The following is a 72,089-nucleotide window of genomic DNA, read 5'->3' as shown; positions in this document are numbered from 1 at the left end:
ATTGTATCCCATAGTATTAGGATTACCCTGGTTGACTCTACATAATCCCCAGTTCCATTGGCCTTCTGGACAACTCTCTAAATGGGGTGATTCTTGTTTTAGTACATGTTTGAAACCACTCTTCCTTAGGAAACAGCATCTTCTGTCTGCCATCACCTCTGACTCAGGTTTCTCTGAACCCTATAGTGAATTTACAGATGTTTTTAAAGGAAAGGGGGCTGACAAATTGCCATCCCATCACACTTATGATTGCAAAATTGACCTGTATCCTGGGGCACCTATCCCTAAGGGTATAACTTACCCTCTCTCACAAACCGAAACCAAAGCTATGGACTATTATACTAAAGAGAACTTGGCCAAGGGCTTTATTCGTCCATTTTTGTCACCTGCTGGTGCAGGTTTTTTCTTTGTTGAGAAGAAGGATGGGGGTCTACGGCTTTGCATTGATTATAGAGAGCTGAATAAGATTACAATAAAAAAAACAGTACCCCCTTCCATTGATTCCAGAATTATTTCACCGTCTTCGGGGAGCCCAGATTTTTACTAAATTGTATTTTCGTGGGGCCTATAACCTGGTTCGTATTCATCCTGGACATGAGTGGAAGACGTCCTTTAACACCCGGGCTGGACATTATGAATATCTGGATATGCCCTTCGGACTATGTAATGCACCGGCTGTCTTTCAGGCTCTGGTGAATGATATCTTCCAAGACCTTCTTATTAAATATGTGCTAGTTTATTTGGATGATATCTTCTCTTCCTCCATAAAAGAGAACCGCAGTCATGTGAAACAAGTCCTTTCTTGTTTACGCAATAACTACCTTTTTGTTAAATTGTCCAAATGTGAGTTTGAAAGACAAGAGATCTCATTTTTGGGCTATGTCATATCTAAAGACGGATTTGCCAGGGATCCCAATAAATTACAGGTAATTGCAGATTGACCTCAGCCCACTACAGTAAGGGAAATCCAGCGCTTCATTGGCTTTGGCAATTAATACCGGACGTTTATTAAAGACTTTTCATAAATTATTGTCCCAATAACTGCTCTTACTGGAAAAGGGGCTAATTGCAAAATTTGGCCTGAACCTGATCTCAAGGACTTTGAAACGTTAAAAAATGCTTTTAGTGCTGCTCCCATTCTTGCTCACCCAGATGCTTCTTTACAGTTTACCATGGAAGTGGATGCTTCAGATGTTGGTGCTGGGGCAGTACTTTGCCAACCTAATCCACAGACTGGAAAAAAACATCCTGTAGCTTTTTTTCCTAATAGATTCTCTTCAGCAGAGTTGCACTATGATGTGGGAGAGAAAATGCTGCTGGCTTTCAAGATGGCTGTCTCTGAATGGAGACATTAACTAGAGGGTACCATATTACCTGTTATCCTTACTGACCATAAGAACTTGACATACCATGAAACTGCTAAACGATTAAATTTATGACAGGCCTGCTGGGCAATGTTTTTCTCCCACTTCAACTACATCGTGTCTTACATTCCTGGATCTAAGAACATTAAAGCTGATGCCTTATCTAGGCAGTTCACCCCAGATACCTCACTATCTGAAGCCCCTCGATCTATTATTCAAGAAGAACGGATTATTGGACAACTTTCCACATCTCTCCTAAAGCATTTTGCAAGCAGCCCAATACAAGATTCCTGTTTCCCCTACAGTTCCACCACAGAAATACTTAGTCCCTGGTTCTCTTCGAAAGAGTCTATCATCTTGGGCCCATGATAATAGGAGTTCTGGCCATCCCGGAGTACTACACACTACTCAACAACTCCAGTCACATGTATGGTGGCCCAACCTTCAAAAAGATGTCAAAGAATATGTTTCCTCCTGTGCTACTTGTGCAGTAATGGAGGTACCCAGGATGCTGCCTTATGGTATCCTGCAACCTCTCACAGTGCCTAAACAACCTTGGACACATTTGTCTGTGGACTTTATTGTGGACCTAACCCATCTAATGGCTGCACTATGATTTGGGTTGTGACAGATCTCTTTTCCAAACAGGATCATTACATACCGCTTCCTAAATTACCTTCTGCCCCAGACATGGCTACATTGTTTATTACCCACATTGTCAGACTGCACGGCTTGCCAGAAAACATTGTACCTGATCATGGAACTCAATTAATATCTGCTTTCTGGAGAGGTCTTTATAAATGCCTGGGTACTACTGTATCTTTATCTACCAGTCATCACACACAGACTAATGGACAGGTTGAAATAACTAATCAGGAACTTGAAAACTATCTCCGCAATTATGTTAATTCACAGCAGTCAAACTGGGCAGATCTTCTTCCATTAGCAGAGTTGGCTAAGAATTCCTTGTTTAACAGCCCCCTAAAGAATGTTTCCTCTACACTCACCACAAATTGGTGTACCTGCGGCTGACCATCGTGTCCAAAATCTAGTAGCCTATTGACGCAAGATCTGCATCATACTTCAACATTCTACTAGTCATTACAAGAAGTACGCAGACAGATCCCGTCAGATTCCTCCTAAACTGAAAGTCGATGACAAGGTGTGGCTCTCAACCTGCCACATCCGGTTGAAACAACTCTCCTACAAACTTGGTCCTAGATACATCGGTCCTTACCAAATTGTGTGACATGTCTCAAACTAGCACTTCCATCATCTCTTCATGTTTTTCCAGTATTTCACGTGTCTCTGCTAAAACCAGCTGTGTTTTCCCATTATTCCGTACCTCCACCTCCTCCATTTACAGTTCATGGCCATACAGAATATATCATTTCAAAGATTCTGGATTCCAGATATTACAGTCATTGACTCCAATATCTTGTTCACTGGATGGGCTATTCTGTTGCAAATCGCTCTTGGGTTCCTCCAAAAGATGTCCATGCTCCAGCCCTTCTTAAAGCATTTCATCTTGTTCATCCACATAAGCCTGGTGGCCCTTGTAGAGGACCTTGAGGAGGGGGTACTGTCACACCATGGAATTGAACCTGGGACCTCAGCTTCCTGGGCTGTTGCTTTTGCTATGTGCTATCCTTGCAACTGGACTGTAGTCTGTTTCTTTTGCCTAGTTAGCTTTTTTTTTGCAGGTAATTGGCAATTACTCTCTGCCTATATAAACCAGCTCTTCTGGCAGTCATTGCCTGTTTATTGAGTTTCTACTCAGGGTGTGCTGTTTATTGCTATTTTGGATTGCTCACTGTTACAGACATGGATTTGGACTGTTGCTTTTGCTATGTGCTATCCTTGCAACTGGACTGCAGTCTGTTTCTTTTGCCTAGTTAGCTTTTTTTTCATGCACTTTGGCTCCATCTGCCTGCAGCTGCAGGTAATTGGCAATGACTCTCTGCCTATATAAACCAGCTCTTCCGGCAGTCATTGCCTGTTTATTAAGTTTCTTCTCTAGGTTTGTCTTTTATTGCTATTTTGGATTGCTCACTGTTACAGACTTGGATTTGGATTCTGGACTCTGCCTTTTTCTCTGCCCCTTGGTACTTCATTGGACCTGCTGTTTTCTTGGAACTGGACTTTGACTACGCTTTGCTTTAACTCCTTGTACCTCGCTGGATTATTTGACTTACTGTTGCTGACCTGGATTGACTTTGACTATGCTCAAGTCTGACCCCTAGTGACTGTTTCCTGTACTACCAGATTCTATCCTTTTGCAGTACTAGTTTTCCTTGCTCAGTATCAACAGATTGATCTAGTACTGCAAAGTCCGTACTGCATCCAGAACGTCAGACTGGTTGTTATTCCTATCTCCACCTTAAAGGGACACTAAACCCAAATTTTTTCTTTAATGATTCAGATAGAACATGCAATTTTAAGCAAATTTTTAATTTACTTCTATTATAATTTTTTTTTTGTTCTCATGCTTTCTTCATTTAAAAAGCAGGAATGTAAAGCTTAAGAGCCAGCCCATTTTTGGTTGAGAACCTGGGTTATGCTTGCTTATTGGCTTGCTAACTTTATCCACCAATAAGCAAGCGTTATCCATGGTGCTGAACCGAAAATGGGCTGGCTCCTAAGCTTTAAATGCCTACTTTTTGAATAAAAATAGCAAGAGAATGAATACAAATTGATAGTAGGAGTAAATTAAAAAGTTGCTTAAAATTGCATGCTCTATCTGAATCATTATATAAAAAATGTTGGTTTGGTGTCCCTTTAATCTCTGGGTTACTCTGTTCCATACCTATACTTCATGTATTGTATTTTACTGCCTGTCTCTCCATCTGACACTGAGGCAGGCGTGACAGGGACAACCTACTCCAGAATTTTTAATGTTTAAAAGATAGATAATTTCTTTATTGTCCATTACACAGTTTTGTATAACCAATATGGTTAAATTAATACACTTTTTACCTCTGTATCTTGACTTGTATCTATGCCTAACTTTTAATAATAATTCAGTAAAACAATAAAGATATGACAAATAATGACATTTATTACACAGAAAGAATGTTGGATAAGTGATTTAAACCATGGGTATGTGCCGAGGTACACTGTAAGAATACTAAAGCCAAAAAATGCTTAAGATGGGTAAGTAATAGTAAATCTATATATGTCACATAATAGTGGACAAGATTGTTGCAGAATTCCTAGATAGGATAATACTGCTTAAAAAATCTCAATTATCCCACCAAAGATTTATCACTAATATGTTTCTCTATAGTGAGAGATGTACAATCAACATGACTATTGGTTAAATTCCAAGGATCCACTGTGTATATAAAATGAATAAAAAAATCATCCAATAGTGTTAAGGAAGAAGTAAAGATTTAAAATTTGTCTTCAGAAGAAAAACACAAGAGTCTTATGCAAGCTTCTCCTGTATTTTAACAGTATAAAGATGTAAACCCAATTTCTATTGTTACACTAAAGAATAGAGAGTGTATACAATGTATACTATTAATAAACCTCATTGATTGATAAAGGTCTAACCCAAATTTATAAGGAGCCGAATAATAGGAAAATACAATGTATACCCAAAGTAATTATAGGCACATAAGCTCACGCTCCTATCTTAACACATAGACTGCCAAAATGACTGAAAGGTATTGCACTTATAATATTTCTAAAAACATTCCCACGTTTTATGCCTCTTAGTCAAGAGAATAAATTTCAGGATGGATGCTGCAATATTCTATCTACTGTAGGTTAAGATATCACTTTAAAAGCCTACACAGTTCCTATTTCTACATCAGGTCATATTGAACCTTTGCAGTATTTATACTAATAATCTTTATGTCTATAATGGAGCTCAGTAATACTGTCCTATTACCATTTGCACATGATGTTGCTATAATTATAAGGCAAAAGGAATTTACTTTGCTTGTAAGCTGGAACCAACTCTGCAGGAGATATGCGGTAATAGGTACAGGCCAAAGTCACCAGGAAGACAAGTGTCATAACAGGCGCTTGTCTAGGAGATAGATATTCTAGGCAGCAGGGACAGAAATGAATTAGGCTTTATTTGCAGTAGTCTTTATTCGCTCTCATGAGGCTGTTTGTGTATTGAGTTATTGTACTCCTCTCTCTGGCAGTTTTCTCTTTGGATATACTGGTTTGACTTTTGTTTTCCCTAACTATGCTTCTGTATTAACCACTTGTATAGGCACACCCTAATCACCCCTGTTCGCATACCTATGATTAATTAATTAATTTGGTTAATTGCATGCACATCTACAAAGTACATAAATACTTTTGCTGTATGTTCATATAATTCACTATATACTAAATCAGAAAACTTAGAGGCAACCACGGACCATTGTTATGCAAAGACTACAGTATGTGGTGAACTTTAAAGGGATATTATAGACTAGATATTTCTTTGCATAAATGTTTTGTAGATGAGCCTATACAGGGTTTTTATTTTTTTTATAGTTTTGCTTATTTTTAAATCACATTGCACTGATTTTCATACTCCTAACCAATCCCCAAAGTTCTAGAAGTATACTGATGTCTACCTACTCCTGCTTGCTCCTGTTTGTGTAAAGGGTCTTTTTATATGAGGGGGAGGGGGGAGTGTCTGCTCTTTTTGCTATCCAGCCCCTTTCACTGGGTGTCCCAGACTAACCTTTTAAACAGTGCTAAACTAGGAACTTCCAAGTACGTTTCTAAAAGGTTTTATACTGGATTTTTAGATCAGTATCTGTGCATATTATTTATAGTAGTATCTATTACATGTAGTTATATGAAAATTGTTGTATACTGTCTCTTTAAACTACGGAGACGGCTTGCTTCATTTGTTCAGATCTTACAAATTATTAATGACAAACTTGGATATACTTAACAGCCGGACAGCTACAGATCCTTGGATTGTGTTTTATAATGTTACTTTGTTGCAATCCAAACTAAGGTCCTGTTGGATTGCATCTTTCATCACAGTTGCATTCTTCCTTGTGTTGCAATATATCACCCTCACAACTTGTTTATTTCTGTAATCGCTGCATAATTTTGATAGTAACGTGCAGCTCCAGGTGGCACATGGGCATCCCCCTTCTTCGGCTTGACCAATTGGATGCTGCGGATTTGCCAGTCCTGGCCAAGACAGAATTCCAAAGCCCTGTGCTAGGCCCAGAGTGTGAGAGAGCAGAGCACATAACTGTTAGAGGTGTCACTGGGTAGCAAGGAAAGTGGAGCTACTGCAACCATTTAAAGGGACATGGTAAGTATATATTTGTCCCATGCATATAAAATAAAAAAACATTTTGCATTTAACTATAAACTAGCAGGATAATGTGAATCCCTTGTTTGGGAATGATTTGGTGTTTGACTTTAGCTTGTTTTTGTTTAATGATTCTGTACTGTTTTTCCCTGTGAGGCTTTGATCCGGACCGTCTGACTTTAAATTTCCTTTTACCTTGGATTCTTCTGATATCAGGAGATCTGCATTTAAGTAACCTATGCAAGTTTGTCTTCTTCTGGATAGCAAGAATTGACTTTTACAAAGGTAGGTTTTCCTTTGATATTTCGATTTATACATTTATAGTTACTTTCTAGTACTTATTTGTTGTTTTGTTTTGCTGGTTAAAGTGCTTATTAAAGTGCCGATTAAAGTATTAGAGTTGTTTGCTCTTTTGCTCTATTACCCCTAGCCTTTGTTTGGTCACTGTGTGTTACTTTCAGTGTCCCAGTAAGTGTTTGTTGTGAGTTAGGCCTCTTAGCACTTCATTCCTAATTACAGTCATATCCTGAACCGTCACAGCACAGACCACGTGGATCAGAGAAAGCCTTTCTGGTGGTGTAGCTGAATTAATAAACACCAAAACCTTGACGATATAATAGCAGAGGCATACTTAGGAAGGCTACCCCCTTCCCCTGCACCCTGGCACAGTACAATAGATATGTCAAACAGGAGAGGCCCTAAGCCACCTAAGAGCTTGCAATCAACAAATATGGAGAGCTATTTGATTCCAAATGATACAGCCTCTTGCTCCTCTAAAGATACATCAGATCCTACTGGAACAGCTATGGCAGCCCCCATGCATAACCTGGAATCTAGACAGTGTGACTATGTCACAAAAAAAGATATTAAGCATGTATCATCTAACAATGACATCAAAGAGGCCATGTTGGAGATGAAACACATGTTTGGCAAACTTAAGAAGGATATTGCTACCATAGACCACAGAGTTACACTTGTTGAAGAATCACAAGAATCCCTACGTTCTAATCTACAGCAAACTTCCAGTTGCATGCAGTCGCAAGAAATGATTGTCCTGAATCTTACAGACAGGATAGAGGATCTAGAAAACAGAAGTCGGCGGAACAACCTCAGTATAAGAGGGGTTCCAGAATCTGTGACTCCGACAGAAGTGGGCCAGTATATCCAGGGGCTTTTCAAACACATCAAAAATACCCCTGATGCTGAGGATGTTCATGTAGAAAGGGCCCATAGAGCCTTACGGCCCAAACCACCTGCACAGGCCCCACCACGGGACATAATTGTCAAGCTCCTGTCCTATAAAGACAGGGAGGATATGCTCAGGCACTCCAGAAACAGGCATCCCCTATCTTATGAGTGTGTTAAAACACTCCAGAAAAGGAGAGAGATGTGGTACATAACCTCAAGTATCAAAGAGCAAAGAATTCAATACAGGTGGGGATTCCCCACCTGCCTAATTGCTTCTAAGGATGGAATCACAGCCACATTCAGAACAGCAGCTGACCTGCTGGCCTTCAATCAGGCTCTGGGCACACAGATCCGGCCCTTGAGCCCCGCTGCAGAACTCGCTCCACAAGGGGACAACCACAACAAAGAAAGAAACCTTCTCAGCAGAAGGCCACTTTGAAGCCTTTTGACTCCAAGACATTGCACAGCGATGTGCTGGGACTCCCTGCCTGTGTTGAGACTTTCAAAAACTGTTGCTGTCCCAGAAACTGCTTCCTTCAGGTCTTGCAGCTAAGTATACAGTTTATTTTCATTATTCTATATAGCTCACTCTGCACTTAGATGTGATCTATAACAGGACATCTGGGAATGACTCTCAGACTGTCCTGAACCTTTGCGGGACACCTTTTGGGGTATACAGAACATCAGCTGCATAATTGCGGTCATGGAGACAGTAATAAAATGGACATAGCTAATTATATTGGCCTTCACTGTTAATAGTGCCTCTGTTATGTTTCAAGGCGCTCTATGTTGTTGTTGTTAACCTATAAACTTGACATATACTGTTTAATATATGTATGTTTTTGTCCCATGCTTGTTTGAAGGCTCATATGTAGATACAGTGATAATTGGCTGTAGGACATCTGGGCAGGGAATAGCGACCCCCCATTTCATCCATTCAAACCTCTTGATGCCCAGAAAATGGACAGAGGTTAAATAAGGGCTGGGCTTCCCAGGGGTATCAAAAAATAAACAAAAGGCCAAGGCTTTAAACATCTGGACTGTAGTACATTAAACTCGCCTAGCCCGGATGTCTCACTCTGGGAACTGTTGAACACGTTTAGTAGTGTTTTTATTTTTACACGAATATGGTTACGCTCACTGACATGATATCACCCAGATGTTGTCTACCATATATGGCTGTCTTTAATTCACAAAGGATAAAGCCCTATATATACTGTTCAGACGTCAACACATAAATGGTTACACTAGGCACATATAAACTTAAGCCTGATACTTAGGGACTTCTGTTGAGCAAAGTGCACAAACACCCAGACCGGTTAATACCCTTAGATGGCAATCAGCCATTAGTACACTTACATTTATATCTCCTTATAGGGAGCTTCACTTTGTGCAGCACAATTATAGTACCCTTACTACATATGCTGCTAAGTAAATCCCTAGTGTCGACGTAACTGCATCGTAAACACAAACAATCTGAACACGCTCATAGGCCTTGGTATAATGTTTTAAAACTAATAGGATGACTGAGTATTAGAGGTCGACCTAACGTACATTCTGGTGTTTATTATCATACCTGGGCCAATGAATAGTATAATTGGTTAACGTGTATTTTAACTTGATTTCAAGGATTGTTAAAACATTTTTTTTTTCTCTTTTTGTTGTTGCATTTACCTACAAAGATTATATTATATACTTAGAATTTATTAGCTGAGAGTATCAGGGTTACTACCCCCTTTATATATTTATATCTTTACCTTATAGAGTGAAACTCTGTAGTTTTAACCTTAGACTTGACTAATGTCTGTGGACCCTCTAAAGCCTATCTAGTTCTTTTACTAAGAATTCATTTTTCTAATTCCTGATTTCCTTTATGGTCCCTTAATACTTTCCACACTCTTGTTCCCCCCGCCTTTTTTTTCTTTCCCTCTTCCCCTCCCCCATTCACCCCCCTAACTGACCTAATCAGAGCCCCATACCAATGACAGGAGCAATGAAGGGCCCTAATAATTTGGCCATAGAACTTATCACGGTCAAAGTTAAAGGTTTAGTCCTGGGAAATGCTCAATTGTCACTAGAGATTTGCATAGAATGGGTGGGGATATTGTGTACATTCAAGAGATGCATTTTTCAAAATACAGGGAACCAAGATGGTACAACCGGCAATACCCAACAGCATATTTTGTATCCGGTCCATCCAAAAAAAATGGGGTGGGGATACTGTTTGGAGTTGGGGTGCCTTTACGGATGGATTGCATTATTGGAGACTCTGATGGCAGGTATTTGATTCTTGTTGGAACTTTACATGGCAAACCCGTAACCTTTGTTTATCTCTACTTCCCGAATGCTGCACAGGACATTTTTTAAAAAAAAAATATTGCATAAAAAATTAGAAAACCAAAAGGGGATTATTTACATGGGTGGAGATTTTAATGTATCATTCTGTCCCAGCCTGGATGCGTCCGACAGCTTCTCCAGAACTTCTCATAGGGTAGTTAAGCGTCTTGCCAAGTCCATAAGGGAGTTAGTTCTTCTTGACATATGGCGCACCTTGCATCCTACGACAAAAAACTATACCTTCTACTCCCATCTGCATGGGAAATACACAAGAATTGATTATATCTTCTCGGACTCGGCAGGCCTGTCTATCACAACTAGCAGTCATATAGGCCAAATCACAAGCTAGCTATGTATGCTGACGATATCCTTCTACTGATATCGAATGCATCAAACTCTCTGCAGGCGTTATTAGTGGAATTCGAGGAATATGGGAAGGTTTCAGACTTTTTACTCAATCCATCTAAATCAGAGATCCTGAACATCTCTATACCCGCAAATTAATTCAGGGAATTGAGCCCCCAGTGCCCACTTGGGGTTGCTCAGCATCATCTGAAATACCTCGGGATCACCTTGGCTCCCACAATAAAAGACATTGTCGATATAAATTATAAATGGATCAGAGACGAAGTGGTGGGTGATATGGCCAAATGGAAAAACAAGTCCATATCATGGATGGGGCAAACTCACGTAGTCAAGATTAACATCTTGCGGGGGTGGAACCAGCAGCTGAAGCAACAAGACGTCTTTTTACTGAGCTCCTGCTGTAGGATCCAATAAGTTATTATTTGAAATGTGAAATAGAATTCTACACTGGAATTCCTATTCTATTTACTCCCTTGAAAGCGTAGTACCGATTTCAGCTATTTTATCTGTGAATATATCTTCGCAATAGCTCAGGGATCTTTCTAGCCTGACCTGATGATTATATGAGGACAGCTGCCATTGTACGACTCATCTTCGCTCTAGAGTTGTCATCAGAGCTGCACTTCTTTTTCTGCACATGAACCCAGACCTTAGTCTCTACCTATGGAGAAGCAAGTTACATTGGCACTACGCAACCTATTAGTCTATATGGAAGCCTGCCACCAGGAACTCATAGAAGAATTGAGAGGAGCGGTGAACCTAGAGAGTGAGGCATTGACACTGTGTGTGACGGACGAAGCTACAAGACTCTGTGCCCCTACCGGGCCATTTTATGGTGGAGATGTGCCTCAAGACTTAGAGGAAAGGAGATGGGTAGATGAACGGAGCACTGAGCCTAGCATAGTGGATCTACCGGTATACTGCGAGCAACATAGTTCTCAGTGTAGTGCTTTGCAGCCTACTATTTTAGAAATGCCGCACTATACAGTACAAACTCAGGGTCACATATTATGGGCGGTCACAGAGGAAGTGGAGCCATACTTTGACACAGCAGCGCCGCAGCTCCATGAGCATAATACGACAGTTGTCCATGTTTTTGCTGCACAGAGCAGAGACTATCTCACAGAATCCTACCTACCTAAGATTCGAGGAGGGGAGATTAGCTTCTTGGTAGGTAATGATGAGGTATGTGAGAGGATATGGTCTATAACACGATCTCTGGCTGACCTGTGAGAGACCGACGAATCTTTCCATTACACCGGGAACTACAATCTACAAGGTAACATAGAGTTGACATCTGGTTGCCGGTCTCTGATGACCTCTGACTTTTTCACTTCACTATCACTACTGGGTTTACTGCAATGGACACTTTGACTGGCCCAATGTTTGCTGCCATTGTTCTTGTGCCGCTTTAAGACTGGTATCGGGTAAAATTGTACTCGTCTCCCTCTACAGGACTTCCCAGCGCTTAGACTCTGTCTTGGCAGTCTGGACTAACTGGACTAACCTTGCAAGATTTAAAGATTAAGACACCTTAATGACAACGGTTATGTGTTGATGATGGTGTCCATTCCATTATGCTTGTTATATCTCTGTTACATATCTGTTTAATTTAGTGTAAGTTGTGCTCTCCACTGATGTTAGTTACCCCTAATACAGCTAAATCACTTTTAGCCCGTGTATTTTGGACGATATATTTGTCTACATATATGTCATCTAGGCTGGCCCTTTTCTAAACCTACGATACATGAGGTTGAAAAGCCCTGTTTTGAATACGCTAAGGGTTACACATGAGACTGAGCACTTGTAGTTTTGTTGAGTGCTGACAAGAGGAAAGCTCTTACATATATATTTTGATTACTACATCTCCTCTTACCTCCAAACACTTAACTCTGCATATAGAAATAGTTAATTGTTGAACTGTAATTTTGCACATCCTTAGCATATACAGCACTACTCAGGACGTTGCTTATACTCAAAAGTGTCAGTTAGGATTGATGGCACTAAAATATCTCCATTTTTATGTAGGATAGTTAAGATCCTTACTAATGGGTTTTGGTTCTACTATATGATAATATGTCCGTATGTGTAACTTTACAATTATGTATATAAGTGGAGCCACTAGCTCTAACAATATCGCTCTGCAATCTTTGACCCTGTTTTGTTTCACAACTTGGAAGTATTTATTTGAATAATAGCTTGTCTCTTTTTCATAGAGCTTAGTTCCCAGGGTTAGACCTTCTAAAGTCACGAGGCTTCCCATATAGACTAGCGACCTATAGTACCATTTGGTGATGGCTAATTAGGTTAATACTTCTGTGTCGACATAGCTAGCGCATTGGTCAGTGTTTAATATTTTAGTGGATGTTAAGTTCTTCCACATTAGGATGTCATATGGACGCTAAAGTTTTATGATTCATCTGTAGTTTTGCCTAACCTTTCTTATTGTATAAATGTATACTTGTTTGTGGCTACACACTCTTACAACATGCACTTCCGTGCCTACATATTTCTAGTCAGACTTGGTGTCCATAAGGATATCCCTTATACAAATTAAAGTGTAATGGCTGTACAGTTTACTATGTAGCTTGCAGATGTACATATAACCTTATAATTCAGTGTATACCTAGAGACTCTTGCACTAATGGTATTGCGGTATCCTTATATATTACTGCATACATAGTCCCATGTAACAAGACATCAGTCCTCTATAATATGCAGCAATTTGGGGGATTATACACAATGTTTTAGCATGGAATGTTCTGTCTCATACCATATTGTTATATTTATTGTCATACTTAATCTTTTCTGAGAATCCTAAATATTGCATATTGTCAAAGTGTCTTGTTGGTACATTTTACAATTTAGTCTAAAATTGTGCATATATAATACTATCCCCTGCGTCCACCTATACATTTACTTATAGTTCCTCTCTGCTCTCTCTTCCTCCTTTCCCGTCGGCACTTATTGCCTACGGGTCATATCCCATGTCCCTTTTACCTCATTTGCTCACAAAGAGTGCTTACCCCAGGAGAGAGACGGATCACTGACAACTCTTATGACCCCCTAATAAACCATAGCCCCCAGGTGACCGTATTGTTGAATATATAAAGCTGGGTTCATGTTATCATTGTTTCATTACTGTTATTTTCTGTGCTTAGGCTATGATGTGTTTCTGATACAACTCTTATGCCCCTGACCAATATCGCTAATCTCATATCTATAACGCCAGACTACACTGTCCTATATATAGATACTATTTATCATAATCTAATAATTCCGTTGTCAGGTATAGAGACAGTACATATTATTGTTCAATTGTCATGTTATTTCCATCCATCACCTCTACTAGACCCCTCTCCCCCCTTTCCCGCTGGCATTTATTACCTGCGGGTCATACCCCTTTTCCTTTTTCCCACATCGCCTATAGCTGGCATCTTCCCAGGTGAGGGGTTCATATAACAGTCCTCTGCTTTCTATATATATTTAAATATCCCCCGCTGTTCCCATTCTTTTTGGGAAACTATCCTTACTTTTACATTACCTAGCTTGAATGTACTCATGGCGTAAATAGAGGATTAGAGTAACTCGAATCAGCTTAAGAGGTGTTACATACATATGAACCCCAGCATAATATTTAGCTAAGATGTATTGTATGCCGGTCAACATATATGTATGACTATTTCTCTGATATTAAATTAGAGCCCCTTCAACTATTAAGGTTAATGACCCTGTAGTATTTATCTTTCCAGCATCTCAGCTGGCTCCGCCCTTCAATTCCCCCCATTTCGAGCGGCTCTTGCCCGCTGCATCCCCCCTCCCTATATACTCAGGCCTCTGAGAGGTCGGACAAAAGCCAATTCCCTACCTCCTATCATTTATAGTTCATAAAATACCTCTTATCTCGAGGTAGGGATCATTAGTCATTAGCTATATAACATAAAAATCGAGGTGTCATTGATATATGTTCCAGTCACCTGTGTTTCTTATATATTGTTTTGCATTTTCTCTTCATTGTGGCAGAAGTAGTGCTATAACGTATGTCAACCGTTATTCTACCATTCATATGTATATATGGCACCACTATGGGTTGGATATGGTGAGAATAACTGTTTCATTAGTACACCAATGTTTTAGCCCACATTTATTTATTTTTTGTACGAGAAATGTATAAGTGTTATTACTATTTCTGATTTGTGCCTGGACATATTGTTTGTTCTATTGTTATTACTTATCACCTCAATAAAAAAATTATTTAAAAAAAAAAAAAAGATTAACATCTTGCCCAGGGTGCTGTATGTGATTCCTCTTTCATCGGCGTTGCATCTCATCCATCAGATTCAATCAGAGATGGAATCAAATATTTGGAATGGTGTAAGGTCAAGAATCAGGAAAAAAAACGATATATCTGCCCAGGGATAGGGGAGGCGCAGGGTTCCCATCGTTGAGAGAATATATTAAGGCGATAAGCCTCCAACGATTGGTCCAATGGTATTACAATGCTGCTGATAGAGCGTGGATAGAACTGGACTGCGAAATCTTACAGAGGGGTAATGAGGGCACACTCGCGTGGATTACAGCACAGAGCCGGAACCCATTGATCAAATGATATCCCTTGTTGGAGGATGTCTTCCATACCTGGGATAATCTAATCAAACGTGAGGACCACGTCTCACCGTCTATATACTCTCCAGTTATGCCAGTACATGAGAACCCAGACAATGGCTTGGCAAACAAAGCCCGAGTCCCGGGACATACATATACCCTGGCTCAACGCCTTTCACAAGGAGAAGCTTCAGACCCAGGAAAACCTGATGAAGTGGGATTACTGGCTGTTCTCTTCCTGGTTAAGAGTTGTGCAATTCTATCACTATGTAACCGGTCATGGGGGTGGTGCCCCTTTCACCAGGGACAAGACGCCTTTTGAAACTATCTGCACGATGGCTAATCCCCCTGGACACTTGATTTCCTGCTTATACAAGTTGCTGTTAGCGGGGAGCGATGGCGTCTTGCCTTCCTATGTGGACGCATGGCGGGTGAAGTTGGGCTCTGATATCAGTACAAAAGATTGGCTCACAATCTTTAATAAAGCTAAGAAAGCCTTGGTCTCAATGAGACTTCAAGAAATGCATTATAAGTTCTTGAGCAGGTGGTATTTGACACCTCAGAGATTGAACAAAATCTACCCGCAGATGAGCGGGGAGTGTTGGAGGGGATGTGGTGAGGAGGGATCAACCTTGCACATTTAGTGGACATGCCCATACATACAGCCATTCTGGGAGAGAGTGCTCGCAGAGAGTGGCAGACTCCTTTGTGTCATTTGCCTCCAAACCCTCACTATTTGATATACCATGCCTTTCTTAAACTACTGGTGGTAGAAGCAAAACAGAGGCTGTTTCTCTTGATGCTGAATTGCGCTTAGGGTTTGACTCCAAAATACTGGAAGTCAGCGAGGGTGCTGAGTTTGGGAGAGTGGAAGAATGGAGTCGGAAATCTGCTTGGTCTGGAGAGGTACCACTATCTTAAGGCAGGAAAATTGGCAACACATGAGCACATGACTCTGATATGGGAGGGTAAAGGCCTTTAACAATTTTTGTCAACGGGAGGGTGGGCATCTTCACCCTAATCTTGCTTCTCCTGGAAGTACATGCAGGCGCACATTTCCGTAAGGGCCCTTGAGGTAGATTATTGTTGAAGGTCAGTACTGAGGTACAGCTGTATGATTTTCGACCCCTGATTCTGGTTGTCCATAAAAAACACCCGCCTCCTTTTCCCCCCTTCCCCCCCAACCAAGGGATGACCCCTTTCCTTCCCCCTCCTTTTTTTTTTTCTCTCCCCTCTTCATTTTTCTTCTTTCGTTTGGCTTTCCCTCATACCTTTCATTTCACAACCTACAACACCCCTCTACAACTCCCCTTTGCTGGAAAGATGAGGTGGATGTAGACTACCACCTTGTAAAAGTTTTGCTCAGAGGAGACGTGTTTATAGGTTCTGGTATAACCCTGGATATGAGTCAATATCCAGGCAGATTTATAACTGAATAATTTGCAACATCAAGCTGTAAACTGATAACAATGAACAAAATGTTTAACTAAGGAGTGATTTTATAATATATATCATTGATTGAATTGTCAGTGCAGCACTTTTGTATACAAATATGATGACTTTTGACTCCTGTAAACAATTTATATTTGTAAGACTTTTCTTTTATGTTCATTCAATAAAGCTTTATTTAAAAAATAATAATAATAATAATCTGTTTATATTGTGGTAATGGGGTTAATGGTTAAGAATTGTCCTGTTTTGTTGCAAAAGAAACCCCAGCAAAAGAAGGTGAGTTTTTTGTATTTTTCTAAGTACCCCTTCCTTTTCTGCAGACCATTTGTCTATTTCCCTTGTTTTTTCATTGGCTTAAATAAAGATGATTGATTCCGGCCCTAGTGGTTGTTTTATTGGATTCTTCCCTTGTTCAGCAATTGTCTATATTACTGGTGGCAAAGGAGAATCCAACTATGGTACATTTAGTGGATGGTAATCCCATTAGTTATAGTCCTATTATGTTTGAGACTTGTACCCTTTAAATGAGTGTTGGAAATTTTCATGTCGAATCAAATTTGATATAGTAAAATCTCAAATATTTCCAATTATTTTAGGGTTGCCTTATTTTAGAAAACATAATCCTAGTATTAATTGGGAGTCTAGGCAAGTCACCTTTTCGTCTTCTTTTTGAATGTCTAAAAGATTTTCTGTAATTTGTATATACAACTATGAGGTTGAGCCTTAACATCCCTTTAAATACAGTGGGTTTAGGGATGTTTTGAAAATAAAAAATACAGATAAATTACCACCCCATAGTCCTTATGATTGTCCCATTGAATTTTTATCAGGTGCTAGTGTCCCTTTTGGCAGCATTTTTCCTTTATCAGGGTCTGAACTTAAATATCTTAAAGATCATATTGAGAAGAATCTTGCAAAGGGATTTATAAGATTTTTTACCTCTTCTACTGGAGCTGGTATTTTCTTTGCTAAAAAAAGGATGGGCATTTAAGGGCTTGGGCAGATTATAAAGCTCTGAATGAAATTTAAAGTTAAAAATTGCTAACCACTTCCTTTAATTAATGAGTTATTTGATAATGTGAAGTCAACTAAAAATTGTTCTAAGATTGACCTCAGAGGTGCATAAAACCTGGATTGAATTTGTAAGGGTGATGACTGTTTGGTTGGAAATTGGTTTTAATTGGTCTGTTGAAGCCCAGGAAGCTTTTGATAAATCAAAGCAACTTTTTGCTTCAACCCCAGTTTTAGCCTAGACAGATGTGTCTAAGCTATTCTTTTTAGAGATGGATGCTTATGAGGTGGCTATTGGAGTAGTGTTGTCACTGAGGACGGGAAAATGAGGTGCTTCACCCAGAGGCCTTTTTATCTAGGAAACTGTCTCCTGCTGAATGAAACTATGATGTAGGGGACAGGAAGCTGTTGTTAAAGGAACAGTCTACTCAAGAATTGTTATTGTTTAAAAAAATAGATAATACCTTTATTACCCATTCCCTAGTTTTGCATAACCAACAAATTTATATTAATATGATTTTTAACTCTGTGATTACCTTGTATCTAAAGCCTCTGCAGACTGCCCCCTTATTTCAGTTCTTTTGAGAGACTTGCATTCTATCCAATCAGTGCCCTCTCATAAATAACTCCACGGGTGTGAGCACAATGTTATCTATATGGCACACATGAACTAATGCCCTCTAGCTTTGAAAACTGTCAAATGCATTTAGATAAGAAGCAGCCTTCAGGGGCTTAAACATTAGAATATGAACCTACCTAGGCTTAGCTTTCAACCAAGAATACCAAGAGAACAAAGCAAATCTGATGATAAAAGTAAATTGGAAAGTTGTTTAAAATTACATGCCCTAGCGGAATCATGAAATTTTAATTTTGACTAGACTGTCATTTTAATTAAAGATTCTCTAGAGGAATTGGGACATTTGTGGAGGGGGCATTACATCATGTGACTGTTTACACTGACCATAGAAACCTTAAGTATTTGAGATCTGTGAAATGTTTAAATCTTAGGCAAGCTCATTGGGATTTGTTTTTGCAAGGTTTAATTTATTGATTACATTTAATCCCGGCTCAAGAAATGGAAATGCAGATGTTTTGTCTAGAATGTTTGAGGATGATTCTGTATCTGATAGTTGTTGTGAAACTATTCTTACTCTATTCAATTTTATTGCAGTAATTGTTTCTGTTATGTATAAATTGCATAGTGCTGATCCTGTCTCTTTTCCTCCTGAATATTCTATCCCTTTCATTGATGGTTTGACTTTGTGTAATAAGGTGGTAGTTCCCCTGAGCTTCGTTCTGAAATAGAGTCACTTTTCTTGAAAATTTGTCAGCTGGTCGTGGGTTTTTTAGTAAAACAAAGGAACTAATTTCTCATTTTTTTTGGTGTCCAAAGTAGCACTTGGAGGCAAAGGATTTTGTTCAATCTTGCGAGGTATGTTCAAGATTAAAACAAATACTCAGAAAGCTGCAGGGTTATTACAGCATTTACCTGTTCCCCAGGAACCTTTGTTACATATCTCCATTAATTTTATTGTTGATTTTTCCCTGTCAAATGGCTATTCTTGTATAATGGTTGTGGTTGATTTTTTTTTATGTGTCCCATTGTAAATATTCCAGGGAGTCTTAACTTGGTGAGTGCAAGATTTTCCTTCCAAATGGTCTGGTGTCAGTTAATAGTCTGAATGAATATGAGGTCCAAAAGATTTTGGATTTCCAGGGATTATTTGGAATATTTGGTCCAATTAAGGGCTAAGGTAATAACATCCATGCTCCATAGTTGGTGGCATCTTTTCATAGAGCTCATCTATCTAGCCCGTGTAGGCGCACTCATAATCTGCACTTGCCTAGGATAGCGATTTCTTTCCCTGCTGCAGTAAGCCATGCTGTACCTTTGAGGAGACCTAGAAGGCCTTAAAGAGGAGCATTTCAATTTGAAATCTAAGCATGTTTGCTATATACTTCCATTAGTAAAAATGCTTCTAGTAAAAGTTATTACTGTTTTTCAGTTGCATATGCACATATCCTGTGAAGGCCCATGCACTTATTATTCAAACACAACACAGTGACTTGTTTGACACAAATTATGTCTTTAGAAGCAATACACACCACTACCAGCTCTCTGAGAAGGTGTAGTGTCTGAATACTGGTGCATGGGCCCTCACAGGATATGTGCGTTTGCTGCAGAAAAGCATGAATACATTTTACTAGAAGCCTTTTTGCTAAAGGAAGTATACTGCAAAAATGCTTAGATTTCAATTTGAAACACCCATGCACATTTCATTTTTGACCTTTCTATCCCTTTAATTGTAGTAGTCTCTCTTTAGCTCTCTCTTTGCAGCATGATGATGCTTGTGTACTGAGTTGTTGTACTTAGTCTGGCAGTTTTCTATTTGAACTTACTGGTTTGACTTTTGCTTTCCCTGACTATGCTTCTGTATTAACCCCTTGTTTTTGACTCACTCGTTTGTTCAGCTACTACGTTTTGTATCATTGTTCTATTACCCCAAGCCTTTGTTTGGTCACTGTATGATACTTGCAGTGTCCCAGTAAGGGTATGTAGTAAGATGGGCCTCTCAGCAATTGATTCCAGCTTACAGTACTCCACCTGACACTGGTGAAGACATAGGCTGGCCAGGAAAATGGTTTGCTGTTTGTTACAACAGGAGCAGACGTCAGCAGCCTAAGAACATGCAGAACAGTCATCAATGGTCTGGCCAGTATCCAGTGCCAGAATGACATTGATAGGCAGAAATCAGGAGATCAGGCCAGAAACAAGATTTGTTGGTAGCATGAACATTTCTTAAGCATTAAAATAAAAAGACAAAAGCACTCAACCTGGGAGCATACAATAGCATACTAGCTTGTTCTTAGGCTATTTACCACCCAAGAAGCAGCCTCTTTTTGCTCAACATGTACCTTTCACGAAGAATAACTTTCCTGTAGCATATCAGTCTGATCCTGACTTAACAGTACAGTCCAGCCCCGAAATACCAGGCATTCCCTCTCTGAACGAGAGAAACATCAAAACCCCAGATGTACATTTTGGCCTAGTATGGGCCTCGTCAGTGAGGTGTAGCCATATCCCTCTAGGCACACTGAGCAACGGGTCCACGTCTGGTTTCCCACATCACGCTTAGGGAGACTTCCCTAAGAGTCATAATTTGCTTAAATAAAAAGAGAGAAGTGCTCAATGTTTCTTATATCTTGAGTACTACATGCAGCAGTAGCGTGCATGCTCCTGAGCATACCTTTCTGCTTTTCAACAAAGAATGCCATTAGAACAAATTAAATCTGGTAATATACAGTTTGTTTTTAAAATGTACCCTTAACTGAATCATGAAATGAAAATTTGCCCCTTTAAAAACTGTGCTTTTATTGTATTGAGATTGTTGTACAACTTACTCTAGGCTATGAAATTGCTATTTAATGCTATAAAAATATAAGAAACAGTGTTGGTATATATATCCCGGAGAGATGTATAGAAATGTGCCATCCTTAAAAAAATTCTTATCCTAAAAAAGAAGTTCAAGTGACAATATCTAGAAATAGGTGGCATAACAAATGTTGCAATTCCTGACTCTCTTTTAACAAGAAACAAATCCTGCCTCGGCCCTACTGTAAAGGAAAAGATTGTACAGCAAATGCTGATGCCAATCGTGGATTATGGGGATGTAGTATATGCACCTGCACCGCAAACTCACCTTAATAAATTTAACACATTCTATAACTCGTTCTGCCGCTTTGTGCTACAATGTAACTACAGGACCCACCATTGTGACATGCTAAAAGAACGAAACTGACTGTCGCTGGAATCCAGACGCACCCTCCATCTTTCCTGCCTTGTGTTTAAAAGCTTTTCTGGGAAGCTCCCACCCTACCTGAGCAGTATGCTCTCACTGGTTATTCCCACCTCCTATAACCTCCGATCCAGTACCAGCACATTATTTAGCGTGCCTCAATACAAAAAGAAAGCAGCTCGATCCTCCTTTTCCTACAGAGCACCACAATTATGGAATGACCTCCTGCACACTTTTAAACCTTCCCCATGCCTAATATACTTTAAGAGATCCCTCTCTTTATATCTCAAAACAGAATGCACCTGTCATTGATGATTATATATTTCCTACCTGTTCTATGTTAAATTTTTGTGCATATAACGTGTATTATTATTGTTTTTGTATTTTATTGTACCCATTGTATCAATGCAATGTTTTGTGTACCCAGGACATACTTGAAAACGAGAGAAATCTTAATGTATCTTTCCTGGTAAAATATTTTATAAATAAATAAATAAATATCTAAAAAATTACTATTCCCAAATTGTGAAAAAATATATAGTACTCTCAAATGCTTATGGGTATAATAAAATATCAAATGCTGATGAGTAAATTAGAATAATATTTATTTGTATAAGATCACAAATAAAACTATATAAGCCTTATAGCCAGGTCTATGGAGGTAGTACTGTTCCCTCTGACCATATTGTTAAATATGTACGATTTATAGATGACCTACTTATTGTACGGTCCTCTGACTCACAGTCTGCCAGTTAATTTGTTGACATTTTAAATAATAACAATCTAGGTTTAACATTTACCCTCTCTGGTGATGCAAAGGGTGGTAAAATAATCTCTGCTCTCTATAAAAAACCTATTTTGGGCAACAACTTACTACATTCCTATAGTTGCCATCCGAAACATGTCTTTAAGGGCATAGCCAAGAGCCAATTCTTACGAGATAAACGGAATTGTACTTTGGAGGAATCTTTTCAAATAGAGAGTAGAGATTTGAAAACCAGGATGACTAAGAGAGGATATTGTCATGAACCGTCCGTTCATTGCTGTGTCGCCGTGGCTCCCGGATCCTCTCTGTGTGATTACGTCACGTTGCCTAGCAACGTGATGCGTCTTCTGACACTCCTATGATGACGTCACCGCTCTACCTTTAAATCTCGGCGGGAGATCCTTCTCGGGGCCCGATTGTTTGCTCTTCTTTGGTATCATGACTACTATTTTTTTAACCTGCCTGTTGCCTTGTCTAATCCCTCATTCTGCTGCCTGGAGATACTGACCTTCTGCCTGCCTGACCTTGCTTATTCTTTATCCCTCAAACTGCCGCTTGGATATTCTGACCTTTTGCCTGTCTGACCTTGCCTATGCTTAATCCTTCAAACTTCCGCTTGGATATTCTGACCCTTGCCTGCCTGACCTTGCCTTTGCCTAGTCCCTATAACTACCGCCTGCATACTCTGACCTATGCCTGCTTGACCTTGCTAGTGCCTTATTCTAGCTACCTGATTTAAAGGGACATTATCTTTTGTTGCTGCAATCCTGATTAAAGGGACATTATCATTTGTTGCTACAATCCTGTTTAAAGGTACATTATCTTTTGTTGCTGCAATCCTGATTAAAGGGACATTATCATTTGTTGCTGCAATCCTGATTAAAGAGACATTATCATTTGTTGCTACAATCCTGATTAAAGGGACATTATAATTTGTTGCTGCAATCCTGATTAAAGGGACATTATCATTTGTCGCAGCAATTCTAATTAAAGGGACATTATCACTTGTTGCTGCAATCCTGATTTAAGGATCATTATCGTTTGTTTCTTCAATCCTGCTTAAAGGGACATTTATTTCTATTTGCTACAAACCTGCTAAAAGGGACTATATCTTTTGTTTGCTACAACTTGACTAAAAGAAGATTAATTTTTTTTACACTGTTTATTTGTTTCCTGAGAGGGTCACGTCCTGGTTATTTCACAGTGTGCTAGCGTGTGTTTTATTATCCACGCTAGCAGTTGGGTTAAACCCTGGACTGATTCCTGTACGTCTGACATTACAATCGGGCCATAAATGGACCCCACTGAATTATCCATGGCCGTGGCTCACCAGGGACAATTACTGGGATCTCATGCTACTCACTTGCAATCCCTGGACTCTAAGCTTGATCAAATAACCACATTATTACAGAGCCTGGTTGCTCCTACACTTCCCAATCCTAATCAAATAAGCCAGAAGACTTATCATTCCCTATATAAAAAACTCTTTGTTTTTCGGACATAATAAGATACAATCTTAAGCTCTTATTGATTCTGGTGCTGGAGGAGTGTTCATTGACTCCACGTTCGTGTCTACTCACTCAATACCCTTATTAAGAAAGAAGTATACTATTTCTGTCTCTACGGTTAGTGGAGATTCTTTGGGTTCCGGATTTATCCAATTTGCTACTAAACCCATACTTCTTTCTGTTGGAATACTTCATTCTGAGGCAATATGTTTTGATGTCATATCTACTCCTCAATTTCCTATAATCTTGGGTTTTCCCTGGTTTCAATTACATAATCCTACTTTTTCTTGGACATGTGGTGAACTCACATCCTGGGGATCATCATGTCAAACTAATTGTCTTCAAGAAATCACTAAGTTACCACTTACTATCGCTCTCACTACTGAAACTCCTGACTCTCTACCTATGCCTTATCTTGACTTTGTGGATGTCTTCTCTAAGAAAGAGGCTGAACGACTTCCTCAACACCGTCCTTTTGATTGCCCCATTGATCTTCTTCCTGGGGCCACTTACCCTCGAGGCAAGTCTTACCCACTCTCAAGACCCGAAAATGTGGCTTTGGAGGAATATATCAAAGACAATTTGGCTAGAGGATTTATTTGACCCTCCTCTTCTCCTGTAGGAGCTGGTTTCTTTTTTGTAGGAAAGAAGGATGGCGGACTACGGCCCTGTATTGATTACAGAGGACTAAATCAAATTACCATCAAGAACAGTTATCCTCTACACCTTATTCCTGAATTGTTTACTTATCTTCAAGGATCCACCATATTTACCAAACTAGATCTACGTGGTGCATACAATCTTATCCGCATGCGCAAGGGTGATGAATGGAAGACAGCTTTTAACACTCGATTCGGGCTTTATGAGTATCTGGTCATGCCTTTTGGGCTATGTAATGCCCCTACTGTTTTTCAACATTTGAATGAGATTTTTCATGATTTTTTGAATATCTTTGTCATAATATACCTTGACGATATTCTGATTTTCTCTCAAAACCAACAAGACCATATGAACCACGTCAGAAGGGTATTTCAACGTTTAAGAGACAACCATCTGTTTGCTAAGCTGGAGAAATGTTCATTTCATCAAAAATCCATACCCTTTCTGGGTTATGTAATATCTGAATTTGGATTTGAAATGGATCCGACTACACTTTCTGACATTTTGGATTGGCCTAGACCTGATTCTCTTAAAGCTTTGCAACGTTTTCTGGGATTCGCCAGTTATTACAGGAAATTCATCAAAGGTTTTGCAACTATTACTTCACCTCTTACTACTCTTACTAGAAAGGGGCAAAATTGTAAAGAATGGCCTCCAGAGGCGGTTGAGGCTTTTGAGTCTCTCAAAGAAGCTTTTTCTTCTGCACCTATTCTCCGTCACCCAAATCCAGATTTTCAATTCATCCTAGAAGTGGATGCTTCCTCTGTGGCTGCTGGGGCTGTTCTTTCCCAACAAATACCTGATACTGGGAAGATCCATCCTGTTGGATTTTTCTCTAAGAAATTCACTCCTTCTGAATTAAACTATGATGTAGGCAATAAAGAATTGCTTGCCATTAAGATGGCCCTGGACGAATGGAGGCATTGGCTGGAGGGCACTTCTATGCCGTTTTCTATACTCACAGATCATAAGAACCTATTATATCTTCAAACGGCTAAACAATTGAATTCTAGACAAGCACGTTGGTCTTTATTCTTATCACGTTTTCACTACAATCTGTCTTATATACCCGGTTCTAAGAATATTAAAGCTGACGCCCTTTCCAGACAATTTCAAGATACTTCAATTCCTGGCTCAGGTACCATTATTCAACCTCATAAAGTGATAGCCCAGTTACCAACTTCTTGGTTACAAGATTTACAGTCTATACAGAAGGATCTTCCTTTGTCTTGTAAACCTCCTGATGGTCTACTTTTTGTTCCTGAACGTCTTCGTTCCAAGATTCTATATTGGGCTCATGATAGTCCTCTCTCTGGACATCCTAGCATCAGTAACACTGTTCGGAGTCTCAAAAAACATGTCTTTTAGCCTACTCTCACTCAAGATGTTAAAGATTATGTCTCAGTATACACACAATGTGCCACTAAAATAAGACTCCTTGTCAACTACCTTCAGGCTTACTTCAACCGTTACCCATACCTCATCAGCCTTGGACTCATGTATCCATGGACTTTATTACCGACCTTCCTCTTTCAGCTGGAAACAACACTATTTGGGTGGTTGTTGACAGGTTCACTAAGACTGCTCACTTCATTCCCTTACCTGGCTTACCGTCTGCCAAAAGACTTTCTGAACTTTTCATTTTGCATATTGTGAGATTACATGGATTTCCTCTGGAGATTGTTTCGGATAGAGGGGTACAATTTGTTTCTCATTTTTGGAGATCACTTTGTAAACACTTTGGAACCACAATCTCTTTGTCTACCTCTCATCATCCACAATCTAATGGCCAGACCGAAAGGGTTAACCAGTGCCTTGAAACTTATCTTAGACATTATGTGGACCATCATCACTCTAACTAGACTTCTTATCTTCCATTAGCAGAATTGGCTCATAACGCCCGATATAATTCTTCTCTTCAGACCTCTCCTTTTCATGTGGCCTATGGATTTCAACCCAGAACATTTCCTCTACATATTTCTTCCACAGAAAATCCTGCTTCCGATCTATCTGGCTGAAGATTATCTCTTCATTGGCGGAGAATACATCTTATTCTTTCTAAAGCTTCTGAACGTTATAAGTTCTTTGCAGATCTTCGACGGAAGATGGCTCCCAAATATCGGCCTGTCGATAAAGTTTGGATCTCTTCACGTCATCTTTGCCTCAAACAACCTTCTACCAAATTGGGACCACGTTATGTAGGTCCTTTTCGAATTCTGGGTCAAGTATGTTCTACCGCTTACCGGATAGCTTTACCCAAGACTCTCAAAGTCCATCCTGTATTCCACGTTTCTCTTCTGAAACCTATGTTGTCTAATAGGTATTCTAAACCTATGTCCAAACCTCCACCTCTTTTCATTCATGGACACCCTGAATTTGAGGTTAGCCACATTCTTGATTCCAAACTTTGTGGCAAGAAATTGTATTATCTCATCCATTGGAAGGGTTACCCTGTCACGGAACGATCCTGGGGGCCTGGCCAACAAGTGAACACTCCTGATTTAATTAAGGCCTTCCATAAGACTCACCCTACTAGGCCTAGTCCAGTCCCCCGGAGGGGTCCTTGAGGAAGGGGTGCTGTCATGAACCGTCCGTTCATTGCCGTGTTGCCTTCTGACACTCCTATGACGTCACCGCTCTACCTTTAAATCTCGGCGGGAGATCCTTCTCGGGGCCCGATTGTTTGCTCTTCTTTGGTATCGTGAGTACTATTTTTTTAACCTGCCTGTTGCCTTCTCTAATCCCTCATTCTGCTGCCTGGAGATACTGACCTTCTGCCTGCCTGACCTTGCTTATTCTTTATCCCTCAAACTGCCGCTTGGATATTCTGACCTTTTGCCTGTTTGACCTTGCCTATGCTTAATTCTTCAAACTGCCGCTTGGATATTCTGTCCCTTGCCTGTCTGACCTTGCCTTTGCCTAGTCCCTATTACTACCGCCTGGATACTCTGACCTATGCCTGCTTGACCTTGCTAGTGCCTTATTCTAGCTACCTGATTTAAAGGGACATTATCTTTTGTTGTTGCAATCCTGATTAAAGGGACATTTTCATTTGTTGCTGCAATCCTGTTTAAAGGTACATTATCTTTTGTTGCTGCAATCCTGATTAAAGGGACATTATCATTTGTTGCTACAATCCTGTTTAAAGGTACATTATCTTTTGTTGCTGCAATCCTGATTAAAGGGACATTATCATTTGTTGCTACAATCCTGTTTAAAGGTACATTATCATTTGTTGCTGCAATCCTGATTAAAGGGACATTATCATTTGTTGCTGCAATCCTGATTAAAGGGACATTATCATTTGTTGTGGCAATTCTAATTAAAGGGACATTATCACTTGTTGCTGCAATTCTGATTTAAGGATCATTATCGTTTGTTTCTTAAATCCTGCTTAAAGGGACATTTATTTATATTTGCTACAAACCTGCTAAAAGGGACTATATCTTTTGTTTGCTACAACTTGACTAAAAGAAGATTAATTATTTTTACCCTGTTTATTTATTTCCTGAGTGGGTCACGTCCTGGTTATTTCACAGTGTGCTAGCGTGTGTTTTATTATCCACGCTAGCAGTTGGGTTAAACCCTGGACTGATTCCTGTACGGCTGACAGATATCCTAAAAAGGTGGTGGATAAGGCGTTCTTTGAGAGCAAAGATATAAATAGAAATACCTTGCTAAAAGAGAAAATGTATCCCAAAGGGATGATAAATTGCCCAACCAACACAAACCTAAATTCATTACATCTTATTCTAACCAGTATGATGAGGTGTGCCAAATAGTAAAGAAAAATTTGCCTATCCTTATGGGTGATAACATTTTGAGAAAAAAAACATTAAAAAAGGTTGCATCTTTGTCCCAAAGAGGAATGTAACTTTAGGTAATATTCTTGCCCAAAGCATGTTAAGAACTGAAACCAGTACAGCTAGTTCTTGGATGCGATTCAATGGAACTTATAATTGTGGAAGAAATGCATGTACATCATGTGACCACATAAATATCCAACACTTTCAGATCCCATGTTACAGGAAAGGAGTTTCCAACCAAAGGTTGTGTTAACTGTAAACATTTGTCATCTATTTAGTTGAATGCACTAAGTGCAAGAAAAAGTACACAGGTAGGACCACCAGGAAGGTAGGCAAACGCATTACAGAACACCTATCCTATATCTCTAATGAGCAGGCATGCTCTGCTCTTGCAAGACACTTTATAGACTTGCACCATCAAAATGTTAGTACACTCAGGTGGCAGGCTATAGAGCAGGTCAGGATACCACCAAGGGGTGGAGACAAAGTACCTATACTTTGTAAACAAGAGACCTACTGGATCTTTAAAGTTAAGAGTCTAATTCCATAGGGTTTCAACTCGGAATACGACATAATCAACTATTGGCAGAAGTAAGAAATATTATATACCCCACAGTCACTCTGCTATGACTAATAGTTGATATGTGTATAAAAAAATTTGAATTTAATTATCTGATTTTGAATTCTGTATACTATATATGGTTAACAATTTTTAAAAAAGGGGTTAATGGCAATGGCCAATGAGCTAATTCTCTTTGAACATTATCTTAATGTATGTTTCGATTGGGCTTTGGGTCTTATCCTTTGGTCTTTAGTGGTGAAAAAATACACAAGGGTAGTAACAAAGCATATTACACTATATATATGTTGCATACACTGCTATAAGAATCCCTAGTCTCATATATGGATAATTGAGATAAATAAGTCAAATACATTGGTCAATGACACATACCTTTACACAACTTTGATATTATTATACAATTGTAATTCATTCTGTGATGAATTTTCCTATTTTTGAATATATCAAAGAGACAGTATGTTTTTAAAATGTGTTAAATTCCCTCTAACCAATTTTCATCTCTGTCTTTGCATGACAAAAAATTATGTCAATAGCTTTTGTCCACTTCTCCTCTTATAAACCTAATTATTCACTTGCATATGTGTATAATATTTGTATTGAGTATGTATAGGGTTACGTTTCTTAGCCTTTTGTGTTTAGCCAATCCGGAAATGGAGTATTTTGTACCGCCTAACAGGTGTTAGTCTATGATTACGGTCAATATGACCGAAACCGGTCAGATTATGCTTGCTTAAGAGCTTAACCCCATGTTCCTGTATTTTTGTTTTAATCTGGAATACATTGGACAAGTTTACATATTAATTTGGCTTCGTTTTATGGAACTCTTTTAAGCCTTGTAGGTCTTGAAATATGATACTGGTGTCTAAAAAAATAGCGCTAAAACAATAAGTAAAAATATTAAAACAACTTTAGTTTCAAATATATAATCAGATAAAAACCTGAGTAACCTGAGCTGAAAGAAAAAATGGATTTCATACAGAGGATACAGCTGGTTGTAACGGAGATCTTTTCAACAGTAAGGGGGGTTTTGGAAGCTCCTCAAGACACTCCACCAGTGCTTTTACTGTGGTCAGTAGGGTGACCACATGTCCCGGATTGCCTGGGACAGTCCCGCATTTTAAAAGTCTGTCCCGGGTACCTTCATTCCGGGACAATGCAGTGTCCCGGAATGAAACAAACTGACAACTGAGTGACGTCAGAGTCACAGTCACGGATTGACTTAGGTGGGTGGCTTGTTGACGGCTAGCAGGCGGCAGGCTAGCAAATCAGCAGATTGTCATCATGGGGCGGGCCAGGGGGCCAGACAGTAGACTCCAGAAACCAGAAGCACCGACAGTTATGAGGGATTGAAGGAGGGAAGCCTGAATATGACGTATATATGTATTGTGATATATCCCCAACCCCTCTGGTTCTGCCGCCGTGGCTCTGTTGTGCACATAGTGTAAATGTATACGTTGATGACCACGGTGGGAGTGAACGTGGGTGGAGCCTGCCCTGGGCTGGACTAGTCTGGAGGACTGAGGAGCCGAGGAGATCAGGAGAGTCATGACCTATCTGCATTCTACTCTTGCTATTGAGCTGTTACATCACAAGTAAGAACTACACGGAGTCATGCAGTAGCTAGATGTTAGTGCACCTGGGACATAGAGACCATGATATTGCAATATTCTCACTATTTTGTACTACTAATATATGTAACAACTAGATAATCCCTGAACCATTGCGGCATCACATCATATAATTACATACTGTACAGAAGGAGGACCAGGTTATCTAGCTGGATGAGTAGTCCAGGTTTTTGCTTATTGTTTCAACCTCTATTGAAGTTTGCAAACCACAAAAAGCATTTCTGATGTACCCATTTGCAGTAATTTACCTCTTAAAGGGACAGTCAAGACCAAAAAAAACTTTCATGATTTAAATAGGAAATGTAATTTTAAACAACTTTCCAATTTACTTTTATTACCAATTTTGCTTTGTTCTTTTGGTATTCTTAGTTGAAAGCTAAGCCTAGGAGGTTCGTATGCTAATTTCTTAGACCTTGAAGACTGCCTCTAATCTGAATGCATTTTGACCACTAGACGGCATTCGTTCATGTGTTTCATATAGATAACATTGAGCTCATGCACGTGAGCACTGATTGGCTAAAATGCAAGTCTGTCAAAACAACTGAAACAAGGGGGCAGTTTGCAGAGGCTTAGATACAAGGTAATCACAGAGGTAAAAAGTGTATTTCTATAACAGTGTTGGTTAGGCAAAACTGGAGAATAGGTAATAAAGGGATTATCTTTCTTTTTAAACAACAAACATTCTGGTTTTGGCTGTCCCTTTAAATAGACATCCTAGTGAAAACTGAAAGTACACCAGTACATACATTTTATTTTACTCTTTTTAGAACAGCAGCACCACCACAATATTCATCCAATGATTCTGCTCCTCTTTCAGCAACTAGGGAAGGCAACTAAGAAAAAAAAAATGCTAATGTATTCAGTAAATGATCTCTAGGGCATTATTGTAAGAGGAAAGCAGAAGATAAACACAGGAATAAAAAAAGAAGAAAAAAATGTACAATATAAAATCATACAATAGGGTGCGCTATACTGATGCACAAGAAATGTGCGTGTAAATCTGTGCTAACGTGACAAAAAAAAGGTGTTCAAAATATGATTCTAATAGTGATCGTGGATTGTGCTGTTATATTGGTATTGGCACCTAAGTGAATATAAGCGCTAAAGAAATAAGATGTTTTTAAAGGTGTATACCTAAGAACCTGAATGAGTCTAGTTGAATAAATAAGTAACTTCACATAAGTGGTGGTGTGTACTCACAAAAACTTCATCCCAAAAAAAAGTGCATACATATGAATCGAGTGATACAGTATTACATATATTAAAAATAGATAAAATATAATAAAATATTATATTATTAAAAAAATGTATAAAAAAATACAAACGATTTCACATAAAGTGCAGAGTCAATGATAGATAGGTGAAATCAACACTGTTGAAATCAATAATTCTGGAAGGCTGCTCCACTCCAAACCGGTGGTAAATCGGTTGAACTGAAAAATAGAAAACACAAAGAGAGAGCGCCTAATGGTGTAATATCGTCAAGATCAGGAGTGATACAAAAATAAAAAGTATCTGCCAAATGGATACTCACAAAGAGCTTAGCACTCGCAGGTAGTGCATATAGGCGGGCTGACCTTTATACAGCAGTCAGTACGCTGAATGTGTGGAAGTCGTGTCGAAAATCTGTTGTAATAGAAAAAGAACACAAAAGACCAATGGTGCAATATCGTCTGAATCCGAAATCCATCGGATTCAGACGATATTGCACCATTGGTCTTTTGTGTTCTTTTTCTATTACAACAGATTTTCGACACGACTTCCACACATTCAGCGTACTGACTGCTGTATAAAGGTCAGCCCGCCTATATGCACTACCTGCGAGTGCTAAGCTCTTTGTGAGTATCCATTTGGCAGATACTTTTTATATTTGTATCACTCCTGATCTTGACGATATTACACCATTAGGCGCTCTCTCTTTGTGTTTTCTATTTCTAGGAATAAAAAAAAACTTTTTTTTTATTTGGCCAAAAAGGTATCAAAATCATCTTTTTTTGGGAAGGGGAGGTGGTGTACCTGAATGGCAGTTTGGAAATGTTGTCACCCTAGTCACCAGCCAGCAGAAGATTAACAACGGAGATCACGTGAGTAATAGTTGTTACCACGGGAGATCATACAAAGTGACTACTACTATATTGTGCAATATTCACATCGTGATGTAAATACACTCACGCTGCATGGATCAGTATTAAGGCTGTGACACACTGCAAGCGATGTGGCGCAAGGCGAAGCAGCTGCTTCGCGTCACATCGCTTATGAAGTTCAGATATTTAATCTCTGAGCGCTCAGCTATGCGACCTGACGCAGCAGAGTGCTCAGAGATGAAAAGGCAGGACACACTGAGCGTGCACAGCCGCATCTACACACTGCGCGCCGCTCTGCTTGCAGTGTATCACAGCCTTTAGTGTGCATAAGAATAGCCACAATACCTATATCTGCCAACGGAAGAAGAACTAATATCTATTTGCTTTTTACTTGTTTTATTATCAGCAAACTACAGAGATGTTTATTTTATCTAGATTTAATTATTTTATTGTTTTTATCTGATTATATATTCAAAGCTGAAGTTGTTTTAATATTTTTACTTATTGTTTTAGAACTATTTTTTTATGATAAAGTAATTTTTATTATTTTTGTAGTAAAGGCATGGTAACAAAAAACAAAAGGAACAAAGAAACAGTCCATAATAACATAAGTCTTGGTTTCCAAAAGTTACATGGTAAGTGGTGTAGAAAGGATTACAAAATACAAAGTCAGTAAATACCGTAAATTGTGGGTCCTCTTCATCATAGAAAGCCTATACACGTCAACCATTATAATAAAGAAAACAATGTAATAAAAAAACTGGCTTGAGTGTAAATATTTATTATTGCTAAACACAATAAATCTCACTTTGACCCAGCAATAGAACTATTTTTTTAGACACCAGTGTCATATTTCAAGACCTATAAGGCTTATATAGTTTTATTTGTGATCTTATACATCATAAATATTATTCTAATTTACTCATCAGCATTTGATATTTTATTATACCCATAGGCATTTGAAAGTACTATATATTTTTTCACAATTTGGGAATAGTAATTTTTTAGATATTGTTCAAAGAGAGTCAGGAATTGCAACGTTTGTTGTGCCACCTATTTCTGGATATTGCTATTTAATGCTACATCTACTCCTAAAGTGTTTCAAAATGATGTGTAACAGAGTAGAAACATACTGAATTGGGTTAAGTTGGAAGTTATCCTGGTACCTCCTAATTATTTTGTTCTGTTGACCTAGAGGCTGTTTTTAAGTACAAAAGGTTCAGTAAGCTGAAAGTGAGCTGCTTTTATCACTGGAGTAATTGAAGCCTTTAAAGCCAAATAAAGACAGTCGGGGGTCTGGAATTTATCAGGCAACTGAAACTAGCAGATAAGGAAATCTAATTTCACAACTCAAGCAGTGAGAATGGATATTTAGAGATATCAAATGTCTGTGAACAGATTTTATAGAGACAGAATATATAAATATAGATAGATAGATAGATAGATAGATAGATAGATAGATAGATTTATCCCCCCCCCCCAGATAATTGCAGTATGGCAGTCCACACTAAAGAAAAACAAATCACTAATAACTTAAACAGTCTAGTTCCACTTATGCTAATCTTAAATAATAAACACAGGCCATATAACATTACGTAGAGTATTATTGATTCTTATCTTCTGAATTATTTTTTCTAATATGTTCATATTTTGTGCAGTGTTAGATACTTAATAATCAGGTGATAAAAAATCTAAATAAATTATTCTGTTTGGTGCAAAATAAATATTCAGCATTACAGATGTTATTTTAATTTCACATATAACTAGAAGTTACACGGAATCAGACATCACAAGTCAGTACAAAGATGCTGCAGCAAGCTCCAGTGACCTCACATGTTGTATGGAAATCACCAGAGCACTGGTTGCTTGGTGCAGCTGTGGTTGCTATGGGGATGAAATCTTATGAGTATTCCATCTGCTGAAAAGGGGAAAGATTGGAAACCCCCTTCACAAATGAGGCATAAAAGGAACTAAGAAATGACTCATCAGTAGTAAAGCTCAACAGGAAGAAACCATACTCTGCTTAGCTTGTTTTTTTATTAATGTAGTATGTTACTACTACATTATATTCAGTGCAGCACATGGTATTGCATATACCAGCCTATAACAAGTCACACACACACACACACACACACACACACACACACACACACACACATATATATATATATATATATATATATATATATATATATATGTATGTATGTATGCAAAATGTGTATGTATGTATATATATATATATATATATATATATATTTTTTTTTGTATATATTTGTGTGTATATATGTATATACCAGTATTCAAACACCAGTCAGTAGTGATTTGTATATCACAAATTGCATGTTCAGAAGCAATACACAGCACCACCAACTCTGTGAGCAAGCATGGTGTTTGAATACTGGAGCACAGGCTCTTACAGAATATGTGCGTATGCCTATGAAAACCAGTCATACATTTTATTATAAGCATTTTTGCTAATGGAAGTATATTGCAAAATGCTTCTATTTCAAATTGAAATGCACATATGTACATTTCAGTTTTGACCTTTCTATCCTTTTAAGCGCTCACCGGCCTCCAGGTTCTAGACTAAGTAATACGTGAGTTCTTCCAAGGTAAAGTGTTATTAAACATATATTACTCAGTCTTCAAATTGTTATTCCCATTGGGAATAACCTCTTATTTAGGTTACTGTACTAACATGCGAGTGTGATTCTGGAGTGATAGATTCAAGCTATATTTCTTAGGAAAATTTGAGAGATGAGCAATGGCACCACCCTTGTTACTTTGAGGGAACACTATATTTAAATGTATGGAATATAATCTAATATATAATTATACTATGTAATTGTGTATAGGTGCTGAGTATCAGAGAGAAACATATACAAGAACAATTCCAGCAAGAGAGCTGGACAGGATACTAACCGGAAAAGCTACCCTCATACGTATGGGCTTAGTGTATATAGGTTTTAAAATATATCAACGTTATTAGTTTTATTTAAAAAGGGTTACACACAATAAAAACAGTTGCAACAAGTAAAAGTGGTTTTCAATCTAATGTAGTGAAAATGGTGGATAGTTACAAATTCTTATCCTGAATTGATATCATGGATAGTAACTCCTACCTATCTTAATGGTAAAGGTATGTTTGTAATCTGCTGTGGACTAACATCCCTGCAAAATGGGACCAAACCTATTAGGGGCCACTATTCAGTCAAAGTGTGTACTAATATAATGTATACCTCACTGAGTATTATATGGATACTAAAATAAATTGTACCCATATGTACTCTGTGATAGAGTATTACAACAGTAGTAGTATGGCTAGGTATTGATACATTGTAAGTTACATGTAGTTTACACTTATATATACAAATTACTTGTTAGAGTGCCCGTGGGTCACAATTAGAATATTGGTTGCTCCACAGATTAGAGGTATATCTAAAACTGACATATGTAACATTCATAGGTTTTTTTTTTATTTAAAGGTTGATAAAATAGTGCTTTGTTATTTTTTTTTAATACCTTAAGAATCAATAATGTAGTTTACTGCACAATATTTAAAGAAATAAAAGAAAACATCTGAGGTGTGCACAGCAACAATTATGTTTCTGCTAAAACAAAATAAAGCAAACTATCAACTTTTGGAATTCCAGACAACCACTGAACACAAGAAAAATATATATGTCAACTATATGAAAATTTGTGTCAACAATGCTGTCCATTTTATCATCCCATCACTAGACTTAGATAAATGCAAATCTTTATGTATTTATATAATATATTTGGGTTAACCATTTATTAATACACATGTAAAAAAAAGTGTATTCTATAACTACATCTAATGTTTCCTACAAGCACAAATAAAACCACACAAAAATAAAAACACATTTTATTAAAAAAAAAATATTCACCATTATGCTTATCAAAGGGAAAATGAACCATCAGTAAGAAGACAAATTCAATGATACCCGCTCATTCAAATACACCTTCAAACAACATTTATATATCACCAAAAGAAGATAAATAAATAAATTAAAAAAACATTGGGGGTAAAAAAAGAAAAAAAAAAGTTTCCCATGGGCTAACCGTACATGAGCTACATGTTGCAAACCACATATATATTAAATGAGATGTCTTATGACAATACCCAACATAAGTACAGCAAAATAAACAAATATTACCCAATTTGAAGATTCATTCTCTGGGTAGCTTGGTAGCCATTGTATATCACATACACGTACTGCTGTTACCCTTTCATCTCCTCTAGTGATTCAAATTTTGTGTTAAAGTAGCCAGTCTTTTAAACCATAAAAGCTGCTGACCAATAGTGATCTGTACTTAAGGCTACAGTAATATATATTTTGGGTTTAGCAGTCACACTTTACTCCTAGCTGAATATCCCTTATTTAGGCACATAGCTATGTTTTGTACAGTGCTTATCTTTTTACACAAGCATTATCTCATTGTTCATGCAATTTTTTTACTATCATATGGATTCTTTAAATGTATAATCTTACAGAATGTAAACAAACAGATATAAACAGACCAGTCACGGTATCTAGAATATATCAATAAGAGGCACCAACCCTAAAATCGCTGATAAGTTGAAAAAAAAAGGAAAGACAAAAAAAAAAAAAAAATATGAGTAAAAATAAAAAACAGCAAACAAAACAAAGTAAAAAGAAATAATCAAGAAATGAGTAAATAAAGTCAATACATAAGGGAGAGCACACAATAGTGCCAACAAATCATAGTCCAGTGATGTACTAAGTATTCAGCAGATCAATCACAGCGCAGGATAGGTCGCTAAACTGATAAAGGGTACCAGATGACAAGGCATCTCTTCTATGATTTCTCGCCAGACAAAGGAAAGTTCTAAAATACAAAAAGTAGAATGCGCCTCATGGTACAGACCAATAAATTACCAAGCAAGAATATAAAGTACATAATCCTACTCACATGTGGAGAAGCACAAGATGTGCTCAATAGGCAAGCCGGATCCAAAGAGTCGTCCAGCAGACTCACAACCAGCCAAAGTCCAAAGATAGGTATAGCACTCACAGGAAGGTGTGCAAGCCACTAAGGGGAGCCACTCACTGCCCCAAACAGAGAAGCAAAAAACAAAAAAGATGATGGCATCACAACTTCTTTATTGGAGTTCAAACACAACCAAATGCAGAAAAAGCAGCAGAAACATTTTGGGTGTGTAACCCTTATTCATGCTCATGAATAAGGGTTACACATCCGAAACATTGCTGCTGCTGTTTCTGCATTTGGTTGTGTTTGAGCTCCAATAAAGAAGTTGTGCTGCCAGACTCACAACCAGCACAGTAACAAGAATGACCCTCATCCAACAGTTCTTGAGTCCAGGGATCCACAGAGTGTTTAACATCAAACGTGCAGCAAGCAGGCTATGTTGGCATATGCAGGCAAATAATGTAGCAGCAGAAAAGGTTAAAAGGTTTATTAAAATTCAATAAAACCACCAGCAACGCGTTTCTCCATGTCGCAGCACGGTTTCATCAGGCTAAAGTAAATGGGAATTACCTATGTTATATTTGGATTAAGGTAGTGTTGCAGAATCTGTTGGCACTCTACAAATAACCGATAATAATAATAATAATAATAATAATAATAATAATAATAATTATTCAGTTGTACCGATGTTGGTTTTAGTGTAGAGGCTAGTGAAGGCTATCCTTGGCACCCCAGATGTTTTGGAACTACATTTCCCATGATGTTTAAGGACTTTGCAGTTTCGTTGAGTATCATGGGAAATGTAGTTCCGAAGCAACAGGGGTGCCATGGTTAGCCATCACTGGTAAAAGTTATGGAAAAGTCTTGGTCATGAACCAGAAGTTCAGTCAGTAACTAGAAAGCAATACACAGAAAGGATCCTGAAGAGCAGCTTGGTGCATAGTTTCAAAAATAAGTAGAAACCAGGCAACACAGCAAAGGGGTAGGCATAAATCAAAATCCAAAAGTCAGGCCAGAAGTAGGAATCTGAAATGTCAGGACATTGATAGAAGAATAACCAAGCACTGAGTGCTTGTCTCAGTTAGTCAAGTTTGGCTCCCTTTACATAGCTGTGTCATTTCAATCCTATAAACTGCATCATCAGCAGAATCCAGCATGAGGACTCATGCCACGTTTAGGCCTAGATTTAGAGTTCGGCGGTAGCCGTCAAAACCAGCGTTAGAGGCTCCTAACGCTGGTTTTGGCCGCCCGCTGGTATTTGGAGTCAGTGATTAAAGGGTCTAACGCTCACTTTACAGCCGCTACTTTTCCATACCGCAGATCCCCCTACGCCATTTGCGTAGCCTATCTTTTCAATGGGATCTTTCTAACGCTGGTATTTAGAGTCGTTTCTGCAGTGAGCGTTAGAGCTCTAACGACAAGATTCCAGCCGCCTGAAAAAAGCAGGAGTTAAGAGCTTTCTGGCTAACGCCGGTTTATAAAGCTCTTAACTACTGTACCCTAAAGTACACTAACACCCATAAACTACCTATGTACCCCTAAACCGAGGTCCCCCCACATCGCCGCCACTCGCTTAAAATTTTTAACCCCTAATCTGCCGACCGCCACCTACGTTATACTTATGTACCCCTAATCTGCTGCCCCTAACCCCGCCGACCCCTATATTATATTTATTAACCCCTAACTTGCCCCCCACAACGTCGCCGCAAGCTACTTAAAATAATTAACCCCTAATCTTCCGACCGCAAATCGCCGCCACCTACGTTATCCCTATGTACCCCTAATCTTCTGCCCCTAACATCGCCGACCCCTATGTTATATTTATTAACCCCTAATCTGCCCCCCACAACGTCGCCGACACCTACCTACACTTATTAACCCCTAATCTGCCGAGCGGACCTGAGCGCTACTATAATAAAGTTATTAACCCCTAATCCGCCTCACTAACCCTATCATAAATAGTATTAACCCCTAATCTGCCCTCCCTAACATCGCCGACACCTACCTTCAATTATTAACCCCTAATCTGCCGACCGGAGCTCACCGCTATTCTAATAAATGTATTAACCCCTAAAGCTAAGTCTAACCCTAACACTAACACCCCCCTAAGTTAAATATAATTTTTATCTAACGAAATAAATTAACTCTTATTAAATAAATGATTCCTATTTAAAGCTAAATACTTACCTGTAAAATAAATCCTAATATAGCTACAATATAAATTACATTTATATTATAGCTATTTTAGGATTAATATTTATTTTACAGGTAACTTTGTATTTATTTTAACCAGGTACAATAGCTATTAAATAGTTAAGAACTATTTAATAGTTACCTAGTTAAAATAATTACAAATTTACCTGTAAAATAAATCCTAACCTAAGATATAATTAAACCTAACACTACCCTATCAATAAAATAATTAAATAAACTACCTACAATTACCTACAATTAACCTAACACTACACTATCAATAAATTAATTAAACACAATTGCTACAAATAAATACAATTAAATAAACTATCTAAAGTACAAAAAATAAAAAAGAACTAAGTTACAGAAAATAAAAAAATATTTACAAACATAAGAAAAATATTACAACAATTTTAAACTAATTACACCTACTCTAAGCCCCCTAATAAAATAACAAAGACCCCCAAAATAAAAAATTCCCTACCCTATTCTAAAATACAAAAATTACAAGCTCTTTTACCTTACCAGCCCTGAACAGGGCCCTTTGCGGGGCATGCCCCAAGAATTTCAGCTCTTTTGCCTGTAAAAAAAAACATACAATACCCCCCCCCAACATTACAACCCACCACCCACATACCCCTAATCTAACCCAAACCCCCTTAAATAAACCTAACACTAATCCCCTGAAGATCTTCCTACCTTGTCTTCACCATCCAGGTATCACCGATCCGTCCTGGCTCCAAGATCTTCATCCAACCCAAGCGGGGGTTGGCGATCCATAATCCGGTGCTCCAAAGTCTTCCTCCTATCCGGCAAGAAGAGGACATCCGGACCGGCAAACATCTTCTCCAAGCGGCATCTTCTATGTTCTTCCATCCGATGACAACCGGCTCCATCTTGAAGACCTCCAGCGCGGATCCATCCTCTTCTTCCGACGACTAGACGACGAATGATGGTTCCTTTAAGGGACGTCATCCAAGATGGCGTCCCTCGAATTCCGATTGGCTGATAGAATCCTATCAGCCAATCGGAATTAAGGTAGGAATATTCTGATTGGCTGATGGAATCAGCCAATCAGAATCAAGTTCAATCCGATTGGCTGATCCAATCAGCCAATCAGATTGAGCTCGCATTCTATTGGCTGTTCCGATCAGCCAATAGAATGCGAGCTCAATCTGATTGGCTGATTGGATCAGCCAATCGGATTGAACTTGATTCTGATTGGCTGATTCCATCAGCCAATCAGAATATTCCTACCTTAATTCCGATTGGCTGATAGAATCCTATCAGCCAATCAGAATTCGAGGGACGCCATCTTGGATGACGTCCCTTAAAGGAACCGTCATTCGTCGTCTAGTCGTCGGAAGAAGAGGATGGATCCGCGCTGGAGGTCTTCAAGATGGAGCCGGTCGTCATCGGATGGAAGAACATAGAAGATGCCGCTTGGAGAAGATGTTTGCCGGTCCGGATGTCCTCTTCTTGCCGGATAGGAGGAAGACTTTGGAGCACCGGATTATGGATCGCCAACCCCCCCTTGGGTTGGATGAAGATCTTGGACCCAGGACGGATCGGTGATACCTGGATGGTGAAGACAAGGTAGGAAGATCTTCAGGGGATTAGTGTTAGGTTTATTTAAGGGGGTTTGGGTTAGATTAGGGGTATGTGGGTGGTGGGTTGTAATGTTGGGGGGGGGTATTGTATGTTTTTTTTTACAGGCAAAAGAGCTGAAATTCTTGGGGCATGCCCCGCAAAGGGCCCTGTTCAGGGCTGGTAAGGTAAAAGAGCTTGTAATTTTTGTATTTTAGAATAGGGTAGGGAATTTTTTATTTTGGGGGTCTTTGTTATTTTATTAGGGGGCTTAGAGTAGGTGTAATTAGTTTAAAATTGTTGTAATATTTTTCTTATGTTTGTAAATATTTTTTTATTTTCTGTAACTTAGTTCTTTTTTATTTTTTGTACTTTAGATAGTTTATTTAATTGTATTTATTTGTAGCAATTGTGTTTAATTAATTTATTGATAGTGTAGTGTTAGGTTAATTGTAGGTAATTGTAGGTAGTTTATTTAATTATTTTATTGATAGGGTAGTGTTAGGTTTAATTATATCTTAGGTTAGGATTTATTTTACAGGTAAATTTGTAATTATTTTAACTAGGTAACTATTAAATAGTTCTTAACTATTTAATAGCTATTGTACCTGGTTAAAATAAATACAAAGTTACCTGTAAAATAAATATTAATCCTAAAATAGCTATAATATAAATGTAATTTATATTGTAGCTATATTAGGATTTATTTTACAGGTAAGTATTTAGCTTTAAATAGGAATCATTTATTTAATAAGAGTTAATTTATTTCGTTAGATAAAAATTATATTTAACTTAGGGGGGTGTTAGTGTTAGGGTTAGACTTAGCTTTAGGGGTTAATACATTTATTAGAATAGCGGTGAGCTCCGGTCGGCAGATTAGGGGTTAATAATTGAAGGTAGGTGTCGGCGATGTTAGGGAGGGCAGATTAGGGGTTAATACTATTTATGATAGGGTTAGTGAGGCGGATTAGGGGTTAATAACTTTATTATAGTAGCGCTCAGGTCCGCTCGGCAGATTAGGGGTTAATAAGTGTAGGTAGGTGTCGGCGACGTTGTGGGGGGCAGATTAGGGGTTAATAAATATAACATAGGGGTCGGCGATGTTAGGGCAGCAGATTAGGGGTACATAGGGATAACGTAGGTGGCGGCGGTTTACGGAGCGGCAGATTAGGGGTTAAAAGTGTAATGCAGGGGTCAGCGATAGCGGGGGCGGCAGATTAGGGGTTAATAAGTGTAAGGCTAGGGGTGTTTAGACTCGGGGTACATGTTAGAGTGTTAGGTGCAGACGTAGGAAGTGTTTCCCCATAGGAAACAATGGGGCTGCGTTAGGAGCTGAACGCTGCTTTTTTGCAGGTGTTAGGTTTTTTTTCAGCTCAAACAGCCCCATTGTTTCCTATGGGAGAATTGTGCACGAGCACGTTTTTGAGGCCGGCCGCGTCCGTAAGCAACTCTGGTATCGAGAGTTGCATTTGCGCTAAATATTCTCTACGCTCCTTTTTTGGAGCCTAACGCAGCATTTGTTTGAACTCTCGATACCAGAGTTAAATTTATGGTGCGGCCAGAAAAAAACCCGCGGAGCGTTAACAGCCCTTTTACCGCCAAACTCCAAATCTAGCCGTTAGTGTCTCAACTGGAATACCCACCATCTTTTGCGCACACTGAATCCTGTGTGAACCTGAGGCCTGTATCTTCCTTGTTAGCTCACATCTGTGCCATCTCTGGTGCAATTTCACACATCTGGATTGTTTGGCAAAGATGGTGCATTAGTCTGATGACCACTGCAATAACCTGATGAATAAAACACTTCCTGCCCCTAGTCTAAACATTAGTTTAGGTAGTAGAGTGGTCTGGGCCTCGACAAAAGATAATAAATAACATTAAGCTATTTCTACTTATGAAATGAGATGTTAAACAGATGGCAAATCAGTGTTTTTTTCTTTTCAACCAGATTGCTTAATGGTTGTTGGAATCCTCTGTATTCAGACCCCCCCCCCCCTGTTTCTGAATGCTGAAACTATAATGGACTCCCTTAGCATCAACTCCTATTTATTGAAGGACATTCAAACAAGGTTGTCTACCATCAGTTTTGTTAAACAATTTTATTTCAGTGCTTGATCATCTGCTGTCATGTTTTTTTCTTCATATTTCTACTAAGCATGTCCATTAAAAAAAGGTACAGTAAAGTAAAAATTGAACTTTCATGATTCAGATAGGGCATGCAATTTTTAAACAACTTTCCAATTTAATTTTATCATTAATTTTTTTTTCTTCTCATTATATTCTTTGTTGAAGGCAAAACCTAGGTATGCTCATAAGCTGATTTCTAATGACTTGAAGGCTGCCTCTTATGTCAGTGCATTTTATTTGCTTGTCACAGCTAGACAGTGCTACTTCATTTGTGCCATATAGATAACATTGTACACATTCCCGTGGAGTCATGCATGAGTCAGCATTAAGTGGCTGACATGCACATTTGTAAAAAGATAAGGGGGCAGTCTGCAGAGGCTTAGATACAAGGTAATCTCAAAGGTAAAAAGTATATTACTATAACAGTGCTGGTTATGCATAACTGGGGAATGGGTAATAAAGGAATTATCTATCTGACAGAGGACATTCAAAAGGACAACTTGAATGAAATTAAGGTTTTCATTACTATTTTTGGCCAAAGTATGTACATTTATCTGCCACCATCAAGGTAAACCTCATAGGCGAGTACTACGCTAAACTGAGAAAAAAAATATTCTTAAGAAATTCTGCTTTATCCATGTAAAATAATACTGGCTCCCAAAGAAAAAGGCTCCAGATAACTTTAAAAATGGGTTTTATTAAAATGTCCTTTTGTGCACACATACCTCAGTTGTGTATACCGGTTGTGGGAACAGATATATTATTGGTTTAACAATATGTGCATATTTTGGCTTGTTAACATTATACATAAATATTATGCTAATTACTTTTGTTTCAGTGTTTTGCTATAGTTGAGATGTGTTATAAAACAAAAGAAAACATATTCATAGATATGAACTGTTTTCATCACTCTGCTACTAGAATGAGATCAGTTATGTAAACAAATTTTGACACTAGAGAAAACAAACATATTTCTTGGAGAATAGTTATTCAAAAGAACTGTGTGTAGTTATTTTAAGACGTTGTGCTGTTGATTTTGCAGTAGAACTTTTTGTACTGAGGGATAAAGATTATAAAGGGTAAAAGTTGGAAGTTAAATTTTGAATATATTTGGTTCTCAAACATGAATACAATCAATGTAAGCAAGGTTCTGTACTAGTTTAATTTTTTTTGTCTGTTAGGTGTATTATCAATTTTTAATGGAAAAAAAATGTTTAACTAAAGTATTGGTAAGACAAGAATTGTTGGCAACTGAGGTACTGTTTGGAGAGGAACTTTCTTAGTGTAACTAGAAGGTTTTAAAAATAAATTTAATGGTCTACTGTACAGGAAATGTGTGCTTAGATGCAACAACCTTCTGGAACCATGCCTACTGCTAGCTAATATTATCCACTGATCAACTCTTCTATTGGATAGCAAAGTAATACACAATGTGCCAGATTACAAGTGGCAATATCGCTGGACTACGCAACAATAAGCGCTCAACTTGATATTACAAATCCATGGTAAATCAGATTCACCAGAGAAGAGTTAGCGTGACTGATATCGATCTAGCGAACCCATTACGAACCCATTGCTTTTAATGGCTATCGAGACCATGCTAAATAGCACTTATATCAAAAGTTGAAAGTTATGGGTTGCGTTCAAGTGAAAGCCAAATAGCGCTAAATGAAGCAAAGTGTAGGGGTTACAAAAAAGTTTTCACAAAATACATGCAAAAAATATTAAATTAGAGTATTACACCCATATACACATTTTTTTTTAAAAAAAGTCAACATTTATATTAATAAAAATGTCTTAAAAGGGTTAAAAAAGGGATATGGTGGGGGCGGAGCTTGGCCAAGCAGGGTAATGGCCGCACTCTAACTAAGCTCCGTAGTAAACTTTCCTCCTAGGGGGTCATAACAACTAGATCCCGGCAATTTTAACAGTCCTCAAGCCACATCGGAGGACTCTGAACATCTGGGGAAGATTGCTGAAGGAACTGGTCAAATAAACTCCTCGCAATAATACAGGCCTGACCGGGCGCGCAAAGCTACACTAATTGCCACGGGTCCCGCGATCCTCACTGACAGTCTGAACATCGGCAGACACTGATTGCTGTCTAACTGGGTGAACTGCTAAGACATCCTTCAACAACTTTGATACTACAGCTCACCCGGTACAGCGCTGATCCCGGCAAACCCCGATTCAAGGTATGAGGCCGACCTAAACGCACACTGCATTGTAAAAAGCCACGGGACCCGCTAACCCCACAGAACACCAATATACTTAGACCGATGCAGGACTGGGTGTGCTACAGGGAATCTCTCTAACAGCTTAAAGATATAACATCCCGTAGTACTCACCCAGTGCATCGAAGACTTTGACAACCTGCCCCGGGCATAAGGTGGGGAGAAACACCTAGGGAGGAGCGGGTAAACAAATGGCAGGCTACACTGACTCACAGAGTCAAGATACGGGTGTGTGTCGGCTACTTCTTCCAATACAAGCCCATCGCCCATAATAAAAATTCAGCTGAGGCCTAGTAAGGGTAATGAGCCTGCTGCGTCACTAAGACCTCATTTCAGCAAGGACTGCATCCTCCACTTGTAAGGCTTGCATAGCGGACACTCAGTTTAACTATACAACTAGATATACCAAGATTACACTAGGGGTATTCTGGAATGCCATGCAAAAGGGCAGCTAAAATGGAGAAACCATTAAAAACCACCACACTGAACCAATACCTTAAAGCAGTGGAACCACAATCTGATAATGGCCCTGATGGGAAACAATTCCAAGCCACACAAGATAACTCTATTCCTGACAATAGCTCCTTTATAACCAGAGAAGACCTTAAAACACTTTCCTCTAAGGAGGATATCAAAGAGGTTCTCAGGGAGGTCAGGGGCCTATTTGGAGAACTAAAGAAAGACATTTCACAAGTCAAGCAAAAAGTGTCTAAACTAGAAAATATACAGACGATACTATGCGAAGATGTACAACACTCCAGCAAGCAATTGCATTATCATGAAGAAACCATTAATTTTTTAATGGACAAAGTTGAAGATCTCGACAATCGAAATAGACGGAACAATCTGAGGATTAGAGGAATATCGGAATCTATCCAGCCAAACGCACTGCTGGGATGCTTACAAGACTTGTTCAGATCTATCAAAGGCACTCCAACAGCACCAGAAGTGATTCTAGAGAGGGCCCATAGGGCCCTGAGGCCGAAACCAGCAATGAAAGCCCCTCCACGAGACGTGATAGTCCGCTTTCTGAATTTCCTCGATAAAGAAGAAATCCTGAAAAATGCAAGAGCAAAATCCCCTATTACCCATGCAGGCTTTAACATCCAAATATTCTCAGACATCAGTCCTACCACCTTACAGAAGCGACGAGAACTAAGATTCATCACTGACAAGCTTCGAGCTGCAGGGATCCAGTATCGCTGGGGATTCCCTGTTAGTATCATCATCACAAAAAATGGAGAAAGATAATATACCGTGGCCCAGATGACCTATACAAGCTCAATGAGAAACTGGGCCTAAAAATTTTGTTTCCAGACACAGAGCCAGACAACATAGGAATACCTCCTTCACTACAACCAGAAGGTAACCTGCCATCTACCTCCACACCAGGATAAGGTATTGTATCTCTCTTAATTGACCTTATCCCCGCTCACCATCACTCCAGGGAGACACGTTTGCTCCTACCTTGTGAGGTTCTATACAGATAAAGACCAAACTATAATACTGTTGACCTAATCTCATAGTCTAGTGTCTCCTGTTTACAGCGAACTAGGCGCCATGTTTGAGCAACTCTCACTAAAGAACTAAAAAGCATGCTCTATACAACATGGAACAATAAGACAATTACAATTGAAATTTAGATTTCCAACAAGTTAAACATCTGTTGCTAGAATAACCTATTAGTTATAGACAAGCCCACACTCTGGCATATGAGGAACGCCTATTGAAATGTTATGTTAAAATGTTGATTGTTTTGTTTGTAATGGTTATGTTATATTACATGTTTTACCCCTGTTGCCCACTTATACTGGACACCTATGATATATAGAGGAGGCCTAAGGTTATTCATAAAATTTAATGACAATACTATAACCTTTGAAATATTGGCCTCCATTAAACCAGGTTTGGGTGGTGGGGATGGAATGTTATACCACCTAGACTAGACTAGGACCTGAGAGAGTGACATACAGCCATGCTATATTAAACAATTGTCTGTTACATTTATAAATGGTCATAGGTTTGTATATGATCTATAATTAATGTGCATTTAACAATGACCTGTTTGCCTGATGAAATGTATAATAAGTTGTTCTCCTGGATCCAGATACCTAGCTATACTCATTAAAGGTGGGTAACACACCTGGACAGAGCGAGGGCCTTACACCAGTTATAACAGGGTACTCACTGTAACCCTAGAGCTAATATAACACATTAAGGACTTTACTTCTTTCTTTTTTTTTTTTTTTTTTTTCTTGCCTTTTTCTCTTTTGGCCCATATATTAGGAAACCAACTATGGTCTGATACACTCCCTCAACACACACAGAAGCCGCTTAACACAGCAATCCAAACCATATAGAGACCACAAGCCGGATCTGATCTATATACAAGATAAGATTTATAAACCCAAATGACCCCTAGGGGAAAGAGCTCTTCCCTCTCTCTCTTAGAAAACATACATATACTCAAGTTTTCTGACATCAAGAACTTCTCACTACTTATTGAAACCTCTTTACTCTAACTCCCCTACCTGTTTTTCTATTCTCATAGCTTTCTCTCTCTTTTCTTGTCCTACTTTCTTCTTCATAACCTCACTGCGCCTGACTAGTGCTCCTTTCATCTATACTATATACACATTTATCCTTATACCCTTCCTTCCCTTTCCTTCCATCCTTTTGTCCCTTTTTTTTTTTTTTTCTCTCCTTTTTCCCTCCCCCCTAGTCTGGACTATATCATGGCAAACAAAACTGTCACGTGCATAACTATCAATGTTAAAGGCTTAAACAGCCCTCTAAAACGCAACACAGTAATGAAAGACCTTAACAGAATGGGGGGAGACATTGTCCTCATTCAAGAATCTCACTTTAAAAAGGGACACGAGCCAAAATGGTATAACAGAGATTATCCCACCGTTTTTCTTGCCTCAGGCCCGAATAAAAAGAACGGGGTAGGAATCCTATTTAAACATACAATCCCATTCCAATTGCTTGACATAGATAAAGACCAGGAGGGTAGATTTATTATTCTCCAAGGATTACTATATGGACGTCCTTTTACAATTGTTAACGCTTACTTCCCTAACAAGGGCCAGAAAACTTTCATGAGACACCTATCTAACCATATCCTAGACCACACGAAAGGCCCCCTTATCATTGGGGGAGACTTTAATACCCCCATGGACCCCAACCTAGATACATCGGGAGGCACCTCTACGATTCCCAAAAGAGACATTAGGTGTATCAACCACCTCCTTAGAGACCTTACAGTTCACAATGTCTGGAGACTGGCAAATCCGACCAGACGTGACTACACCTTTTTCTCCCACCCACACAAAAACTACTCCCGACTGGACAATTTTTTCGTAGACCCCTTAACCCTTTACACAATAAAAACATCAAAAATTCTACCCATCACTTGGTCAGACCACGCCCCAGTATTATGCACAATGGAGTGGCCAGAGACACCTCTTACTCCATTCCAATGGCGCCTAGAGGACCATTTATTAGACGACCCCCTGGTTAGAGCAGAATTGGAGAGGGCCATTCCAGAATACTTCCACACCAATACAATAACGGAGACCTCAGAAATGATTAGATGGGAGGCACACAAATGTGTGATCAGGGGAATATTGATTAAACATAAAGCAAGGTTGCGCAAACAACATAGAGAAAAATATAATGACCTCTTACAAAACCTGACGAAAGCCAAAAAAGCCCATAAGCGACACCCAGACGATACAACTCTGTCCGACTTACTACTACAAGCACGTACTAACCTGAAAGATTTCCTCCACCTAGATCAGCAAAAACAGGCCCTAGCGCTCAAACAATTTTACTACACCCATGGCAACAAAGCAGGCCGTCTCTTAGCCAGATCCCTCAGACGTAAACACTTAAAATCATATATTCCCACACTGAAAGATAAAGAGGGACATACATGCTCAGACAGCTTTAATATTGCGGAAACATTTAGGAAATATTATGATACCCTTTACAACATCAAACAAGTAACCAATGATGCTAACCTATTACAGAAACCCCAGAACACTCATGACATTCATAAGTACACATCTGACTTAGACCTCCCCTGCCTAGATTCAACAGACTCAGCTACACTTGACCACCCAATTACACATGAGGAGGTTTCCCTGGCTATTAAACACACCCCATTGGGGAAAAGTCCAGGGCCAGATGGATATAGTAGCAAATACTACAGACAGTTCTCATCAGTCCTGACCCCTCAACTTACACAACTATTTAATATAATTGATGAGATCGGTGGCTTTTCCAAACAAATGTTGGAGGCATACATCACAGTTCTGCCCAAGCCAGGCAAGTCCCCCACAAAACCTGAGAACTTCAGGCCAATATCCCTACTTAACGTAGACGTAAAGATTTATGCCAAAATCCTTTCAGACAGACTTAATAAGATATTACCCAAACTGGTAAACTCAGATCAGGTGGGCTTCGTGCCAGGACGCGAAGCAAAAGATAACACCCTTAGAATACTCCAGCTAATCTCGTATGCCCGCAATAACCAGATCCCTATGATTTTAGTATCCACAGACGCTGAGAAGGCCTTTGACAGCGTCAACTGGGCCTTTCTCGACTCTGTCCTACAACAGATGAACATTAGTGGCACCTTCATTTCCAAAATCTTTGCATTATATTCCAACCCTTCTGCTAGGGTAAGGGTTAACGACATCTTGTCTGAACCTTTCAACATTACTAATGGGACGAGACAGGGGTGCCCTCTGTCCCCAATCCTGTTCGCTATTGCCATAGAAGCACTGGCACATAAAATTCGACAGAACCCCTCAATCCACGGTATTAAAATAAATTACTCAGAACACAATACTTAGGCATACTTCTAACGGCGGACACTGGGGACCTGCTCCTTGCCAACTATAAACCCCTACAGGACCGAATTACAGCTGACCTTTCTAGTTGGAGTAACAAACAGATCTCATGGCTTGGCAGAGTCCAGGTCATTAAAATGAACATACTACCCCGCATCCTATACATACTACAAACCCTACCTATTCCACTCCCTAGACATTACATTGCGAATCTCCAAAACATCATAGGACAATATATCTGGCAAAAAACCAGACCGCGGGTGCCGAAAAACACCATGTTCCTCCCTAGACTTAGGGGGGGCTTGGGATTACCAAACATTGAAATTTACAGGCAAGCATCGATATTGCAACGCCTGGTGGAGTGGTGCCACAATTCAGCAGACAAGAAATGGATTCAGCTCGACAGAGCAATCCTAAACTCAGAAAACATGGGAATATGGGCCTGGATCTCCTCGAGGTCACGCCCAAGGGAGATTGTCAGTTATCCACTGTGGGACGAGCTGTTCTCAGTTTGGGATAAGATTCTAAAAACTTCTACACACCTTTCCTCCATGTTCTCCCCAATGACGCCATACAGGGACAACCCTGATCTACCATCTATGACTTTCCCCATATCGCCTCAACTGTTCCCACATATACGAGAATTCACTCTTCAAAACATTATGGAAGGGAACAGACTGATACAGAGAGAGACAATGGGTGGGGGTGACGGGGGACTTCCCCCCTTCTTGGTTTGCATATACAAAACTAGCACATTTTGTCCAGACACATAAGAAAAGAAGTGAATTCAACTGCCCCTTGACTAGATTTGAAACTCTATGCTCACAACAAACCCACCCCAGACATCTTATATCTAGAATCTACACCATGCTACTGACCAATAGTGGTACATTGTATCCTTCCTACACTTATAAATGGGCTAAAGATCTAGAGCGAGACATCAGCCCTGAGGAGTGGGATCGGGCCCTGGCTTGCAATAAGGAAGCTACAATTTCTTCTAGCATAGCGGAAATGAATTTCAAGCTGCTGGCACGGTGGTACCTTACACCAACCAGATTGCGCCACATTTACAGAAAAAGTAGCGGAAAGTGCTGGAGGGGTTGTGGGGAAGACGCAGATTTAATACTTATCTGGTGGGCATGTAGAAAGATAGATACCTTTTGGACAAATGTCATATCTGATATAGACACTAAACTCAATATCTGCATGCAAAAAGACCCAGGCATTCTTCTCTTTCTGGCCTTACCTAAACTTAGAAGCAAACCCAAAAAACTATTACTGTACATCATGCTAAATAGTGCTAAACTTCTCATCCCACAAAGATGGAAGTCAAGAGTAGTCCCCACTCTGGAAACATGGAGGGGACAGGTCTCATCAATGCTCATGATAGAAAGATACCACTACATGAAAAGCGGTAACATGGACATCTATGAGGCGGTCTTAGAACTCTGGAACCCCCCAAAAAATGCCCCAGTTGATATAAATACCATCATAACCTAGATTCCACTCCCTTCCCCCTTTTTTTTTTTTTTCTCTTCTTCTCTTCTCCCCTCTACCCTCTCTTCCCCCCTCCTGCATCCCTTTTCTCTTCAGCACTTACCCTTTCCTTCTCTTCTGAACATACTACCCCTTCACTAACAATATCAATGCTACCACACACACTTCAGATTAACACCGTTAGATGTACCGTTACACTCTGGCGGGTTTTCCTTGACTAGATTGTATTATAGTACTGAAGTCCCAGGCCGGACTTCTTAGAGAATATCCAATCGTTACATATTGTTACAATGTTATTTATAATGAAAAAAGTTAAAAATTGAGCTACTATATGTTGGATAGAGAGAATGGAGTACAGACTTTGAAGTACACACCGGAGGGAATACGGGATTCCGTAATTCTTTCATCTCGCTAATGGACATAGCACCAATGTATTTTATTTAAAAATCTGATATACATCTCACTCCTGTATGTTATGTGCTTGTTTACTGTATTCCGTTATGTTTTTTCTTTTTATATGCTCAATAAAAATATTCAAAAAAAAAAAAAAAGGCATATGGTATTTCTCAAGGTGTTTGACTGGGAAGTACTCCAATGTATGTATATATATATATATATATATATATATATATATATATATATATATGTATATATGTGTGTGTGTGTGTATATATATATATTTCTTTCATGTAATTAGCAAGAGTCCATGAGCTAGTGACGTATGGAATATACATTCCTACCAGGAGGGGCAAAGTTTCCCAAACCTTAAAATGCCTATAAATACACCCCTCACCACACCCACAAATCCGTTTTACAGACTTTGCCTCCCATGGAGGTGGTGAAGTAAGTTTGTGCTAGATTCTTCGTTGATATGCGCTTCGCAGCAGGCTGGAGCCCGGTTTTCCTCTCAGTGTGCAGTGAATGTCAGAGGGATGTGAAGAGAGTATTGCCTATTTGAATTCAATGATCTCCTTCTACGGGGTCTATTTCATAGGTTCTCTGTTATCGGTCGTAGAGATCCATCTCTTACCTCCCTTTTCAGATCGACGATATACTCTTATATATACCATTACCTCTACTGATTCTCGTTTCAGTACTGGTTTGGCTTTCTACTACATGTAGATGAGTGTCCTGGGGTAAGTAAGTCTTATTTTTGTGACACTCTAAGCTATGGTTGGGCACTTTTTTATAAAGTTCTAAATATATGTGTTTAAACATTTATTTGCCTTGATTCAGGATGTTCAACATTTCTTATTTCAGACAGTCAGTTCCATTATTTGGGACAATGCATTTGAATAATCAATTTTTTCTTACCTTAAAAATTTGACTTTTTCTCCTGTGGGCTGTTAGGCTCGCGGGGGCTGAAAATGCTTCATTTTATTGCGTCATTCTTGGTGCAGACTTTTTTGGTGCAAAAATTTTCTTGTTATTTCCGGCGTCATACTTGTCGCCGGAAGTTGCGTCATTTTTTTGTATTACATATTGCAAGATGTCTCAGATTGACCCTGAATCAGAAGATACTTCTGGAAAATTGCTGCCTGATGCTGGATCTACCAAAGTTAAGTGTATTTGTTGTAAACTTGTGGTATCTGTTCCTCCGGCTGTTGTTTGTAATGAATGTCATGACAAACTTGTTAATGCAGATAATATTTCCTTTAGTAATGTTCCATTACCTGTTGCTGTTCCATCAACATCTAATATTCAGGGTGTTCCTGTTAACATAAGAGATTTTGTTTCTAAATCTATTAAGAAGGCTATGTCTGTTATTCCTCCTTCTAGTAAACGTAAAAGGTCTTTTAAAACTTCTAATTTTTCAGATTAATTTTTAAATGAACATCATCATTCTGATTCTGATAATGATTCCTCTGGTTCAGAGGATTCTGTTTCATAGGTTGATACTGATAAATCTTCATATTTATTTAAAATGGAATTTATTCGTTCTTTGCTTAAAGAAGTTTTAATTGCATTAGAAATAGAGGAGTCTGGTCCTCCTGATACTAAATCTAAACGTTTGAATACTGTTTTTAAATCTCCTGTAGTTATTCCAGAGGTCTTTCCCGTCCCTGATGCTATTTCTGAAGTAATTTCCAGGGAATGGAATAATTTGGGTAATTCATTTACTCCTTCAAAACGGTTTAAGCAATTATATCCTGTGCCATCTGACAGATTAGAGTTTTGGGACAAAATCCCTAAGGTTGATTGGGCTATCTCTACTCTTGCAAAACATACTACTATTCCTACGGCAGATAGTACTTCCTTTAAGGATCCTTTAGATAGGAAAATTGAATCCTTTCTAAGAAAAGCTTACTTATGTTCAGGTAATCTTCTTAGACCTGCTATATCTTTAGCGGATGTTGCTGCAGCTTCAACTTTCTGGTTGGAAGCTTTTGCGCAACAACTAACAGATCATAATTCCCATAGCATTGTTAATCTTCTTCAACATGCTAATAATTTTATTTGTGATGCCATCTTTGATATCATTAGGGTTGATGTCAGGTATATGTCTTTAGCTATTTTAGCTAGAAGAGCTTTATGGCTTAAAACTTGGAATGCTGATATGTCTTCTAAGTCAACTTTGCTTTCCCTTTCTTTCCAGGGTAATAAATTATTTGGTTCACAGTTGGATTCTATTATTTCAACTGTTACTGGGGGGAAAGGAACTTTTGTACTGCAGGATAAAAAATCTAAAGGTAAATTTAGGTCTACTAATCGTTTTCGTTCCTTTCGTCACAATAAGGAACAAAAGCCTGATCCTTTCCCTACAGGAGCGGTATCAGTTTGGAAACCATCTCCAGTCTGGAATAAATCCAAGCCTTTTAGAAAGCCAAAGCCAGCTCCCAAGTCAATATGAAGGTGCGGCCCTCATTCCAGCTCAGCTGGTAGGGGGCAGATTACGATTTTTCAAAGAAATTTGGATCAATTCGATTCACAATCTTTGGATTCAGAACATTGTTTCACAAGGGTACAGAATAGGCTTCAAGATAAGGCCTCCTGCAAGAAGATTTTTTCTTTCCCGTGTCCCAGTAAATCCAGTGAAGGCTCAAGCATTTCTGAAATGTGTTTCAGATCTAGAGTTGGCTGGAGTAATTATGCCAGTTCCAGTTCTGGAACAGGGGCTGGGGTTTTACTCAAATCTATTCATTGTACCAAAGAAGGAGAATTCCTTCAGACCAGTTCTGGATTTAAAAATATTGAATCGTTATGTAAGGATACCAACATTCAAAATGGTAACTATTAGGACTATTCTGCCTTTTGTTCAGCAAGGGCATTATATGTCCACGATAGATTTACAGGATGCATATCTGCATATTCCGATTCATCCAGATCACTATCAGTTTCTGAGATTCTCTTTCCTAGACAAGCATTACTAGTTTGTGGCTCTGCCGTTTGGCCTAGCAACAGCTCCAAGGATTTTTACAAAGGTTCTCGGTGCCCTTCTATCTGTATTCAGAGAACAGGGTATTGTGGTATTTCCTTATTTGGACAATATCTTGGTACTTGCTCAGTCTTCACATTTGGCAGAATCTCATACGAATCGACTTGTATTGTTTCTTCGAGAACATGGTTGGAGGATCAATTTACCAAAGAGTTCATTGATTCCTCAGACAAGGGTAACCTTTTTAGGTTTCCAGATAGATTCAGTGTCCATGACTCTGTCTCTGACGGACAAGAGACGTCTGAAATTGGTTTTAGCTTGTCGAAACCTTCAGTCTCAATCATTCCCTTCGGTAGCCTTATGCATGGAAATTCTAGGTCTTATGACTGCTGCATTGGACGCGATCCCCTTTGCTCGTTTTCACATGTGACCTCTTCAGCTCTGTATGCTGAACCAGTGGTGCAGGGATTATACAAAGATATCTCAATTAATATCTTTAAAGCCGATTGTACGACACTCTCTGACGTGGTGGACAGACCACCATCGTTTAGTTCAGGGGGCTTCTTTTGTTCTTCCGACCTGGACTGTGATTTCAACAGATGCAAGTCTGACAAGTTGGGGAGCTGTTTGGGGGTCTCTGACAGCACAAGGGGTTTGGGAATCTCAGGAGGCAAGATTACCAATCAACATTTTGGAACTCCGTGCAATTTTCAGAGCTCTTCAGTCGTGGCCTCTTCTAAAGAGAGAGTCGTTCATTTGTTTTCAGACGGATAATGTCACAACCGTGGCATATGTCAATCATCAAGGAGGGACTCACAGTCCTCTGGCTATGAAAGAAGTATCTCGAATACTGGTATGGGCGGCATCCAGCTCCTGTCTAATTTCTGCGGTTCATATCCCAGGTATAGACAATTGGGAAGCGGATTATCTCAGTCGCCAAACGTTACATCCGGGCGAATGGTCTCTTCACCCAGAGGTATTTCTTCAGGTTGTTCAAATGTGGGGACTTCCAGAAATAGATCTGATGGCTTCTCATCTAAACAAGAAACTTCCCAGGTATCTGTCCAGATCCAGGGATCCTCAGGCGGAAGCAGTGGATGCATTGTCACTTCCTTGGAAGTATCATCCTGCCTATATCTTTCCGCCTCTAGTTCTTCTTCCAAGAGTGATTTCCAAGATTCTAAAGGAGCGTTCGTTTGTTCTGCTGGTGGCTCCAGCATGGCCTCACAGGTTTTGGTATGCGGATCTTGTCCGGATGGCTACTTGCCAACCGTGGACTCTTCCTTTAAGACCAGACCTTCTATCGCAAGGTCCTTTTTTCCATCAGGATCTCAAATCCTTAAATTTGAAGGTATGGAGATTGAACGCTTGATTCTCAGTCATAGAGGTTTCTCTGACTCCGTAATTAATACTATGTTACAGGCTCGTAAATCTGTATCTAGGAAGATATATTATCGAGTCTGGAAGACTTACATTTCTTGGTGTTCTTCTCATCATTTGTCTTGGCATTCTTTTAGAATTCCTATAATTTTACAGTTTATTCAGGATGGTTTGGATAAAGGTTTGTCTGCAAGTTCCTTGAAAGGACAAATCTCTGCTCTTTCTGTTCTTTTTCACAGAAAGATTGCTAGTCTTCCTGATATTCATTGTTTTGTACAGGCTTTGGTTCGTATAAAACCTGTTATTAAGTCAATTTCTCCTCCTTGGAGTTTGAATTTGGTTCTGGGGGCTCTTCAAGCTCTTCCGTTTGAACCTATGCATTCGTTGGATATTAAATTACTTTCTTGGAAAGTTTTGTTTCTTTTGGCCATCTCTTCTGCTAGAAGAGTTTCTGAATTATCTGCTCTTTCTTGTGAGTCTCCTTTTCTGATTTTTCATCAGGATAAGGCTGTTTTGCGAACTTCATTTATATTTTTACCTAAGGTTGTGAATTCTAACAACATTAGTAGAGAAATTGTGGTTCCTTCATTGTGTCCTAATCCTAAGAATTCTAAGGAAAGATCGTTGCATTCTTTGGATGTAGTTAGAGCTTTGAAATATTATGTTGAAGCTACTAAAGATTTCCGAAAGACTTCTAGTCTATTTGTTACCTTTTCTGGTTCTAGGAAAGGTCAGAAGGCTTCTGCCATTTCCTTGGCATCTTGGTTAAAGTCTTTGATTCATCATGCTTATGTTGAGTCGGGTAGAACTCCGCCTCAAAGGATTACAGCTCATTCGACTAGGTCAGTCTCTACTTCTTGGGCATTTAAGAATGAAGCTTCGGTTGATCAGATTTGCAAAGCAGCAACTTGGTCTTCTTTGCATACTTTTACTAAATTCTACCATTTTGATGTGTTTTCTTCTTCTGAAGCAGTTTTTGGTAGAAAAGTACTTCAGGCAGCTGTTTCAGTTTGATTCTTCTGCTAATAATTTCAGTTTTTTTCATTATAAGATTTAAACTTTGTTTTGGGTGTGGATTATTTTTCAGCGGAATTGGCTGTCTTTATTTTATCCCTCCCTCTCTAGTGACTCTTGCGTGGAAGATCCACATCTTGGGGATTCATTATCCCATACGTCATTAGCTCATGGACTCTTGCTAATTACATGAAAGAAAACATAATTTATGTAAGAACTTACCTGATAAATTCATTTCTTTCATATTAGCAAGAGTCCATGAGGCCCACCCTTTTTTTGTGGTGGTTATGATTTTTTTTTTTGTATAAAGCACAATTATTCCAATTCCTTATTTTTTATGCTTTCGCACTTTTTTCTTATCACCCCACTTCTTGGCTATTCGTTAAACTGATTTGTGGGTGTGGTGAGGGGTGTATTTATAGGCATTTTTAGGTTTGGGAAACTTTGCCCCTCCTGGTAGGAATGTATATCCCATACGTCACTAGCTCATGGACTCTTGCTAATATGAAAGAAATGAATTTATCAGGTAAGTTCTTACATAAATTATGTTTTATATATATATATATATATATATATATATCATACAGGGACTGTGTGTGTATATATATATATATATATATATATATATATAGGTGTGTGTATATATATATATATATATATATATATATATAAATATGTATGTGTGTGTGTATATATATATATGTGTGTGTGTGTATATATATATATATATATATATATATATGTGTGTGCGTGTGTATACATGTATGTAGTGTATGTGTGTGTGTGTATACATGTCTATATGTTTTCCTCCTCCCTATAGCCATACCGCATGATTTACAGTACACTTAAGCTGTGTACACTGTTCCAGAGGAAAGAAGTCTAGATAATAATCCCTTTATCTGGAGCAATATATATCTAGGGTCAGTTCACAATCCTATATGCTATTCACTTCCTCAGAAGCCCAACCTACAACAACTTTAATTTGGTGGCTTCTATCATATTCTTATAGCCAAATTACAACCCAGGATACAACATGTACAACAAAGTAATGACTCCAAAAACATAATGCTGTTAAATAGTTAGGTGACAATGGCATGTGTAAATTATACTTTTATTTATAATATTAATAAGGTACAGATGGGAGTTAAAGAACTACCATCTGAAAGTAGGCATTTGAAGGTAAACAATTTGTGTTGTCAATACACAATTTAACTGTCAGCTGAAAAAGAGAAGAGTCTATAAAAACTATTCAGAACATTAAATGAACATGCTACACATTACATGTTACATAAGTCAGTACAGCAAATAAATAACACACCAGTCAGAACAGTAAACACCTTGAGATGTGTATATAAAATGTTTAGTTATTCATAATAAAAAAAGAACTTTGCAATATATTTCATTATTTATTTTGCCCATTATGCACAGAATAATGCATTTTATACTAACTTAATTACTGTGGGGTATATTTACAATGTGCCAGCAGACATGATACGAAGTAGCGTATCATGTCCGCTGCACATCGTGGCACATTGATAAATGCAGACAGCATACGCTGTCGGCATATATCATTGCACCAGCAGTTCTTGTGAACAGCTGGTGCAATGCTGCCCCCTGCAGATTTGTGGCCAATCGGCCGCTAGCAGGGGGTGTCAATCAACCCGATCGTATTTGATCGGGTTCATTTCAGTCCACGGCCTCAGAGCAGGCGGACAAGTTATGGAGCAGTGGTCTTATAAGGAGCTTGATAAATCGGCTCCTCAGGCTAGCCTTGTTGTCTGAGGACTTGGCTGATATGTTATTCTATAGTAGCACAACAGAAATGTCTTGTAATTACAAGATATTTACTTTACCCTTAATCATGCTGTTGCCTGAAATGTCAGCTTTCTGTGTCTCTATGCTCTAACAAAAGCTTGAAGGGGTAGATTTACCAAAGGTCGAGCGGACATGATTCGCTGTATAGCATGTATAACATTGCACAAGCACTTCTGATGAAATGCTTGTGCAATGCCACCCCCTGCTCACTCAGAGCCATTCGGCCGCTTGCAGGGGCCGTCAATTCATCTTAGGACCGCTGCTTCTTATCTTCCATTTCTGGCGAACCAGAAACGATGGGGCATTGATGCAGCATCCGCTGCTTAATAAATCGACCCCAAAGTATTAAGGATTGGTGAGCTGCTGCTTTGTTGTACTTAGAGACTGCTAGTTCATGTGGCCCATATAGATAACATTGTGCTCATGCCCATGAAGTTGTTCACAACACAGCACTAATTGGCTAAAATGCAAGTCAATAGATAATTAATAAAAAGTCATGTGATCAGGGGCTGTCAGAAGAGGCTTCAATACAAGGTAATCACAATGGTAAAAAGTATATTAATATAACCATGTTGGCTGTGCAAAACTATTATCTATCTTTTTAAATAAAAAAATTGGAGTTGACTGTCCCTTTAACATTTCTTGTGTATTGGGACACATTTTTTTTCTGTCATGTATGTGAGAGAGCCGCATAAAATATTTGTTTTGCATGAAAAAAAATTTGAATAAAATTTGTTTAAATTTAACATGAAACTAACAGGAAGTTCATGATTGTGTACAATGGGGTCCTGGGACTCTACTGGTCTTTGCTTGGTAGGGACAACTCTCACATAAAAAGTTGGTTTACTCAGCTCAAGAAAATCTATTTAAAAAAACAACAACAAAGCAATATGATACATTTAACCTTCCCCTTTAAATAGAAAAGACATTTTTGACTATTGTATACCTTTAAAAAATAACTCTTAAAAATGTTTTATAATACTAGAACACATTCAAAACAAAAATGTCCATATGTGAGCAATGCTAACTCTGGAATATTAATTGCCAATCAGAAAGTGTGTCAAATTTGTAACTCATATGTTTTTGATTCTCTTGGAAGTAGATAAGCACTGGTTTAACACATGGTCGATAATGTAAGCCAAATATCAACATACAGTAACGTTGGCAAAAAGCATTAACTACAGTTCACACCCGTAGGAAATGTAGTGTGAACTGCCAGCACTGTTCTTAAAGGGATAGTAACACTGTAAATGTATTTAAAGATTTAGAAAAAGGACAGTACTGTGTTAGCCAGTGTATTCAAAGAAAGTAAAAATCCTTTTTGTAAGAAAAGAACAAAACTGATGAGCAGGTGATATCTTTAATAGCTAACTAATAGCTTTCAGGTCACTAAGGTCCCTTTGTCAGGCATTTTGGTTTACAAATGAAACAGTCATATTAATATACAGGGTAAGGTATGTGCATTGAAGAATGACATCTGTAAAGCATGGACAGTTGTATGGCCAGAGCTTTGGGTAAAGGTTTCATAGGGATGTGTGAAGGTGTCTATGATTCCTGGACATATTTGTTTACTATGTTATTCATATCCAAATACACAAGAAGTATCCACTAGGTAGGGGCTATTGTACCAATATTTGTTTTAATAACAGTGGATTTGTCAATATTTAGGAAATATGAGTTCATAAAGCCAGGGGTGAGGTTCACCCTGAATTGAAAAAAACAAGCTTATGAATTTGTATTCCTAAATCCTTCTTTCCCTTTGGGATCTGAATTTCCCCTTTAGTACTGTTACTTTTCTGGTAATTTTGTTGGAATTTTGTGTCACTATACAAATAAATAATAATAATAATAGTGAAACAGTGGAGATTCATTATTTTCATGATTTATTCACCTGTTTCTCATATGTAGTGTCCCCCATGTTATGTATTTGTTACATGTTATGAGATACACCACATTTGATGAGGAGCAAGTATAACAGCCCTTGGTTTTGTATTTCTCTTCTTCGCTGGGTATTGGGATGGTCTCTGTTAGGATGTGAGAGCATGTTTTCCATCACTTGCACAACAACCGTGTACTAGAACATCAGAAAGAACGTGAGCCACCTTATTGGAATAAAACAACTATACAAGAAGAAGAACCCACAGCAATATACTTCAAGGACCAGAAACTGAGGAGGTCAAACAGAGACTTCATCAACACTACTACAAAGAACTGCAAAAATGATTTTATCTGCAACAAAACAAAAAACTCCATAGCAGGACTGTATCCCAAACAGGTAACTGTGGACCATGACACCCCAAAATATCCTGAACTAAACTGTGTGGTAAACCTCTCAAACTACATGGCTACCAACAGCACCACTACTTTGAGTATATAAGCACCCTTTTCGTAGTCTGCTCATTTCACACATATGTATCTTGTGTGCCCATAGTAGCCAGGAAGACAGCAAACATTATGAGTGAGATTTGGATGAAGGGAAATGTGAAGATGGAAGACTTCTTGTGAGCTGGATTGCTCACTCCAAATGCTTCCAACAAGTAGGGGCAGTTGTCTAAAGGATCCAAACCAAATACTGAGATATAAAGTAACACCAAAAAAAGCATTAACACATTTAATTTTATTAAAAATCAATATATGTGTGGTATTATATGCATTTAAAAAACATTATTTAGCGATATTTTAAAGCTACAGATGATAAAGATTTGTTCAAGTCTGCATATTATGTCCAACTAGTATTCTGGTTATTATCATGAGTTTTGTACACACTTGATTCTGATCTCTTATTTTTTTCTTTCTCAAACTAATACTCACACTAAACATGAGTAGCTATATCTATTAGTGCCACATAGTAACTTAAAAAGGCATAAGGCTTTTTGTTTTACTGCAAGACGTTTTGCAGTACATCCACATGACATGGGTCATTTTATCATGCCCTGTGTAGCAAGTATTACATGGGAAACCTCACACCCAGTTGACTCCTATGGGGAAACTGAATTATCAAAAGAATTATAGTGAAGTTAGCTTATGAATTAAGAAAACAAGAAACTGAATGACCTTAAATGGTTGTGATTTAAACCACTCTCTATGGAACAGGCTCCTTGATCATTTTGTCTGTCTGACCCAGTTGTACCTGTCTAATAGCTTAGAATCAGTTGGCTGTAACAAAGATAATCATAATGAATACTAAAGACTTTGGAATCCTATGATGGTGCAGGTGACAAAATACATTTTAATGTGTAATATAGGTATAGGAGCCTAAATTGTGGTGTTTTGGGAATGTGAACTGATTTTTAATATTTTAGAAATAGCTTGCATGGTGCTGACTAACATGTATGCTTTGTTTGAATTCTGTATGGTGTTTTTTTTGCCATTGTTGAATATCTCTGCAATTTAAAGTTAATTTCTAGAATTGCTTCATGTGCTGAAGAAACAAGGTGTGATTTGTGTCAGTACCTTTACAGAAAATGGTTACAACCATTTTAACACAGGGGTGTGAAATAGCTTAGCAGTTACGGGGCTAAATGTCACTGAAAGCATAACATATGTTCGCTGTATTGTCAGATGAATTGTGCCTTTGTGTTATCCAATCTGCACCATACTGCACGTCACTCTAAAGGAAAATCATGTTTGGGTTAGTTGTTTTGATTTGTTTAAGAATCAATAAAATGTACTTTAGTTAAAGTTTCACTGTTCCTGCACAGGCGGATATCCTATCAATTGTACATGTGGCAAAATATGTGTCCATTAAAATCTAAAGGTCACTCAATAATTATACTTTTAAGTGAGGATAAATGTATACAGATATTTTATTACATAGTCTGGTTACGCAGTTTTAATGGAAAATGTGATTCACTATCTTATTTTTTTTAAATGTTTCAGTCAACTGAGCAACACATTAGCAACTGGACTAATAGTGTGAGATCTATTTTATGAACATCAATTTAGATTACCAATGATTTATGGTTTCCTATGTGCCTGCTAGCTAATCATTTTATGGCATAATTTTGCAAATAATGGTTCTTATATGGAATAAGGTATAAATGATAAATTATTTCAAACCATGTAAGACCATTATTAAGGTTAAAGGCTAAGAGCATATCAGTTTCATCAGAAAGCTCTACTCTTCCAGTGGATAGATGGAATAACCTGTTACTATAGTTAGAGATTAATGTGTAACCCCTTTGTGCCCCATATGTACCTATTCAGGTAGCCTTCAAGCACATCTATAAGTCAGACAACATTTAAAGAGAGAGTTCTATATCTTATAGCTTTATTACAATCAAATGAACAGCAATAAACAAGATATAACTTTAAATGCAAGTAAAGCGATATAAGACAATAAGCATGCCCTGAGATTCCTGCATCCTACAAAACTGTGCACTCAAAAGTGTGGCAAGGGTTTAACCCTCCATTGCTCCATGTAAATAACACAAACACCCATTATAATTCAAAACAATACAGATGCTAACCATTTAAATATAATTCACTTTAGTCAAACTAGCCTACATCTATACTAAACTAAATTAAATTGTCAAAACATAACTAAATATACCACACAGTTTTTTGTATATGGGTGAAATTACGAGGTTAGACTAAGTGGCCCTGTCTCTCCCCTTCCATATTTACGACTGAGATCTCATTGCCGCTTCCAGAAATGTCTTGCTGCCCATGTTGCTGTGTGGGTAACTATGGTGGGCAAAGAAACCCTCCCCTAGCCACTCCTATTTTCCCTTCTCAAGCACCACCAAATCTTCACACAGCCACAAGGTAAACTTTTACATTGCTGCAGTCCTAGAATAGACCCTCTATGGCTCCATGTTAAAAAACAAAAACTCATTATAACTTAAAATAATACAATAACCATTTAAATATAATTCACTTTAGTCCCACTAGCCTACAACTATAATAAAACAAAATGATCATAACATAAATACAGTTCACAGCTGGAACTGCTAGGCCTGTCATTCTCAATAGATTCAGGGAAACTTTTTAGTGGCGTTCTGGTGAGCTTTGTCGCCTTTTATTTCCCCCTTCTGAGTTGTTTAAGGACATTAACTTCTCCTGTGTCCCCATGGTCTCCAAACTTATGGCCTCTCCTGCCTTGTCCCCCTGATTAGTTACTTTACCACCCTTCCTCTGAACCTTATTCTATTTGTCTGTGTCCTCTTGGAGAAATTAGACCAAATCATTGCTGTCAGTGGCCTAGGAGGGAACAGGACAACACTTACCATCTCTCCATCGCTGCCTGAGAACCTGATAGCCAAGTTGCCATCCCTGAAACCTCTTTGGTGATCCAGCTGCTCACCATTGCTACCAGATCCTGCTCTTCTGATACCTCCACAATGCATCTGCTCCACCAGAAGGCCATGAAGTTGCTCACGAGACCTTCAGTTAAAAAGGTGAGTGTTGGCCACTTACTGTCTGTTCCTCCCTATCTATCCTCTCTCTCTCTCTCTCTCTGCATCTTCTTCTATTTGCCCCATACTTTCTAGCCCTCTCCTTTCCTATCCTCTTTTAACTTCACTAGTGCCACCCAACCTACACACAGCCGCAGCATACTGTTATTTCTGCAGCTACCGAGGAACACATTTATTGTAACCACACAAATAAACCAAGTGGCACTGAAATTTCTACTTTTGTATTTGAAAAAAAAAAAAAAATCATCATCAGACCCCTGGCCCTGGCCCAGCACCTCATCTGTTACTTCAGTACCAAATAAAATCTCAGAGTACACACTATACCCTGCCACTATCCTGTCAGTCACACACCCACAGAACCCTGTTGCTCCTTAGCCTCCATACCACAGTCTGTCAGCTCCACACCCAATATCAGACTTCAGATCACACCCACATAAAATACACAATACACACATACATCTATATATATAATCTAACCTAGTTGCCAGCTCACAGTTCAAAACAATCATCCACCAGGGTGGATAATGTACATTTTATAAACAGTATTAGCAACCACAGGATATGTAAAGTAAATTCTACTTTATTTCAGTAACATCAATAAAAATCTCTACTTTAAAAATCCAGCTAGTGACTGTTACACACAAACAAACACACACGTTTTATAATATGCACAACAGATTATCCAGCAAGTGCAGTGTTTTCCAGCTGTTATAAGAATTTTTTGTCACCGGCACCCTGGATGTTGTGTTTTAAAAATAAGTGTACAGATTCCCTATATGTATACAGGCGTACCGCTGAGATATTGCGGGTTTGATTCCAGACTTCCACAATAAAGTGAGTTTTTGTTTCCCAGTGCATATAAAAGTTATTTTTACACTATACTGTAGTCTATTAAGTGTGCAATAGCATTGTCTAAAAAATCAATGTACATAACTTAATCAAAAAATACATAGAAGCAATTCAAAATTACAGCACTTCAATCCTTAATAGGGTGCATACTGCAGTAGGATTACTGCAAAAATCCTCAAAGTAATATAAAACAAAAATAGCAGACGCACCACAAAGTCCTTATTCAGAGGTTCTCTTTATTGCCACAAACTGGGAGCCAGGAAAACAGAACAACGTTTCGGGCTATAAACCCTTATTCATGTTCATGAAATCAAAAAATACTTTATTGCTAAAAATGCTAACCATTATATATGAGCCTTCAGTGAGTCATAATATTTTTGATGGTGGTGTGTATATATGTTTATACATGTGTGTTTGTGTTTTTATGTGTATATATGTTGGAAAAATAGTGCTACAGACTTGCTTTACACAAGGTTGCCAAAAACCTTCAATTTGTAAAAAGAGCAATATCTGCGAAGCATGCCTGTATATACATAATAATATAATAATATAAGATGTTAATTAAAAGGCCACACTAGTGCAAATCAAAACCCTCGAATGAGAGTGGAGGGCCCTCTAGTGGGCCAGTAACAACATTAAGGGATTACCAACTTGAAGTCTGGAGAATGCTAGGGTGTTTTTTGTTACAATGTTGCAGGCGAGGAGGCGGTGTTTGTGCTTACCTTTATAGGGTCCTGCAGCAGTGTATCCGGCCTCTTTCTGTTCCAGACTTCGAGGAGAAAGTTTTTCTTTGTTCAGGGCTTGAATGATGGAGAGATCTAGAAGGAAGTCGGTGCCTCCCAAGCGCTTTAGGGAGGTTGTGGAGGTCGCAGCAAGGAAGAAGGGACCTGCAATGCAGAGAGAGGAGGACATGTCAGATGATGCGGTACCCCCCACACCCCTAAAAACCCCACCTAGCAGGAGTTTCAATAAAGGGAAAGGGCCTAAGAGAGGTGGGGGAGGTGGGCCTAGCACTGGTAGTAAGGCCCAAACTAGTGTGGGGCACCATTTAACTGTGGGCCCTGATGTGAGGTGTAGCACACCTTCCCCTGGGTTACCCCGGGTTTGTTCATCCCCCAGGGGGAGGCAGGTTGCCAGGGGGGAGCAGGGGAGCTTGGAGGGGCGTGCTGAGGGCCCGGTATCAGCAGTGGGGCCTGAGAAGGAGGGGGGGCCTAACGCCTGGGGCAGGGCCTGCCCTCGATTATGGGCCTGGGGAGCCAAGGGCATTAGATGGGGCGCTAGGCCTAACGCCGGCAGTGTTGCCCGCTCTCCCGCCGGCTGCCATGGCGGCGGATCTGGCCCTGGCCCAATCCCTTGCCACGGTTGTGGTGCCATCTCCACAGGGCCGGGCTGGGATGGCTGCGGTGGCGGCCGGAGGGAGCATGGAGGACCGTGGTCTGATTGCAGAGTGCGCAGCAGGCCCTCCCTCCACAGATGGCGGCTCTCGCGAGAGTTCCTCCTCACGTGCTTCCAGTGAGGATCGCGGCCGCCATCTTGGAGGGAGGGATGAAGGAGCCGAAGGAGCACCGCGCGACCGGAGCAGCCCAGGTAACTTGGGGAGGCTCCGGTTCGCGGGGGGGGCTCCGGCGGCCACAGCGAGGGTCCAGGGGTCCTCAGGGCGCTTACCTGGGTTTGCGGGTGCGGCGCTGGAGGAGGATGGAGCGGTGAGGCCCAGAACAAGTGCGCATGCGCAGAGGCAGGCTGGTACGCATGTTGAGAGGGCAGAAGTGATACAGGGGGCGGTTACGCCCGGGACAAGCGTGCAGGCGCAGAGGACAGGAGGAGTACATGTGGAGAGGGCTGAGGCAAATGATAGGGCGAGTAGGCCCGGAACCAGCGCTCTTGCGCAAAGGGAGCTGAGGGCACATGTGGAAAACAGGAATGGCATGCAAGCTGTGAATGTGAGAAGGCAGCAGCAGGGGAGCTTAGCTGGAGAGCATGTGGGGATGACACGGGCTGGGAACACAAGGCAATTTGTGGGAAGTATGCATGGTGCTGCGTGTGGGGCTCCTATGAACACACAGGGCTTGGCAAACAGGGCTGGAATGCATGACAACCAGGGTGTGTGTATGGAGGACATGATAAGGAGGGCTGTTCAAGCAGCTATGAGTGATGCAGGTATGATGGCCCGTCCTGGGTTCTGTGACAACGCCCAGGGGGGTCCTGTTCAAGAGGCAATCATTTCTAGGGCAGTGGCAAACGCACTGGGCATGAATACAACGGGGGGGCAGATGGGGTCTAGGATGGGGGCCTCAGTCGGGGACCCTCCAGTGAACCAGATGTCTCCCCAAGTTGCTTTGTCTCCCCAGGTTACATCGGCAGCAGAGATGAGGTCACCAGCTGGACCATCTAGTGCGCTGGTGGTGGCGGGGCCCAGCAGGGAACAGCAGAAGGAGGCTGACCCAGTACAGATGGCAGCGGCGGACGCCGACAGACCTGCAGTGGGTGAGTCCTTTGTTCTAAACACTACACACGCTGACACTGACACTTCTTCTAACGGGTCAGGTTCTGAGAGTGGGGAGGACCTAGGGCTAGTGGGAAAAGGGCAGCGTAGGATGTTTAGATGGATCAAAAAGATGGCAGCGAATCAGGCAAAGGGGAGGTCTGTAGGGACAGGGCAGGCAGAGGGGATAGTGGGGCCGTCAGGAACGGGCCAGAACATGCCCTCGGAGTCCCCAGTCCCGCGCAAAGTGGCGGCACAGGGGGACACGTATCCCTGCCTGGTGCACTCCCTTTGCGGCCATCTCAAGGCTAAAGTTATTAAAAAAATTCAGGAGGGACGTTACGTCAATATTTTTGAGCTCTCACTGGATGCGTTCAGGGCCAAAGAGCGGGCCCTGGATGGATCCGGTCCGAAACGGGTGCGTAGGCCAGAAACTTATGAAGAATGGTTGAAATGCTTCAGGGTCCTGGCGTCCTGCTATGTGGATAGGTGGCCCTTACAGGGGCACAACTTGTTCAAATACCAGGACACGATTGAAGACATCCATGGCAGGTTTAAGGAGGGCGCATGGCGGGAGTACGACATGGCCTTCAGGAGAAAGATGGTTGGCAACCATCTGCTTCATTTTGGGACACAGGATATGCATCTGTGGTCCAAATTGGGATTGGAGGGGCCATCCCCCCTTCCCTCCCCAGTGCGTCAGGTGCAGGGGCGGGTTGGGCAGAAGCAAGGTAGAAGGGGTAGAGAGTGCTGGAAATTCCAGGACAGATTGTGTGACAGAGGGAGCAGCTGTTCCTTTCGGCACATCTGCAAGCACTGTGGGGGGCCCCACCCAGGTGTGGAATGCGGAAAAAGAAAAGAGCAGGGACAGGCCAGACCGGCCGTTAAGCCGGGAACTGGAGTTAAGGGCCCCAACACCGCTTAATCTGGCAGCCATGATGCCATGGCTGGCCGATTACCCAGATCAGGAGTCAGCGGTGCTGCTCCAGGACGGACTGGGTGTGGGCTTTCAGATACCAGTGCGGGGTTTGGTTGTGGGGTCGGGGGTTCATAGGAACCTGAAGACGGCCTATGAGTTCCCACAGGTAGTGAGGGACAAACTGGCTAAGGAGGTTGCGATGGGCCGGGTGTCCGGCCCATTTGCAGTTATGCCCATAGCCGACCTAGTGGTCTCCCCCCTGGGGGTGGTACCGAAAAAAGAGGTAGGAAAGTTCAGGTTGATTCATCACCTGTCCTTCCCGAAGGGCGCGTCGGTAAACGACGCAATTGATCCGGACCTAAGTACAGTGCACTATCAATCGTTTGATGAGGCGCTGACGTTGGTGCGAGTGATGGGCCCAGGGGCCCTGATGGCAAAGCTAGACATTGAGTCAGCTTTCAGATTATTGCCACTGCATCCCTCTGCCTTTAGGCTTATGGGGATGAAGTTCGAGGGGGCATTCTATGTGGACAGGTGCCTGCCGATGGGGTGTTCGTTGTCATGCTCGTTGTTCGAGTGTTTCAGCACATTCCTTCATTGGGTGGTGACGGTGGCGTCGGGGGGTGGGTCGGTGGCCCACTACCTGGATGATTTTCTGTTGGTAGGGAGAGCACGAAGCACGGAGTGTGCGCGGCTCATGTCGGTAATGAGGGAAATCACTGACAGGTTCGGTGTTCCCTTGGCCGCTGACAAGACAGAGGGCCCTTGCACGTGCCTTACGTTCCTAGGGATAGAGATTGACACGGTCAAGGCTCTATGTAGACTGCCAGACGATAAAGTGGAGCGTATGCGGCACATGGTGCAGCTAGTACGGGGGCAGGAGAGAGTGGCCAGAAGGGATGTGCAATCCCTATTGGGCTTGCTGAACTTTGCTGGCAGGGCGATTCCAATGGGAAGAGTCTTTAACAGGCGCCTGGAAGGGCAACTGAAGGGACCGATTGGTAGTGGCAAATGGATCAGAATCACACCGGAGGTCCGAGAGGATCTGAGGGTGTGGGACACATTTTTGTCCCACTTCAACGGGATTTGCTTATGGAGGCACCCGACGGTGTCTAACCAATTGTTGCATCTGTTCACCGATGCAGCCGGCAGTTTCGGGTATGGCGCATACCTGGACGGCGAATGGAGTGCGGGGCCATGGCCCCGCGAATGGGTGGAGGCTGGCTGGGTCAAGAACTTGACTTTGCTGGAGCTCTTCCTCATTGTGGCTGCGGTGGAAATTTGGGGAAAGAGACTGGCTAATAGGTCAGTGGTTTTCTGGTCGGACAATCTGAGCGTGGTGTACGCCATTAACAGATTGTCTGCCTCCTCGCCGGGGGTAGTATGCTACTTGAGACATCTGGTGTTGCGCTGCTTGGAGCTCAACATCGCGTTCACGGCCGAACACGTCCCGGGGGTGCATAACGTTATCGCTGATGCACTCTCTCGATTCAACTGGGAGCAGTTTAGGAAGGCAGCGCCCAGGGCCGCGAAGGAGGGTCTAATATGCCCGTCTTTTCTTTGGCAGCTGTTCCAGGCTGGGAGGGGATCCTCCCCCTAATCAGAGCATCGTTAGCGCCAAAGACTTGGTCTACATACGTCAATCACTGGAATACATGGGTGGCTTTCTGCCAGCAGATGGGAGTGCAGGTGGAAGACGCGTCCAGGGTACAGGTACTGGAATGGTTGGCTCAGTTAAGGATAGGGGGGGCTAGTAAAATGGGTGCAGCAAGCAAACTAGCAGCGTTAGCATTTTTTAATAAGGCATTGGGCTATACTGACCATTCAAGGTAATTTCTGGTTCGTCAAGTGTTGAAAGGTTGGGGTAGGGTTTCCCCCCGTCCTAAGGATCGGAGGGAGCCCATAACATCGGGCCGGTTACGAGACCTGGCCAGACAATTGCAAGCTGCCTGTACATCGGACTATGAAAAACTCCTGTTTAATGCAGCATTCGCGCTGGCTTTTGCGGGGGCATTACGAGTGGGGGAGTTGGTGTCCTCCTCCAAACTTAAAGGGACAGGAGGCATCCTGGCAGAGCACGTGCGTTGCTCGGGAGAGGGGCTTCTCCTGTTCGTTCCTCGGTCCAAAACGGACCAGGAGGGTAAGGGGGCATGGCTCCCGCTGCAGAGGCACGCATTTGAGGAATGCTGTCCGGTGCAATGTGTTGAAGAATTTCAGAAGGTAAGACCTCAGAGTAGCAAGCAGTTTTTAGTGCACAAGGATGGCAGCTCCTTGTCGCTTTTTCAGTTTCGCAGGGTACTCGCGAAAACGGCAGAGTTGGCGGGGCTGGATCCGAAAAAGATTGCCCCACACTCGTTCCGGATTGGGGCAGCTACCAGCGCGGCGGCTGGGACACCAGCTGCAGAAATTAAAAGGTTGGGCAGATGGAAGTCAACCCAATACAAAAGATACATTAGACCCACGTAATAGGGGGTGGGCTCACATCCATTAGGGTCGGGTGACAGGGCATTACGAGTGGGGGAGGAGGTCTGTGGGATTGCTTGAAAGGGGCATGACGGGTAATGTGGTTTTGATCTGTTTTGCCAGGTGTAAGAGGTGGCAATCCCCCTCCAGTTCGGGTATGGATTGTCGGACATTCCTACATCCATTGGGCGTCCATCAGGGCGCTGCGTTCTGCGGAAGGGCAGCAACTTGGATTCGCAACGTCCAGGGCGAACTTCCGGTGGTTAGGGCGCAGGGGCCTCACTTGGGCTGATTTGCCGGCATTGTTGCAGGAGGCGCACAAGAGGTGGGGGCAGCCTAATGTGATAGTGCTGCACCTCGGGGGGAATGACTTGGGGTCTCTCCCAGCATTGGATTTGATAAAACGCATGATGGCAGACTTGAAGTGGGTACACACATGGCTTAAAGATGTTAAGTTGGGATGGTCC

Source organism: Bombina bombina, chromosome 4 (genome assembly GCF_027579735.1).
Source record: "Bombina bombina isolate aBomBom1 chromosome 4, aBomBom1.pri, whole genome shotgun sequence".
In the NCBI taxonomy this organism is placed as follows: Eukaryota; Metazoa; Chordata; class Amphibia; order Anura; family Bombinatoridae; genus Bombina; species Bombina bombina.
Note: the sequence above shows the minus strand (reverse complement) of the source record.